General features: G+C 42.5%; 1 protein-coding gene and 1 long non-coding RNA gene across 2 annotated transcripts; one reads left to right on the top strand and one right to left on the bottom strand.

The window, feature by feature from the left end:
• Nucleotides 1-11031: 11031 nt before the first annotated feature.
• On the bottom strand, nucleotides 11032-31761 carry LOC116329019 (CMP-N-acetylneuraminate-beta-galactosamide-alpha-2,3-sialyltransferase 2-like). Its single transcript, XM_039605809.1, is given in 5 exon segments — nucleotides 11032-11329; nucleotides 12798-12975; nucleotides 26916-27083; nucleotides 27268-27464; nucleotides 31699-31761. Coding segments are annotated over 5 exon segments (774 nt in total). The 3' UTR covers nucleotides 11032-11161.
• Nucleotides 15916-16405, top strand: LOC120435919. The gene is made up of 3 exons (XR_005610017.1): nucleotides 15916-15969; nucleotides 16045-16196; nucleotides 16279-16405. It is a non-coding gene; the product is annotated as an uncharacterized LOC120435919 (long non-coding RNA).
• Nucleotides 31762-56826: the final 25065 nt, after the last annotated feature.

Consider the following 56826-nt stretch of genomic DNA (forward strand, 5'->3'; position numbering starts at 1 on the left):
CCCTTTGTTATAACCATTTCAAACTATTTACATAACAATCTGCTGTTCTGCATTCAATAAGAACCCACGCAAATTATTTGTGCCACTCCAAAAATTTCTGTCCACTATGAAGGAGAACATCACAAGCCTGATACCTGCAGGTGTGACAGCGGGTGGTGTATCACTCCAGGTATTGTTCTGACACACAACACAAAACTATCCACAACACTACACAATAAATACACAAGACAACATATTAACTACACACTCCAAACATGCTACACACTCCACAAATCTCTCACATCTCAAAACTCTCTCTCTCTCTCTCTCTTTCTCTGCATCACTCCTAAAACTTCCCCCTCTTCCAAAACAACCAAATGTCATGTTGCCATATCATTTTTTGATTGGTCGACATGGTGCATTTTTCCACCAACATGAAAGGGCTGTTTTTTGTTTTGTTTGTTTTGTTTTTTGGTCATAAGCAGTGTTGGGAAGGTTACTTTTAAAATGTATTCCATTACAGAATACAGAATACATGCCCCAAAATGTATTCTGTAACGTATTCCGTTACGTTACTCAATGAGGGTAACGTATTCTGAATACTTTGGATTACTTAATATATTATCATGCTGTTTACAACCACGTGAATGTACTATTGCTGTGATTTATTACTGTTACTAAAGGTCCGCGGCTCCGAACCGTAGTAAAGGGACCTCTGGCTAATACATCGGGTTCCGTGTCGGGCTTGTAGCTGAAAACTACCTTTACTTTGTTGTCTGGGTCAACTTTGCTAGCTAGAGACAGAGAGAGGCGTTGAAAGGCTGCTCCAACGGAACTTATTTTTTTCCGAAGGAAAACACGAACACAGTGTACAGTTGAGTCTTAATAGCTTACTTACAGCTGGGCTCGTCAGGCACTCTTCTTGGCTGCAGTGGTTATTATTGTTGCGGCTCCTCCAACCAAAGGCCGCGGCAGGCTAAACATGAGGACGCAATTGACGCGCAACAATAAACGCATAAAATACACTTCTGTAACATTTGCTCCTTTTATTCCACATGCAACTGTCCTCTATACAAATCAGCACACGGGATTAACAATTACACAAATGCACAGACTGAACAAACAAATAACTGCAACTCACAAATAACTGCACTAACTACTATACCAAACTACAACTTGGCCTATGACATCAATTAGTGCATAAATATACAAAAACCATCGAGTTACAGTCAAAATACTTCCAAACCATTCAAGCTGCGCTCAAGCTGCGGTCAACAGAAAGTTTTGCCTCATGCTCACCCTACCTTTCTGCTCTTCAACATCAGGTGCGGTGAACAGGTGAGTGCAACCACATTTATCATCTAACACACCCATGAGACACGCCCCACACCCGTGCACCAATACAGTGAGTCCATTTAAACCAACCCACTTAGTCAAAAAAGAGCAACTCATATGGCTCCTACAATTATTATATTTACATGCTTCCAGCTCCCATTTTTGCTCCGTGACAACTCGGACTTTTCCTTTCTCTCCCTCCCTCGCTCACAGACACATAACGTGTATGGTAGTCCATTCTCGCTGCAGCACGGACTACACTGCCCATGAGGCTACATTCTTTAGGGCCATGCCTGTAGCATTCTGCCTTTTAGCTTAGCACAACAACAAAAAAGCGCTCTCTCACCCAGGAAACACGCAGAGAGAGAGCGCGTCACCCTGTAACCATGGCAACCGTAACGCTGCCGCCTGGAACAACAGAACGTAGCTGTCAAACAAACCCAAACAGTCCTGACCCGCGACAATATGAAACAGGAAAGTACCGTCGTGTAATCCATTTATTTCAACAAAGTAACTGTATTCTGAATACCACCTTTTTAAACGGTAACTGTAACGGAATACAGTTACTCATATTTTGTATTCTAAATACGTAACGGCGGTACGTGTATTCCGTTACTCCCCAACACTGGTCATAAGCAGAGAGTTCTTGCTAGCACTGTCCTTAGACAGTAAACGTGGCGAAACTATTGAGGAAAAAACACGCGTATATATTGTTTATCATGACTCTGGTTTTACGTGGCCTATCAACACAATTTCAAAACTGGTATATATCACCTTGTTGCTTTGTAATCTTTAAGTGGTCATGTGATTGGCTTACCATGACTACTTTATTCTTCCTCAGTCAAACAGCAGCACTCATGCGATTGTTTTACCCCCTTAGATATAGACTGATACTTCCGTGCAACTGAAATAAGGCTGAAGACAGTTTCAACCGTCTGTTTGTTGAAAAATAGTAACGCGATCGCACCGCATTTCCTTGTTAGTAACGGTAACAGTGTTGTAATGATAGCAATAGTAATTAGTTCGATTACTCGTTACTAAAAAAAGTAACGCCATTACTTGTAACGGCGTTATTCCCATCACTGATGTTGAGTTGGAGCAGGTCCAGCTTGCTTATCAGCTGTTGAGGGATGGCGTTGAATGCTAAGCTGAAATCAATGAACAGCATTCTCGGTCAACAGTTGAGTGGTATATGAACTGTAGGGGGTCCAGCTTGGGGGGAAGCTGGTTCTCGATGTAACTCAGGACTAAAGCACTTCATGATGATTGGAGTAAATGCTTCTGGATGGTATTCAATTCAATTTTATTTATATAGCGCCAAATCACAACAAAAGTCACCTCAAGGCGCTTCATAGGTACAGAGAAAAACCCAACAATCATATGACCCCCTATGAGCAAGCACTTTGGCAACAGTGGGAAGGAAAAACTCCCTTTTAACAGGAAGAAACCTCTGGCAGAACCAGGCTCAGGGAGGGGCGGCCATCTGCTGTGACCGGTTGGGGTGAGAGAAGGAAGACAGGATAAAGACATGCTGTGGAAGAGAGACAGAGGTTAATAACAGATATGATTCGATGCAGAGAGGTCTATTAACACATACTGAGTGAGAAAGGTGACTGGAAAGGAAGAACTCAATGCATCATGGGAATCCCCGGCAGCCTACGTCTATTGCAGCATAACTAAGGGAGGACTCAGGGTCACCTGGTCCAGCCCTAACTATATGCTTTAGCAAAAAGGAAAGTTTTAAGCCTAATCTTGAAAGTAGAGATAGTGTCTGTCTCCCGAATCCAAACTGGAAGCTGGTTCCACAGAAGAGGGGCCTGAAAACTGAAGGCTCTCCCTCCCATTCTACTTTTAAATACTTTAGGAACAACAAGTAGGCCTGCAGTGCGAGAGGGAAGTGCTCTAATAGGGTGATATGGTAGTACAAGGTCATTAAGATAAGATGGGGCCTGATTATTTAAGACCTTGTATGTGAGGAGCAGGATTTTGAATTCAATTCTGGATTTAACAGGAAGCCAATGAAGGGAAGCCAATACAGGAGAAATATGCTCTCTCTTTCTAGTCCCTGTCAGTACTCTTGCTGCAGCATTTTGGATTAGCTGAAGGCTTTTCAGCGAGTTTTTAGGACATCCTGATAATAATGAATTACAGTAGTCCAGCCTGGAAGTAATAAATGCATGAACTAGTTTTTCAGCGTCACTAAGAGACAGGATATTTCTAACTTTAGAGATGTTGCGCAAATGGAAGAAAGCAGTAGTCATTGAGTTCCAAGGCTGTAGCTGTCTTTGATACAGGTCTGATGGTGGTGGTTTTTAAACAATGCAGCACAAAAGCTTGGTTCAGGGAGATGTTGAAGATGATCGCTAGGACATCAGTCAGCTGGTCAGCACAGGCTCTGAGCACACGTCCAGGTACATTGTATGATCCAACAGATTTGTGTAAGTTGACCCTAGCTGCAGACAGGAACACCCCCACCTTCAACAGACCTTCAATGGTCTCCGCAATACCCTCCTCCGCCTAAGGCCTGTGATGGTATTGCGGACGCCAAATCTACACCCTGAGGTCCCACATAAATGTCTTTAGAACAAATCTCCCAAGATTTACCTTCAAGAAACTCAAAGAACAGATCTTTATACCACTCAGTTTTATCGCAGTCATAAAAGAGGGTCACGTGGTATGGGTCAATGGCAGGAGAGTAGACATCTAAGGCCATTATCCAGGGCCGCCAGAGCTGAAAATGAGCAAGGATGCCATCAGACGTAGTCAGCCGGGGCCGAGATGTCAACTGTTTGCTCAATGTCCTCAGACAGCAGCCATTGACCTCTGGTTCCTGTAGAGATGCATGGAAGCTGAGTGCCATCTCGCAATGTCACTGTCAATCCGTCAGCCCCACACATGTTCACTGGGACCTGTGCTGAAATCACATACGGGTGCGTCACAACTTGGTTACCAATTTCAGTCTTTAAAGGCGTTGTGACAGGCAGCGTCACTGGAACCCCAGAGAAGCCGACCACACTGACTTCGTCCCCAGATAATCACGCCTCTCCTGCAGCCTCACAAATGGTGGAGTATGTGGCTCCTGTATCAACCAGGAATGGAGTGACACACCCCACAGAGAGGCTGGGGAGACGGGGGAAAGGCAGACCCCTTGCTCCCAATGAGAGTGAATAGACTGACTCTGCATCCACCCATCCCAGCCGGCCTCCCAGCTTGGCAATTGTGGGCGTGGTCCAGGTGTCATGTGTGGATTAGGTGCTTGGTATTGGGGTCCCCGTCTGCCCCATTGTAGCTGATCAGTGTATTGAGGCTGCTGCTGATAACAGTCTCTGGCCCAGTGCCCTGGCTGATCACAGATCCAACAAACACCACGCCACCCACGTCCCGCCCCAGGCGCTCCCCTTCCATAGCCAGGTGCCCCCCTCACACCCACCGGGCCACCACGGACTCTTGCCCTACCCCTACCGAGCCCCATATTACCACCCCAGCTAGGCTTGGGTGCGGTTTGCTATCCGTCATAGTCAGTGATGGGAATAACGGCGTTACAAGTAACGGCGTTACTAACGGTATTACTTTTTTCAGTAATATAGTAGTAATATAACTAATTACTACTTCTATTGTTACAACGCCGTTACCGTTACTAACAAGAAAATGCGGTGTGCTCGCGTAACTATTTTTCAACAAACAGACGGTTGAAGCTGACTTCAGCTTACTGCACCATACTGCATCAGTTGTGCGGAAGTAGCTGTGTACGTAAGTAATCTGGGCGCTACAGGTTTAAGCAGCTGCGCGCGCTCCCGCGGACGGCAATCACTTTCTGCCCGACGATCACTTTTTGGTACAACACCTGGAGCTAGGGGGCAAAACAATCGCATGAGTGCTGCTGCTTGACTGAGGAAGAATAGGGTAGTCGTGGTGAGCCAATCACATGACCACTTCAAGATGACAAAGCAAGAAGGTAATATATATCAGTTTTTAAATTGTGTTGATATGCCATGTAAAACCAGAGTCATGATAAACAATATATACGCGGCGTTTTTTCCTCAATAGTTTCGTCACGTTTACTGTCTAAGGACAGCGCTAGCAAGCACTCTCTGCTCATGAGAGTGCTTGCTAGAGCTTAAAAGCTAAAAGCTTCTGTGGAGTAATTTGTACTGGATAAGCTGTGATTGTGTTTTGCGTGAGAAACCATACGAAGATGTAACCAGCTACTTCCAACTATCCTCTGAAATCTGGATTCCCAAATCTCTCTCCCAGCCCAGCTTCAGCCCCCTCTAGATGGGGCGATCCCATATAATTTAGGCACTTGATGTCAGCGATGATGCGGCGACTCCACCCAGAGGTGGCACTTTTGAAAAAACAGCACTCACCCGGACCATGACACTAGGTTAATGTTCAGATTAGCTTTAATACAGTACCTGATTTGTAAAAGACCTCCAAAATTCCCTTTCACCGAGCTTAAATTCTTGTTTGATTTCAATGAATGATTTCATGCCTGTTTGACCAAATAAATCCCTCAATTGATTAATGCCTGCATTAGTCCATGCATCTCGCACAAACTGTTTCTTATCAATTAATAATTTCTTAATATACAAAGTTCCTAATATAAAAGTTCAGCTGTTAAGTTTGATGAGGCATCATCAATATGAATGTTAAAATCCACGAGAATCAAAACTTTCTCCAGCTTGATAATAGAAGATAAGAAGTCTGTAAAATCCTTCAAGAACACAGTAGCAGGGCCAGGATGGCATTAAATTAAAACACAATAAAACATGTTTGTAGAGCCAGCATTAATCCTTTGTGACTCAAAAGATGAATAGTTCTCAGTTTGCCCCCAGTTTGCTCAGGGGGCACTCAGATAGGAGCAGCCAACAGGGCACAGTTCGTTTAGGTGAATAAACCCACCATCCATTTGCCATGTTTTTGTGAGAAACAGAAAATCAAAGTTTTTTTCTTGTGAAAAGCTCATTAAGGGAGAAGTATTTGTTAGTGATGGAGTGAGTGTTCAAAAGGGCAATCCAACTAGTGCTGGTGTAATGCAATCTGTACTTATGCCAAAACCTTTAATGCTTGGAAATCAGGACTGTTGACCTTGGGCAGTTCACTAGGTGTCGGTATCATCAATTTCACCCCGATGCCTAGGCCCAGAATCACAGTTTCTCTAGAAATAGGCTACAAGAATTCAAATGTGTCCCAAATATCATTTACCAAATATCTGTATCCCATCAGAGGCTAGTTTCGTAAAGGAGATTGGTAGTAGCTGCTCCACCACAGGAACAGTAAGGCTTCCAGCACACAATGGACACCACACTCACTTAACATAAACACATTTATTAGACACAATTTTAAATAATAACCCTTTTTTGTAGTGTCTTTCCACTCAGTGTCCCAAGAAAAATAAAAAAGGGTTTGGCCAAAAAAAACCCACCTGAGCTCAGGGAAAAGTAAAGTGCATCGTTGGGGCCCTTTAAATTGTTCCTACCGCTCTGCTGGAATGGTGTAGTTTCCAATAATAGCATCCAGCAAGCAGAAGCATCCACCTGCAGCAAAGACCATCTACCGGCCAGGATGATTCAGATGAGGACTTCCACAAGGCAGTTAATCCAGTAGGATCCAGGATATCAAAAGGGCAAACAAACCAGCCTACACACAAGTGTGCAGAAGAATTAACCAAAAAATGTTCATAAGTCTCAGTACCACTGACTCAGTGTCTATGTCACTAATGGATTATTTAACAGTCTTACCACCGTAATAATACAGGCTTGTTCAAATAAAAATACAATAGAACATAAATGCTGTTAACAATGCTTAATAATGCTGTTCTCTTAGGCATAACACAATAACTCTGTAACTGACCTTGTATCGGCCGCCATTTTAGGACATTAGCCAGGCTTGCTTAACGGCTAACTTGCTAACAGTCAGCTATGCAGTCAGCTAATAACCTCATTCACACATTCTACAATATCTAGCCTTCTTCTTTAACAAACATGGCAGTGGTAGATTAGACACCTCGCTGCAGCATAATAAGGCACAAAACATTTAATGCGAACATGCATTGCAAGCTAACTCACCAGAGAGGTTCATGTAATGGCGAATGGCTGTCCGATTCAGCTAAGCTTCACATTCGTACTACTACAAGACTACTTTTTCTAACAACCAGCGTAGGGACTAACGCGTTATTAAGTAACGCATTACAGTAACTATGTTATTGTTGTGGTAACGAGCACAGTAAGTAGTTATTATGCCAAAATCAGGAACGCGTTAATCGTTACTGGGATTTAGATAGGGTCGTTATTCGTTACTTCGTGTGGTGACTATCGCGGAGCTTCCACATAGTGTTGCCAACTTAGCGACTTTGTCGCTATATTTAGCGAGTTTTCAGACCCCCTAGCGACTTTTTTTCTATAAAAAGTCGCTAAAAAAAGACGTGAAAGTGCATATCGCTTTTACTCTCAACAAGCAGCAGGTGCTGTAACGCAGTCAGTTCTTCTTTTACTCTTATGCTGTTTTGTGGATCACAAGGTTTAAACTACTTATAAACACACACACACAAAGTAACTCCACCAGAGTGCCTATTTCGGGTCACTTTTGCCGGTCCAAGCCCGGGTGAAGGAGCAGGGTTGGAATTGTGACATTAAAAAAACAATAATTGCTAAAAGAAATTTAATTTGTAGTTCTAAATAAACTCTAAATGCACTTAGGACGTTTTTTACTCACTTTATGTCTCTTCCACGATGTTATTTCTCTCTCCAACAACGTAGGTTACAATCACATTAGCGTGACCAATTATGCAAATTAGGTGATGACGTCATTTAGCGACTTCTAGCGACTTTTAGGACAGCCAATAGCGATTTTCCTTACTGAGGAGTTGGCAACACTGCTTCCACAGATTCAGTAACATTAGCAAGTGGTGGAGGCCAGCAGGTGGATGAGGCAAAGGGGAGGCAGGAGGAGGAGAGACCCGAGGCGGCTGCCGGTCCGAGTGTCAGGTGAACTGAATTTCAGGTAAGAAGTTCTGACCTGCACTCTATCTGGGTCAGATAGAAACCAAGTTTAGGTATAGTTTATTTTCGTTATGCTGACTTTTTCATACTGGGTAGCTAGCATGGCGGAGTTTCTATACAGCTGGGTGGGTGCTATGATGTTACTGTTGTTGAACTTTATTTTGTTCATTAGGTTAATTATTAGAGTAGCCAACCATCCCCTAAAAAACGGAATCGTCTCGTATTCAGAGAAAATATTACGTGTTTCGTATTGAGGTGAAAAGGAATGCAGTTTGTCCCGGACTTTAGCTACAATGAAAAAGGCACAAAGCTGGAGTTATTTTGTCGTTACGCTGCACAGCTGCCTCTTCTTCTCTCATTCTCTCCCCCTCCCTCTCCTGTTTATACTTCAATCATGGAACTGATCAATGATCAGCTGATCGGCTTTTCTGTCGCAAGTCCCGTCTCTCTTCTTTGTTTATCGCCCACTTTGCGCCAGAAAGAAGAACCCAGCGGAGATCGCGTTAAACAACAGCAGCACTTTTAAGATTGATTAGCTGTTGTTAGAATTTATTTAATATTACCTTCTAGTATCAGCTGATGTTTGCTGGAGCCACAGCTGTAAAAGCTGCTGGTCATGATATCGGTTTGGTTATCTGGTGAGAGGGAAACATGAAGATGAAACCAGGAGATGTCCTTACTGAATCATCAGAGCTGAACAGGTGATGTAGAAACAGGTTTACCTTTTGGGTGACATGAATGAGTTGAAGGGAAGTTATGAACTGTTTCTGAGAGACAACTTACACCAGGATCCTTTTTTTACGTAGCTGACAGCTGGTAACTGTGCAGGGGCGGGTCTAGCAAAGTTTTGCCAGGGGGCCAGGTAGGTTATTAACAGGGAGAGGGGGGCACAAAGAAGTACTTTTCTTTCTTATTCTCATTTAAAATATCTAGCTCTTAAAAAATAATTATCTGAATCTTACAACAAACGATTGATAGATGATGCATATATACCATCAAAACAGTGTACATCACTGTCACAACAGCGTTTGTTTTCATTCAAAGGCTTTATGATTTTTCCTATAATGGCGGGCCGGTCTCTTGTCAAAACGCCAGGGCCGATTTTTTGTCCCAGTCCAGCTCTGTATGCAGCTCATCTGCAGTCTGGTGTTACCTACATCTTCCTATTCGGAAGGCAGAATTTCCGAGTTCTGAGTACAATCGAAAACACCACGACTGCAGTTTTCGTGTTGGATGTAAAAAGCGCACATGACGCTGTGACGTAGGCTAGAATCATGGTGGCGGTCAACAACGGTCCAGGCGTGAGATTTCTCTCGTGGAAGTATGCACATTAGTTTTTCCTTTCTATTGGTAGGTGGCACAGTGCACTTGTGGCAAGTAAGCAAGCTAGAAGACTGGCAATCTTGCTGGGTATCAAGTTACGGAAGCAACACATTAACAAGAGAATTCTGAGTAAAACCAAAGTTACTTTCCCTAGTAACTAGTTACTTTGAAAGTAACGAGTAACTTGAAGTAACTGAGTTACTTTTGATAGAAGTAACTAGTAACATAACTAAGTTACTAATTTAAAGTAACTTACCCAACACTGCTAACAACACATTAAAACATTAACTTCAAGTATAAACGTTTTGTAAAACTATTTACAGCGACTCAAATATCAAATGTACCCAAAATTCCAGCTCGCAGAGGGCACGAGAGCAGCATGCGCCTCATCGGATGAACGGAATGCTGTGGTGTGTTCAATGACTAGCAAATAATCAGAAATCCCACACTCAAAAAAATACCTGGGTTACACTGGCAGCACAGATTTCACAACAAGTGGTCTCAGTGAGAGTTACAGGAAACACTTTGTCCGATCACGTGGTCTCTCTAGCTGTGCCACGAAACCAGCAGGGCCAGGCACTGGTTTTGCGATGCAAGCTGTGAGGACACAGCGGTAAGGCCCAAATCAACAGAATCCAGAGCATCACAAAAGAAAAGGCCAGGCTGCAGTGGCTGTGAGTGCATGTTTCCAACCACATCCGGAAGGGTAGCTGGCAGCAAAATTCAGGACACCTCCAGTCCACTCATAGAATCTCTGATCTGGATGCCAACCCTACAGCCTCTTTTCCTTGATTTCTTCTTAGGATTTCCTGAGGCACTTTTTGTAATTAGCTCCTTTTCCTATCAGGAAAAGCACACAAATAGTAGGGGGAAAGTTTCCTTGAACTATCCCAAACATCATAAAGGCATTCCATAGACTTTTCGATGTGGAGCAGAGAAGAACAGTCATAAGTCACAGCGGCAGAGGTGCATTTATTAAACGCTAGGGTTGATATAATAGCATAAAATGTAATAGGAGATTGCAGACAGGTAGAAGCCAAGCACAGGTGTCATCTTGCTTGTCATCAGAAGCTACAATGATTTTAATCATTTTACATCTCACCAAGAGATGTAAGAGATAATGTGTGTGTGTGTGTGTGTGTGTGTGTGTGTGATTAATATATCAGAGGAACAGCTCTGATAGGGTAGCTAGAGAGACAAGACTAAAATGGTTTCAACATGTGCAGAGGACAGATAGTGGATATACTGGACAAAATATGCTGAAGAATAAGTTGCCGAATGGGAGGAAAACTGTTTTATGAACAAAATGGACATCTTTTGTATGGTGGTATACTGAAAGGACTTTATTGTATGTAAACACTTCCAAAAATAAGTAATCTCTGATACCCAACACGCAACTACTGAACAAAGCTACACATTTTTTTATTTTTTTATTTTTTTAGATCTACTATTCTTAAGTATTTTAATTCTACATTTCTGGGGACTGCTTATCTTAATGCCCCTGAGAGACACCAAAAGCCAGATTACCATCCTCTGAAAAAATTAATTTTCCGTTGCTTATGAAGTTTCTCAATATATTGATATTCCAGGCTTCCAGGATGTTGTCCAGTTTTCAGACGTTTGTTTTTGATTTGCTCATAGTAATGATTCCAGTTTCCATCCTGGTCTGCTCCAAATCCAAACACACTAACCTGAAGACACAAAAATGTGGATTATTAATCACAAATGAAATTAACATAAAATAATTATAGATTATAGACACAACAGATTTCATTAACATGCTTTAGCTCAGAGGTGTTGAACTCCAGGCCTCGAGGGCCGGTGTTCTGCAGGTTTTAGATATCACCCTGGGTCAACACACCCTAATCAAATGATTAATTCATTAACAGGCTTCTGGAGAACCCCAAGACATCTTAAGGAGGTAATTTAGCCATTTAAATCAGCTGTGTTGGATCAAGGACACATCCAAAACCTGCAGGACACCGGCCCTCGAGGCCTGGAGTTCGACACCTGTGCTTTAGCTTAATGCAGTGTAGGCGATTTGCCATTCCATTTTTCTTTTTTAAGTATATTTTATTAAAACCAAAAATAAAAATACAGTCTGTGTAAGTTAGGATTGTCAATACTTGTCATACATTCTACTACTAGCACCCTCACCATCCCCTGGAACTTTCTCATACCAAGAGCCTTATCAAGGCAATAGGAAAGGCCAAGAAACAAACACTTCAACATGCAAATACAGTAACAGTATAAAACTATAATAAATACATACAATTAATAATAAACAGATAAAATGAAGAAGGAGAAATAGGAAAATAATCAAGGTTAATAGTTACCTGTTCCTGATTGATTAACAGATTGATTGATGCATCAGTGTAAAGAGTGAGCTTATCCCCCCACTAATGTGTTCTGCATTGCTCTTAAAAAAGGTATTATTAGGGGACCAAGGACAGGGAGGCAAGTCCCTTGGTCCTCTAATTTCCTTGGAGGAAAGGACTCTAAAAGTAAAAGCCTCAAAAACTTATGTCTTGATGCATCCTCAATCATCTGTGTATGGAAATCCTGGTAAGTTAATTCTATTCATCTGGACATAGCATTTTCATTGGTAAAAATGTCCTACAGGTTTCCCAAGCCTTAACAGTACATTTGCATAATGACTGAAGATAGCATCACTCACTAACAATCGGCTTTGAGGTCAGTTTCATGATCATTAATACACACATTTGTATGATCATAGATCAATTCTCCATGAGTACCATTCACAGACAGTTGGGGAATGGCTGCAATGTAAAATTTGGTTCTCATTTCAATGCTCCAACCTCCACACCTTTTTAATTCATTCACTTCTCATTAGTACATGGGCCATCCAGCCGAGGGGCAACTGCCAGTTCCCTATGAGGCCTTCCAAATTCAATTCTCTATGAGACCTTCCAAATACAATCACAGATTCTCTATCTGTGATTGTCAAATCTAAATAAGGGATATTGTCCCAGCTAGTTTAATGGTATTTAGGTAATTCTGCTCTAGAAATAACCAGATGGTAAAGATCCCTTGTGGTAATGCTTAAGCTGGAAATGATATCTATGCTCTTATGTACAACCAATGGGCCAATAATGAATGGTGTAGCAATGAATTATCGTATCTGTTTCTTGAACCTACCTCATCACACAAGTACAAGCTGAGAACCAAAGTCAGAAAGCCAGTGGATGGATACCTCCCATGTTGTTTTAGCCAAACATAATGGACATATTTCATGAAAGCAGGGCTGAGGATCATCACCTATTAAAGATTACAGTTAGACTTCAATGACAGTTTAGTAAATAATAGAATTACCTTTCTTATGACATATCATATTCTGGATGTTTGAAGAATAAGTCATTCTACTCACCAAATCCGTGTTAGTTTTCAAACCTGATTTAGCAGTTTCCTTTTGCCTGTTGGATATAACAATAACATGAAATAAGTCCAAGCTCAAAAATGCAACTGCATTTTAAAATATGGTCAAAGGAGTTTGCAAAGAAAAGCGTCTGGACTTCTTTAAGTTGCTTGAAGACGTTTCACCTCTCATCCGAGAAGCTTCTTCAGTTCTAAGGTCAAATGGCCGAGAGTCCCAGATTTAAACCCAGTGGGAGTATCCCCCCAAGGAGGGACAAAGGACCCCCTGGTGATCCTCTAATCACATGCGCCAAGGTGTGAAAGCGGGTGTGGGACCTAATCAGCCAAGGTTTCGGGTGAGCTCATTGTGAAACCTGGCCCCACCTTGTCATGTGAATTCCTGAGGTCAGATGGCCCAGGATGTGAGTGGGCGTTAAGTCGTCTGGGAGGAACTCAAAACTGGATTATAGATGGCAGACAGTTGGTGTCGTAAACCACCGCCTCTGTTCAAAGATGGTCGCTCACAGTGGACATAGATGGCTTCTTTCACTCCTCTTTCAAACCATCTGTCCTCTCTGTCCAATATGTGAACATTGGCATCTCTCGAAAGAGTGACCTTTATCCTTAAGATGCAGATGGACTGCTGAGTCTTGTCCTGTGGAGGTGGCTCTTCTATGTTGTGCCATGCGCTTGTGAAGTGGCTGTTTGGTCTCTCCAATGTAGAGGTCTGGGCATTCCTCACTGCACTGTACAGCATACACCACGTTGTTCAGTCTGTGTTTTGGAGTTTTGTCTTTCGGGTGAACCAGTTTCTGTCTGAGTGTGTTGCTGGGTCTGAAGTACACTGGGATGTCGTGCTTGGAGAAAACTCTCCTGAGTTTCTCTGATACACCGGCTACATAGGGGATGACAACGTTGTTGCGTCTGTCTTTCTTATCCTCCCTCGCTGGTGTCTGATCTTCTTTTCTGTGCCTCTTTGCTGACTTTATGAACGCCCAGTTAGGATAACCACATGTTTTCAGTGCTTCCTTTACGTGTGTGTGTTCCTTCTTTATCCCTTCAGGCTTAGAGGGAACATGTTCTGCCCGGTGGTGGGGTCCTAATTACTCCAAGTTTGTGTTCCAGAGGGTGATGGGAGTCAAGAGGAGGTACTGGTCTGTGTGTGTGGGCTTCGGTAAACTTCAATGTTGAGGTTGCCATTCTCTTCAATGTGCAGCGCAGTCCAGGAAAGGCAAACAGTAATCCTTTGTGTCTTCCCTGGTGAACTTGATGTTTTTATCCACGGCGTTAATAATGCGCAGTGAAGGATTCCACTTCTTGTGTCTTGATTTTGAGTACCCAGCCACTGGTACAGATATGTAGATGACACCTGGGTCAAAATCAAGACACAAGAAGTGGAATCCTTCACTGCGCACATTAACGCCGTGGATGAAAAAACATCAAGTTCACCAGGAAGACACAAAGGATTACTGTTTGCCTTTCCTGGACTGCGCCAGCACATTGAAGAGAATGGCAACCTCAACATTGAAGTTTACCGGAAGCCCACACACACAGACCAGTACCTCCTCTTGACTCCCATCACCCTCTGAACACAAACTTGGAGTAACTAGGACCCTACACCACCGGGCAGAACATGTTCCTCTAAGCCTGAAGGGATAAAGAAGGAACACACACACGTAAAGGAAGCACTGAAAACATGTGGTTATCCTAACTGGGCGTTCATAAAGTCAGCAAAGAGGCACAGAAAAGAAGATCAGACACCAGCGAGGGAGGATAAGAAAGACAGACGCAACAACGTTGTCATCACCTATGTAGCCGGGTGTATCAGAGAAACTCAGGAGAGCTTTCTCCAAGCACGACATCCCAGTGTACTTCAGACCCAGCAACACTCTCAGACAGAAACTGGTTCACCCGAAAGACAAAACTCCAAAACACAGACTGAACAACGTGGTGTATGCTGTACAGTGCAGTGAGGAATGCCCAGACCTCTACATTGGAGAGACCAAACAGCCACTTCACAAGCGCATGGCACAACATAGAAGAGCCACCTCCACAGGACAAGACTCAGCAGTCCACCTGCATCTTAAGGATAAAGGTCACTCTTTCGAGGATGCCAATGTTCACATATTGGACAGAGAGGACAGATGGTTTGAAAGAGGAGTGAAAGAGGCCATCTATGTCCACTGTGAGCGACCATCTTTGAACAGAGGCGGTGGTTTACGACACCAACTGTCTGCCATCTATAATCCAGTTTTGAGTTCCTCCTCAGACGACTTAACGCCCACTCACATCCTGGGCCATCTGACCTCAGGAATTCACATGACAAGGTGGGGCCAGGTTTCACAATGAGCTCACCCGAAACCTTGGCTGATTAGGTCCCACACCCGCTCACACCTTGGCGATGTGATTAGAGGATCACCAGGGGGTCCTTTGTCCCTCCTTGGGGACACTCCCACTGGGTTTAAATCTGGGACTCTTGGCCATTTGACCTTAGAACTGAAGAAGCTTCTCGGATGAGAGGTGAAACGTCTTCAAGCAACTTAAAGAAGTCCAGACGCTTTTCTTTGCAAACTCCTTTGACTACCATGACCTGGATGAATGAGAACCTTCACAGACATTTTAAAATATGGTGCAGTTTACCTTTGTGTTTTTGTAATGGTTTGTTTGTTTGTTTTTTAATTCTACACTGCCAGGGAGGCACCGAGACCATGACACAACTGTGTATGTATATATATGTATATATATATATATATATATGTCACTCTCTGTCATGCCACATGTTTTTGTCATAGTCTGTGGCCCTATATTTGAAGAGTGTGTGGGATGCCCTGGTGGCCACACCCCCAGGCTGGGCCATCACCTGCACACCTGCTTTCCATTCTGGGCAATTACCTGGAGGACTATTTAACCCACGCTGACGGATGCTCCTCGCCAGTCCGTTAATCACCCCTCAGGGGTAACTAGGCTTCCCGCAAAAGCTTTGTACATATGTGTCATTTGAACTGCGTTAATTCTGCCTTCATGTGCCTAGGGTACGATCCGGGGTTTGTGCCTGCCACCTGCCTGTCCTCTTGCTTGCTTGGATCACCCAGTGCATCATCTGTCCTCATCCCTGCCTCCTCGGATTCGTTTCCCATGGACACACTTCCCCCCCCTTCCGAGTCCCACAGTCCTGCTCTGATCGTAAGCCAATTACTAAAGCCCTGTCTTGTTGTGTCTCCCTATTTCCCGGCTCACTAGTAATTTTCTCCCCTTTCTGTTGCAGCCTCCCACGGTCCTGATTACGGCTTCCCTGTGTCGTTTATCTTCTCGGTTTTTCTTCAGTTCCTCGTTTTGTTTCTTTGATTGTTCCGGGTCACCTTTTGTTAAAGCAATAAACTGTTTTCTTGCTCGCATTTGACATATTGAGTCTGCTTTTGGATACCATTTGTGTGCGCGCACTGTGGTGCATGACAGTTTTATTGTTGTTGTGCTCTCCCTCTCTCTCTCCCCCTCTCCTCTGTCTGGGTGAAGCTCATCTTAGGCTCCCGCCTCTGACCCACGCACCTGCCCTGATTACCAAACCTCCCTCGGATCTACCGGATTTCATGAACACTCCTTAAGATGGCAGTTCAATGCTTCTCATCTGGCTTAAGCCACTTTGAAAACTAACCCTGAGATATGTTTTTGTGAATCTCTATCCAAATTTAAGACTGTTTGGTAAAGGTATCAGCGCAGTGCTGAGACATTTGTGACAAAGATACAAAAAAATAGGAATTCAGGATGGAAACACTTTTTCTGTGTAGGGTTAAAAATATAGCTTACATACCCCCATTAGTATTATATTATAGCCAGTTTTTTTGCTTGATTAGATGCTTTTGGAAGCCGTCAACAAGCTCCTGATATAAATCTGATGAGATATTTGACCACTCTTCTTGGTGGTAGCATAGGTAATTTTAATTAGCTGGCTTCCTGACACAGAACTGTCAACAGATTTTCAATCTGTTGGGGCTGTGGGAAGGAACTTTATTTGTCTCAATATGTCACAACTTTGCTAAGATCTGAATGATGATTCAAAATGTCAGAGGATATTGGTTAGGATGTTCAGTTAAAAAAAAACCCACAACCAGCAAGGTTTAAGCCTGTCATGAACTGGAAACTGCTGGAACACAAAGCACCATTGTCTACAGTGAACTACAATTTCACATTTAGTTTAAAATACACACTTTCATGCTTGACTAAAATTTGCAGCTGGGCAAATGAAGAAAAAACTCCTGGAAAAAATGTTATGGTCAGACAAAATAAAGATTGAGCTATGAGGCCATAAAGATAAGTGATGTGTTTAGAAAAGCAGTGGTAAGACTTTTAAATCTAAGAACACTTTGCCAACTGACAAGCATGGTGGTAATAAAATTATGCACTGGGGCTGTTTTGCAACCGGAGGTAATGGTTCAAAAACGTCAATTCAGAGCTATAATTGAATTGAATATTGAGACTGACATGTTGAGCTCCAGAGGAATTTGCAAACATTTTTACACATCATAACTAATATAAGTCAGGGTAATATTTTTCTGGGCCAAGGGACTCTGAACAGAATGTCCCAGACTTAGGTTATAAATAGAAAACAACAGGCTAAGAATTGCTAGATAATATTAATACAGCAAGATTAGGGAGGGAGGTGTTTTTTTCAGGAAAGGAGCAGGAAATGCAAGATGAGATCAGACGTGGATGCAGTGCAGAAGTTCCACTTGGGAGAAAGCAGAACTGGCCACGTCATTTCCCATAAGAGGACAGTCATAATAATACTTGTTTTTGTTGTGGTATAAAACCACTTACAGGATATTACCCGCTTAAGGGGTCCTTTTCGTAAAGCAGACCGCTGGTTCACATCGAGGTGCAGCGCCGTAACTTGTTATTTCAACTTCTAAAATGAATTAAATATTTTAAAAGGTAGTCAGGGGCGCCCATTTAGCTCAGTAGAATGAGTACCATATCACATGGCTGTGTATTTCCTTAAAGAAAGAAAATGAACATTAACATTCACCAGTTTGTCCGTTTGTATCTGGAAATCCCACAGGATCTTTGATCAGCCATTCTCAACCACCGTAGGACACGTTCACAGATTTTTCTGTATACTATGCTGACCACTTTGTTATAGAGTTCCATGTATGCCCTGCCTGCAAGCATTTTACACCCTGCTGTTATGTGCTGGATTGTTTCAGGGGCATCTTGGTACAGCCTGCACCTAGGCTCTTGTCTGTTGTTGTAGACACCCCCCGGCATCTAGTGCTCAGAGCTTGTTTCTCTGCTGCCATTATTAATGTCTCCGTGCTGTCTTTCAGTTCAGCTTTGTCCAGCCCCTGGTAGGATTTCTGGATATCAACCACTTTTACCTGACGGTGCTACATACTATGCAGGGGCCTGTCCTCCCATGATATTTCCTCTTCTTGCTCCTCTTCTTTCTTGGATTTCTGCTGCCTGAGGTATTTACTAACTGTTACGACACGGCTCTGCTAGGCGACAAGGGATGTAACATAAATGAGTCCAGAGGCAGGAGGGTTAGATAAAAAGAAAACAGAAGGTTTATTACCACAACTGAAAACCATTAGTGAAACAACTCACTAGGCAATGGAGTGATTTAAACAAACACAACAAGTAACTCATATATTCAAATAACACTAATAAAACACTAATCATCTAATAATCTCACAGGCAGCTACTCAAAACAAAGGTTCAAAAGGCAGCAGTGCAAAGGCAAAGGCAAAGGCAGGAGGGACAGTCTACACAGTCTGTTCGCATCAACAAGTCCCCCAACGAATGAAGACTCCTCAGCCTTTTATACTCCCAGGTAAATGCAGGCAGCCGTGCCATTGGTCCACTGTGTTCAAGGATCCTGCAGCAGCCAATGGTGTATGTGGACTGCCACACTCCGATCTGCATGAAGTTGGGCGGGCATAGGTCCCTGGCCAGCCAATCACCTGCGAGTCCTGGAACGCTTGGATTTCCATAGAGGAAGGCGGGGCCACGTGAGGCCAGGGGCCGTAACACTAACCAAACTAAGTTTAGTCTTGCCCATCTTCCTGATGTTCTCATGGATGTTTGTTGTTTCATCCTGGACAGTGGTTTTGACACCCACTAGTCCCCAGCCTTCTTCCTTTTGCTTACAGCGTACAGTCTCAGGGAGCTGGATATATGCAAGGTGATGAGCTTCCTTTTTTTTTTTATATCAGTGGCTTCTATCTCCTTCTTTGGCCATCTTATTATCCCATCGGGTCTCTCTTCACCAGCAGGACATGGGTGTTGATTGCCCGGATTAGTGATGTACGGATCGATACTGAAATATCAATTCCTCCGATACCAGTCATTTATGTTCTAGAATCGATTCTCATATTAAAATATCAATATTTTAGTAATTTAGGGTAAATTTGTAGTTTATCATTAACAGGAACAGAGTGGAAAGAAACTATATCATTCGGATTCTCTACATTGGAAGGAACTACTTCCTCTTCCGCCTTTCATAGTCATGTGCGAAATACAGCTGCATAAATGTGTCCATTTACGCCCACCCACAACAATGGGTGGGCGTAAATGTCATGTGCAGACGTATTTTACCTCCACAAACAGCCCTGCATCTTTTGCCCTCTCCCTCCCTTATATTCCCCGCTGCTGCTTCTATGGTTTTGTCTAGTCTCGTGTAACTCTAACCCTCAAAGAGTCTCTCAGTCTTGTTCTCTAAAACCTAAAGAATTATAGATTTGATCAACTGGTCCCGTAACGAAATTAACACCTTCCTGGGCTTGGGAGAGCCCGATTGTCCTTTGGAGACGTTTGCTGCCAGATACTCGATAGTCGGTTGCGTCGTGTGACAGTCTCGATGGAGGACATTGAACAAGATCTACCAATTTGGAACCACGATAACAGAGTTCTTGCTGATTGGAGCTGGCTTGGACCTGGCTTACTGAAGAACAAGAAGCGGCTACAGCTGTTCAAAATCTCACAAGGCTGGCTGACATGATAGGTGATGGGCAGGGCTGTGAATAAGACTGTGTTATTGAACGCAATATGGATAAGATCTTGGAGAAGCTCATGGCTCTGCAATATGGATAACATCTTGGAGAAGAAGAAGAACGGGAATTGAGAGAATTGGTGACCAGTGATGGACATTAGACCAACTGTAAAAATTGGATGCAGTTGTTCACACTAAACCCAAACATTCACCATCTTCACTCCTGCGGTTATTCCAGCTGAAGGCCAGCTGAAGGCCTGCCAAGGTCAAAGCTGACTGGAACAACAAAAATTCTTCCATGAAAAATAGGACTGTTGTGAGAACTCTTTGTCCCTCCTTCAAAGCCACCTGGGTCCAATGGAGACTGTTGACCTTCGCTTAACCGGGCGTGGTGACACTTTCTCTCAGCTGAACACGGGATACACACACACACGCCCAAAACATGTACACTGATACTGTGGAGGGATATCACCCTCCCTCTCCCAAATCCAACGCCTCCTCCCATGCTTACCTCCCATCCGATGTGGACAGCGGATCAGCTGGAGGTCGAAGATGGCAGCAGTCCCAGATCCAGCTGTACACTCTGGAATATTCTCCCATGTTGCTTGTCTTTGTTTTATTGTGTTATGGTGTGTTGGGGCGATTGTGGCTCAAGAGTTGGCAGTTCGTCTTGTAATCGGATGGTTGCCGGTTTGAGCCCCGGCTCCGACAGTCTCGGTCGTTGTGTCCTTGGGCAAGACACTTCACCCGTTGCCTACTGGTGGTGTTCAGAGGGCCCGGTGGCGCCAGTGTCCGGCAGCCTGGCCTCTGTCAGTGCGCCCCAGGGCAGCTGTGGCTACAGTGTAGCTTGCCATCACCAGTGTGTGAATGGGTGGATGACTGAATATAGTGTAAAGCGCTTTGGGGTCCATAGGGACTAAGTAAAGCGCTATACAAATACAGGCAATTTACCATTTACATATCTGTGCATTCCAGATTATCCTTTTGTATTACACATTTCGATGTTTTTTCTTACGGTCGGCAAGGTCTGTCATCTCAGTTGCGGGCAACTGCAACTGACAAAGGCCATCTCATCTCTCATCATCTCGTTTCTATTTGGTGGTTGTGGCTTTCCTAGCAGCCTGTTCATGATTCTTATTTGCCTGTGCGAACAACTACAAGTACATGGGAATCCCAATGTCTGCAATGTTGCCTTCTGGTAGTGGAGTCCCCTCAGTTCTAAATGATATTCCTGCTAATTTCTTTCTGTGCCCCACTCATGTATTGATCCTTAGGGATCAGGACTATCTGGCCTTCAGTTAGCCATTCCGGATGTCTTTCATCTAGTAGCAGCTGGTTCATTTGTGCTGTCAGATGCTTATGGAGTGAAATTAGCTTCGGTAACCACTAGGCATGATTCATGTCAGGGCTTGGTGCTGTCCAACTCTTTATACCTGAGACCCTTTCTTGGTTGTCTGCCACTGTGATGCATACTGGATCCTGTTCAGGGAGGTTTCTGCAGTCTGCTTTTAAATGGTAAAGGGACTGATTCTTATATAGCGCTTTTCTACTCTCCCGGAGTACTCAAAGCGCTGTATACAACACGCATCATTCTCCCATTCACACCCACTCATACAAGCACTTCCTTCTATACTTAAGTGCAATCTAAGCATTCACACACATTCAGACACCGATGGACACGTCGGAGAGCAACTTGGGGTTAGTATCTTGCCCAAGGATACTTGGCATGCAGACTGGGGAAGCCAAGGATAGAACCACCAACCTTCCAGTCAGTAGCTGATCTGCTCTACCATCTGAGACACTGCCACCCCAAATCCACTAGCCACTGAGCATTGTCGTTATGGGTTGCATATTTCTCCCATATGCTCTTCCAGTACTGCTCCGTCTCCAGCCTTGGTGAGGATGTTTTCTTATCACTCTCTCACCAATGAGCGTATATGTTGGTTCTGTGGAGTACAGATGGCTGATTCTCCTGCCTTCTATATGTCTGGTATACGTTTTTGGCTAGCCAAGGCTGTGAGTCTTTACTTGGCATTTTCCAAGGCCTCAGTTATGGGCAGCTTGCTAACTTCTTAGGCATCCCATTCTACAACATCCCTTTCTGCAGCTTCGATAGATGGCTTTCCTCTGTGCTACCTTGATCTTGGCCTCTAGTCTCTTTCTCCATGGAGGGCACTGCTCCTTTGGCTGTTTATTTTGTAGCAGAGCATTCTCCGTGTTCGCTGCTGCTGTGGTATAGATCAGTGAGTTGGCTTCGGTTATGGTTGCAGTCATTCTCACAGACCTTCAGAGGGTACTTCATGTAACCTTGCTAACCGGCTACATAGGGTCCAGGTTTCTATCTTCACAATGATCCCATCTTTCAGGTCAGCTGCTCTCAGACTCAACACCTTCACTGCAACAGTTGTACTTGGGCAAGATACTCAACCCCATCTGTCTGCATAAGAGCAGTGTTAGAGCACACTGTGGTACTATACTCTTGTGAGCATCAGTTGAACAGTATTGTATTGCAGAAAGTAATGTGTTGATACAAAAATGGTGAGAAAAAGGAAATTAACAATGGACGAAAGACAGACCATCATTACACTTAAAAATGTAGGTCTTTCCTACAGAGAAATTGCAAAGAAAGTCAAGGTGTCAGTGAGTACAGTTTGCTTCACCATTAAAAGGCACTCACAAACTGGGGCAAACTGTGACAGGAAGAAGTCTGGTAGACCCAACACAACAACTTAATCAGAGGACAGGTTTCTGAGAGTTAACAGCTTGCATGACAGGTAGTTCACAGGACAACAGCTTCAAGCACAGCTTAATAGTGTTCATAGTAAGCAAGTCTCAGTTTCAACTGTAAAGAGTAGACTTCAAGCTGCAGGTTTGACAGAACGATTTGCAGCAAGAAAGCCATTGCCAAGATGTCAGAATAATACAAAGAGTGCTTGCCTGGGCCATGAAACACCGCCATATATATCTATATATCTATATCTCTATATCTATCTATATATCTATCTATAGATAGATAGATATATAAACCACCCAGCACGCCCCTGCGGGCGGTTTATCCTTCAAGCTCGGGTCCTCTACCAGAGGCCTGGGAGCTTGAGGGTCCTGCGCAGTATCTTAGCTGTTCCTAGGACTGTGCTCTTCTGGACAGAGATCTCCGATGTTGTTCCCGGGATCTGCTGGAGCCACTTGCCTAGCTTGGGAGTCACTGCACCTAGTGCTCCGATTACCACTGGGACCACTGTTACCTTCACCCTCCACATTTTCTTGAGCTCTTCTCTGAGCCCTTGGTATTTCTCGAGCTTCTTGTGTTCCTTCTTTCTGATGTTGCTGTCATTTGGAACCGCTACATCTATCACTACAGCCGTCTTCCTCTGTTTGTCTACCACCTCTATGTCTGGTTGGTTAGTCATCACCATTTTGTCCGTCTGTATCTGGAAGTCCCACAGGATCTTAGCTCGGTCATTCTCCACTACCCGAGGGGGTGTCTCCCATTTTGACCTCGGGACTTCCAGGCCGTATTCGGCACAGATGTTTCTGCATACTATGCCGGCCACTTGGGTATGGCGTTCCATGTATGCCCTGCCTGCTAGCATCTTCCACCCTACTGTTATGTGTTGGATTGTCTCATGGGCATCTTTACACAGCCTGCACCTGGGGTCTTACCTGATGTGGTAGACCCCAGCCTCTAGGGATCTTGTGCTCAGAGCTTTTTCCTGTGGTGTCATGATTAGTGCCTCTGTGCTATCTTTCAGTCCAGCTTTGTCCAGTCACTGGTAGGATTTTTGGATATCAGCCACCTCCTCTATCTGCCGGTGGTACATACCGTGCAGGGGCCTGTCTTCCATGATGGTTCCTCGTCTTCCTCCTCTTTCTTCAGTTTTTGCTGCCTGAGGTATTCACTGAGCATGGGGTCAGTTGGGGCCATCTTCTTGAAGTATTCGTGGATGTTCCTTGTCTCTTCCTGGACCGTGGTGCTGACACTCACCAGTCCTTGGCCTCCTTCTTTCCGCTTAGCGTACAGCCTCAGGGTGCTGGACTTGGGGTGAAATCCTCCGTGCATGGTTAGGAGTTTCCTTGTCTTGATGTCAGTTGCTTCTATCTCCTCCTTTAATGAGCTTATTATCCCAGCAGGGTACCTGATCACGGGCAGGGCATAGGTCAGGGGTGGCCAACTCCAGGCCTCGGGAGCCGGTGTCCTGCAGGTTTTAGATATCACCCTGGGTCAACACACCTGAATCAAGTGATTAGTTCATTACCAGGCCTCTGGAAAACTTCAAGACATGTTGGAGGTAATTTAGTCATTATATCAGCTGTGATGAATCAAGCACCCTTAATCCTTGAGAGGGATGAAGAGCTGATCCAGTGTTCCACGACCAGGACGAAAACTGCATTGTTCCTCCTGTATCCAAGGTTTGACTAACGGACAGACTCTGCTCCCCAGCACCCTGGCATAAACTTTCCGAGGGAGGCTGAGGAGTGTGATTCGTCTGTAGTTGGAACACACCCTCCGGTCAGGAACTCGGGGCGGACCTCATGCATCCCTGGGGCTCTGCCACCAATGAGTTGTTTAATTGCCTTAGTGACCTCACCCCCAGAGATTGTCGGGTTATCCCCTTTGTCCCCAGATTCTGCTTCCTACATGGAAGATGTGCCAGTGGGATTAAGGAGGTCCTCGAAGTATTCCTTCCACTGCCCGACAATTTTCTTAGTCAAAGTCAGCCGCACTCCACCCGTACTATACACAGTGCAGGTAGATTACCGCTTTCCCCTCCCCAGTCGCCTGACTCGCCAGAATCTCTTCGAGGCAGTCCGAAAGTCTTTTTCCATGGCCTCTCCAAATTCCTCCCACACCTTCAGCCACCGCCCGCGTCACGTTCCACTTGGCCTGCCAGTACCTATCAGCTGCCTCCAGAGTCCCACAGGCTAACCAAGCCCGGTAGAACTCCTTTTGCAGCTTGGTGGCTCCCCTCACCTCTGGTGTCCACCATTTGGTTCAGAGATTACCACCACAACAGGCACCAACTACCTTGTTCAGCATCTCCACTGCAGAAGCCGCTGCACTGAGCTGCGGCCGCATGGTCCATTCGGACTCAATGCTGTTGAGGTGTGAGTTGAGGATCTCACAGACCGGGGCCTCTGCTAGGCGTTCCCAGCATACCCCCACTGTGCATTTAGGTGCACCAGGTCGGTCCATTGTCCTCCCCCTCCACCTAGTGTCCAAACATGTGGCCTCAGGTCTGGTGATACAAACACAAAATCGATCATCGACCTGTGGTTTAGTGTGTCCTGGTGCCATGTGCACTTATGGATACTCTTATGTTCGAACATGGTGTTCGTTATCGCCAAACTGTGGTTTGCACAGAAGTCCAATAACAAAACACCGCTCGGGCTCAGATCCGGAAGGCCGTTCTGCCCAATCACGCCCCTCCAGGTCTTGCTGTCATGGCCCACGTGAGCATTGAAGTCTCCCAGTAGGACAACAGAGTCCCCAGGAGGAGCACCCTCCAGTACCCCACCCAGGGACTCAAAGAAGGCTGGTTACTCTGAACTGCCACTCAGCGCATAAGCACAGACGACGGTCAGGATCCATTCCCCGACCCGGAGGTGAAGGGAACAAACCCTTCATGAGACAATATTGCACTAATTGCCACTTTTAGTCTTGTACTGCTCAAATTTGTACTGCTGCTCACTCCTGCCACTTTATCTCATGTGAAATTACATTGTCCCCCCCTCCGACCTACCTCAACACATGTCATTTTTCTATTTCTCTTTTTTATGTCTTTCTGTAATTATCGACAGGAAGTTGAGCCGCTGGTACTCTGGTGCAGTCAGAACAATCTGGAGCTGAACATGCTTAAGACTGTAGAGATAATAGTGGACTTCAGGAGACATCCCTCAGCACTGCTCCATCTCACCATATCAGACCACCCGGTATCTACTGTGAAGATCTTCAGGTTCCTGGGTATTACTATCTCCCAGGACCTGAAGTCCTGGGAGATAGTCCTCCTCCATCCTCAAAAAGACCCAGCAGAAGATGCACTTCCAGAGACAACTGGGGAAGTGTAGTCTTCCACAGGAGTTGCTGATCCAGTTCTACACTGCAGTCATTGAGTCTGTCCTGTGCTCCTCCATCACAGTCTGGTATGGAGCAGCCACTAAAAAGGACAGGTTCAGACTGCAGTGGACTTTACGGGCAGCAGAAAAGGTCATCGGATCCCTCCTGCCCTCCATCCAGGATCTGTACCTCTCAAGGACCAGGAAACAGGCAGGGGAAATCATCACAGATTCCTCACACCCTGGACACAGACCTTTTGAACTGCTGCCTTCTGGCAGATGGTATAGAAGCCTGCAAACCAGGACCACCCAACACAGGAACAGTTTCTTTCCCCTTGCTATTTCCCTCCTAAACCGTTGAACTGTAACATTGCTTCACACTGCCAAATTGCAACTGCAGTTTATGTACACTCTGTGGTATTTATTTCTATAATCCTGTATTTTCTGTATATAAGGATTTAGATGTTTTTATATTGTGGTTTATGTATATTGTTCATTGTGTTGTTCATATATTGTGTATTTTACATTGTTGTGCTTGAGAGACACCAACAACCGGAACCATATTTCTTATATGTGTTTGTGCATATACTTGGCTAATAAATGCGATTCAGATTCTGATAATTTTTTTCCCATTACTTTTATTTCTTGTGGGGTCTCCTTTCTTCATTCATTTTTTTCTTTTAGAAAATATAAAACATCATGTTTTGCTAGGGTTTTTTTTAATACAAAAGTGTATATTCAAAGGGTTTTGTCTTGCAGTTATGTATTCAGACTATACTTTCAAATCATAAATGTTAAATTAAAGAAATTTTCACCAAGATACAGGACCAAATAAAAATATTACCTCTGTAATACACACATACCTTTGAGTAAAAGACCGGATAAGCCACTGCAGATCGTAAATTTTGAATGGAAAAAAGACAAGATGTGTGGTGGTGTCCAAATTTGTGAAACTCCTTGGATACATCACATGGTATGTTGTTTTGTTTCCAACATCTCTTTCAAAGCCTTTTGTGGGCCCAAGGTTTATTCTAAAAAGCACAGAGGATATATTGTACATATTATCATCTATTGGATGATATATGTAGAATGAACATCCATACTGGGGAAAGAAAATATTTTATTCAATTGAGTTTTAAAGGTTTTAGCAATGCTTACAGATATTTAAAGATAACACATGCATGAAGATTTCAAAACAGTATGTTCTACTCTTACCTTATGACAATATCATGAAAGTCTATCAGTGGTCCATAATGCGATCCATTGAGATTACCAGAATTCCCAACCACAGCACAAGTTCTACAAAGGTCAGGGCTGGATCTTGTGAAATTGACTTTGGTTGGGAAGATCTGAAAAACCTTGTCCACTGTTTTATTGTAGAAAGTGAAGTTGCGTCTGTCATACTGTATGCGCTGACATAACAAAAGTAGTTAATTAAATTGTTGAGTTCACTAGCTTTTTTATACCAACTGATTATTCTGAGAGTATATTTATTTAAAAAAAAAAAATCCCTATTAGCACTGAAAATTTGGTTAAAAGGATATCCTTTTTAACCAAATTTTCAGTGCATATATCCATTATAATCCATTTGTTTAAAATACAGAAATTAACATTTACCTTCCACCAGTTAAATGTATCCTCTGAGATATTGTTTGTGGGTGATAGAAAGGGCTCAGGAGATTCTTTCATAAGTTCACTAAGCCACGGGTCATATTCCATTAAACATTTGTTGCAGGCACAAACACTTCCATTCTGAGGGAAGAAGGAATCCTGGTACACAGTTAAAATCCATGAAGCTCTAGAAAAAACTCCAATGGTAGTGACGCACAGCAAGACAAAGAAAACTAATGGTTTCCTTGGAAGCATCTTCGCACCCTGATATTCTTGAATGGGGATCTGATCCATACTGTAGATACATTAGAAAACACAGGAATTACCCATGTGACAACACATGACCATACAAAATCACGTCATCACGCTGCAAACAAGACCAAACTGTTTATTACCACAATGATACTCAAAACAAGACCTTAGCCAATATTAAAATCAATTTGTTACATCCTAAATGACAGAATGCAACTCATGTCTACAATCATGCTTGAACTAATTGTTAGTTCCACATCTCCAAAAGTTAATTCTGTTCATCTGGACATAGCGTTTTCAGTGGGAGAAACATTTCGTCACTCATCCAAGTGACTTCTTCAGACTCAGCTGACTGCAGGTTTCCCCAATCTTATAAGAAGTGCATTTGCACAATGACTGAAACCGGCCCACTGAAGGAACAATGGGCTGGGAGGTCAGTTCCTTCATCATAATTACACAAATTCTCATGACCATTGATCAACAACCACTGATCAAAGCCCACTGATCAATGGCCATGAGTACCATTCACAGAGAGTTGGGGAATTGGCTGCAATCACAGCATTGTATGATGGCAAAAGATGTACCCTTAGGCCCCCTCCTCGATTCAGAGATGGTCTTTCCCTTTTTACATAAATGGCCTCCTTGACTCCCCGCTCAAACCAGCGGTCCTCCCTGTCCAGGATGTGTACATCCTCATCATTGAAAGAGTGTCCACTGGCCTGAAGGTGTAAATAGACTGAGGAGTCCTGGCCTGACGAGGTAGCTCTTCTGTGTTGTTGCATCCACTTCGCCAGAGGTTGTTTGGTTTCCCCGATGTATAAATCCTGGAAATCCTCCTGGCACTTAACAGCGTACACTATGTGTTGGAGTCAAATTGTTAAATCTTGTCATTGTGTTTCTTAAGTTTGTAAAGTCTTAATTCACGCAACATGATCAAAGACATTCCTTTGTCTCTGACCACCTCTCCAGCTACTCTGGTGCTGGTGGAGGCTTTATTATAGGCACATCCTATCTGAAAGATCTGTTTCTTGTGTGGTAAGCTTCCTGCTTTTATGACCCTTTTGGTGAGCAGGAGATCACACAAACGCACCCTCAAACACATTCTCTCTCACTCACTCACTCACTCACTCACTCTATACATTTAGAAAGTGTGTAGAAAGTATTTTCTAATAATGTCATGTCTCTATATCATCTCTCTCCTGTTAGAGCCTCTCACACAAAAAACATCAGCCTGTTTAATACTCTGATATCTTTAACATGTTAAGAAAATATTGCAAAATGTTCTTAAGCAATAAAAGAGTATGCATTTAACCTCCTAAGACCCGAACTCTTTCATGGCATTCATTTTTAATTTCTCTTTGCTATTTGGGCTGATTGATATAAAAACGAAGAATTACCAGTTTTTCTTTTCTTTCCTTTTTTTTTTTTTTACCTGATTTTTGTTTTTGAGAAAAATTAGATCCACATATGATGGCATTCATTTTAAATTTCCATAGAACACTGGTAGTATAATGTCCTTGTAAGTTATATCAGGCCCTTGTAGAGCAAAATTTTGTATTTTGGTCTAGACAACCCAAAATGTGATGTCCACATATGTGGACGCCAGGTCCTAGAAGGTTAACATTATCTGTCTGATTTCAAAGTATCTGTCGCATCTGAAACATGCTGCAACTTGCAGCTGAACTCTACTTCTGTCCAGCTTAACCAATATATCTGTGCAGCAACGCTAACACTGGGATTACCTAATTTGTTATCTTTTTAAAACCATCTGTTTAATCTTATGTGTAAAAAGAACTGTAACAGAAATAAATAAACAAAAACACATTGAGCCATCTCCCAAAATCAAAGTACATGACACCCTATTTATTGTAGAGAATCATATGAGTGATCATTCTATCATATGGAATTTAGATCTGTCAATCTATTCAAGACTTTTGATACAAATTAGGACAGAAAAAGTGTGTCTAGGAGCTACATTTGAAAAAAAAAAAATAGTAATAATGATAAAATAAAAACTTCATTATAATAACATAGAAAAGAGTTATGTGTCGTTATAAATGTGTTGAGATCAGAAAACACACTAACCTGTTTTATACAAAGAAAGTGGAGAGTAGTCGTGAGATGTGATCAGTCTGCAGTCTCTTTCTTGTCTGAAAAACTTTACCTTGTGATAAAGACTTGCAGTATCCTGCCATACTCAGAACTGCTTCCTCCTTGTGGTGAAGCCCTGTAATTATCTACAGCTGTGCAGGAGCTGGACTACAAAAGTGCATTTTAGTTCACTACAGTTCACTTCAATTTTATGATTGGGGGTATATTTTAACCCCCGGCCTTATGGCAAATTTATTTGTAAGAGTTTCCCTTTCAAGAGAAGAATTTGTAAATGAATCACAAATGTGATTCCCTAAGGCTTGCAGCAGGCAATTTTTAGCATCTGTTGTGGCTGTGGTAACTGCTTCTATGGGCGTCCGTTTTTTTGGAATGACGGGCAAAAATATTATCAACGCAAGTGCATAGTTGTAATGTGTGGATGGGTCACAGCTGTGAGCACAGTGCCAAAACTTTGACTCTGTCCTAAAGTCTCTTCACTCAATCCTCACACCAAGTGTTTAGAAATGATCTTAAGCTTTTTCTCTGCCAAACACACGTCGTGATACCGTTTACATTGGTCTGTGGTGATTTGGGTGTTTTAGCATGTGATCAGCTGCCAACAAAGACCATCAACAGATATCCATGCACAGCTAAAAGTTAAAATTTCTTTGCTTTAAACAGCAGAAATGAGGCTTTGTTGTTGTAAGTCATTTTTGGAAATAAAAACAACAAACAAAAACAGCGGCCGACAGTGTTGTACATGACTTGTGCATAATAAGCAAACAAATAATGCAGAAAACAGATTTGAGATAGTAAACTGTTGTTGAAACACACACACACACACACACACACACACACACACACACACACACACACACACACACACACACACACACACACACACACACACACACACACACACACACACACACACACACACACACACACACACACACACACACACACACACACACACACACACACACACACACACACACACACACACACACACACACACACACACACACACACACACACACAGAGAGAGAGATATTTTTATCTTTGTGGAAGCAAAACAGCAAAAAATATAAGAGGGAATTACATGATTGTCTTTTTCCAGCTCAGAGGGAGCGGAACGAAAACAGTTCTCCCAGTCTAATTCTCGTCAGGGTTCCTGGGTTGCTTACCCAGTATTTTCAGTTCATTCATGTTCACTGTATTTTTCCACTTGTTCTCATTTCCTGTTTTTCCTGTGCCATCTCGTTCCATGTGTCATTAGCCAGATTATGTTCAGCTGTGTCCTCACCGGTCTCTCATTATCATCCTCATCAGTCTGTGTATTTAAGTCTTCTGTTTCCACTTGTTTACAGTCGTGTCATTGATGTTGTCATTCCCATGTGTGCCGTATACTTAGTCAGCCATTCAGTCAGTCGTCCAGTCAGTAAGCCAACTCATGTTCTGTTCATTCCTCTGTTCTCTGCAATAAATCACCAGTCCTCACCTACCTGCAAGTCCTGCAGTTGGGTTCTTTCTTCAGCGCCTCCACACACAACCCCCGACAATTCTTCATTCAGAAATGAAATTCCAAAAGTCTCTGAGGTGAGTTTATAATCGGGGGGGCCCTCCCCGAGCCAAACAACACCTGTAGAAGGCTGACTCGAGCTCCTGGGCATGCTTAGCCTCCTGCCTCACCCTCTCCTTGGGGAAGGCACAAACTGGAAACTGCTGATACCAAGCCGAGTCTGCTAGGTCCATGTTCTGTACTTCTGTCATGTGATGTGTGCAGCAGGAGAGAAGGACCCAATGTGCGGACTCCAGGAGGCAAAAAGTGTATTCCAAAAACAGCTTTATTGCTGAACATAAAATAACTAATCTGAAAATACCAATAAACTAAACAGGCAGGCTGGCAAATGGACCACACAGTGTGGGATGAGTGAGGTCACAACACAGACCAAAGAAAACACAGGGCTTAAATACACAGAGGGAGCAATCAGGGAATGGGAGACAGGTGGGTAACACAGCTGGGAGAAATCAGGGCTAACGAGACAAGGGAAGTAAAACCAGATACATTAACATGAGACACGGACGTTCAAAGTAAAACAGGAAACATAACACAGAGACGTGGACTTGACAAGGGGCTACAGCTGACAGGGGAGACAGCAATTATGGAACACAGAGACATAAACCATAGGACAGAGAACTCTAAGAAACCAAAAGACTAGAAATTACAAATAATATCAAAGTTCAATAATAATGTAAAACTGAAAACTCTGGGTCGACGACCCAGGCACTAACAGTAAAAGCTCTGCGTTTCACTTTAATTTGTTTGTTTGACTTGTACCATCCAAACTGTAAAGGAAAAGATTTGTTTATGGTCCAATGTTGAATACCTATAAAGGCTACAACATAGAATAGAATAGCTTTTTTATTGTCACTGTTACAAGAACAGTGAAAGGCAGTTTGGCATCTCTCCATGTGTGTGGAGTACACAATAGCGTAAGTATTTACACAATAACAGACAAATTAACATTTACACAAGAAAGATATGTACAAGTGACAGGGATTTCTTTAAATCACCCTGCCGTTCTTCATCTGAGACGTCTGAGTTAGAAAACACTAACACACTGCAGTTCTTCTTTTACTCGCGAGGGCAGCCATTTAACGCAGGATCTGCATCTATAGAGATTGACAGACCACGTGACTTTCGCGCATTGCATGCCGGGAGGTGAAGGCAGGACATTTAAATTACCGCATCAAATGCAAGCATTTGCAGCACCGCAAAACGTTTTTCTCACGTTCCAATACCGTCTTGCTTTTTCTTTTCTCACCAAAAATAATGTACAAAGCGAAGGAGAACAATGCCGGTCCGTATAAAGACAGACTCGAGGAAAAGGCAAAGAAAAGGTACTTGGAAAAAATCAAAGGAGTGAAAGGGTTAGACCCTTACGAGCACACAGACTGGACAAAAGACATCAGCGTGCTGCCCAACTTTAACCACGCTCAGATTTATAATTACATGGTTCTTGGAGTGAGTGCATACACTCATGAAGTTTTTAGTAACTTCAGGTCACTGCAACAGGCCCAGGTGCAGTTCACGGACGGATGGGTACAGGACCTGGAAATGCACCGTGTTGAGCACAAGACCATCGTGACGCACAACGGTAAGTTTACCTGTCTCACAAATCGTCTTCATAAATACACATTCGTGAACCGTTTATAAATAGGACCTTTTAGCTCACGGTAATTAATTAGTAGTGCAAAGAATATATGGTATGCATTACAGAAATGTAGCAGTGATAATAATATTGTATGCTGTAATCGTACTGGGCAATCACTGAGACAAAAATCTGTCATATATCCTGTGAATAAAAGTATATGTTGTTGTCTATGTACCATGGTAATAACAGAAGCGATACGCAATATTCTGCCAGGACAATTTACCATTTATGCAAAGCTACACATTTACTGTACATTCTGTCCTCACAAACATGTTTTTCTGCATTGACTGTTTCAGGTAAATCACTCCATGCGCCTCAGCCAAAAGCCTCTTCAGCCCTGGGTTATTCTGCAATCTAATGGGGACGTTGAAAGTGCACATTGCACATGCATGGCTGGTGTGGCAGAGAAGTGTGTGCATGTAGCGGCTCTCCTTTACAAAGTTGACACTACTGTGCGTCTACGAGGTAATATCACGCCGACAGATGTCAAAGCTTACTGGATTATGCCCTCCAACATCAAGAGAGTGCAAGGAGTACCAGGCCACACAATTGACTACACCACCAGTGCAGCAAGAAAAAGGGCACTCGACCAATCATGTAGTGCTGGACAAAGTGACTGTTCTCCTAAACCCAAAATCCGGACTCGCACTGGTGGCAGCTCACTACAAGTGCGCACACTGGCCGATTTAAAGTCTCTCACAGATCTCATGCATGAAAACCGGTCAGGCCTATGCGCTGTTATGGAGGACTTCTGCCACCTATATGCTGACCCTGTCCAGCCTCGTGTCCTCCCAAATCACTGCTACGCATCTTTGACCCACAGTTGAAGGGCTGTCAGCTATCTGTCCTTCTGCAGCACTGTGAACGTCTGAAGCACTGTGTCGTTGTCTCAAAGGCTGAGGCAGAGGCACTGGAGGAGAAAACCAGGGAGCAGCACAAATGTGACCTTTGGCACACAGCACGAGCAGGAAGAATCACTGCGTCAAACATACATGCGGTTGTGTCCACCTCCACTGCCAGTCCTGCGTTGTCAACTGTAAAGAAAGTGTGCTACCCACAAAAACTGTCACATCAGCTCTCCAACCAAGAACCGCAACAATTCAAGTGGGAAGAGACAATGAAAACACAGCACGCGAGTGGTACACCTCACAGGAAAGGTGCAGCATAGAGAACTTAAAGTTGATAAGTGTGGTTTCATAATCAACCCCGCATTCCCAGAATTAGGTGCCACCCCTGATGCGCTCGTAAAATGTGAATGTTGTGGTGAAGGATGTGTGGAAATTAAGTGCCCATATAAACACCGCAACAACAACCTCCTGCAGGCCTGTGAAGATGACAGGTTTTGTTTGGGGTTAAAAGATGGAAGGGTTGAGTTGAAAAGACACACATTTACTACAAGCAGGTACAAACACAGATCTATGTTACAAAGTCACACTTTTGTGACATTGTTGTGTGGACAACAAAAGCTTGTGTTGTTACACGTGTGATGCCAGATATAGACTTGTGGACTAAAATGTTGCCTGTCGCTCAGGATTTTTTCTACAAAGTTGTGATGCCTGAGCTCTTGGCCAATCACTACAGTGATCCAGAAACCAGTGTTTCACAAGGGCCACATTACATGGATGTCACCGTGACAAAAAAAAAAAAGAAAGACAAAAGCTTGCATAGAAAACTAATCAAAGTATTTCAGTTACACACATTCTGAGACAACTCTTATATTGAAGGACTTTCTTGTGATTTCATGTTTAGTGTCACATTAAGGTGGACACATCTTCCTGTACTCTGCACTTTATGGTTTGTTATCTGTTGTTCTGTTACGCACAGTGAATTATTATAACGTGTTAAAATTGCAATAAATGTGTCTCACACCACTGCACTCTACAGCTGTGCTGTAAATTATTATCTCTTTATGTCCATACGCAATCTTTCTTTTCAGACTGTACTAATATACAGTGTCAGAACCAATACAAATAAAGTAAGTGTTGCACAAGTCATTCATCAGGACTGTCTTTATTTATAACTGACAAGTTTTACATGTTACTATCGAAGCTTACAGGACAAAGGCAAAATAATATACCGTTGTGCATTATTATTTCATTTTGTTAAAAACATAGCTGCACAACAAAACAAGACCAAATTGGAAAACAGTTATTCATCACTTGCTTGCTTTACAACAACACTTGGGCACATGTTTGTGAGCGCACATGATACAGCAACTATCTTATCCAGCAAAGTCATGTTCTCACCTTCGCATGGCACCACAAAACCTAGACGGATGGTGTCGTTTAGGATAGTGTACTTGGACTGTAGACAGCCTATAACACGTTCAACATGGATCCTGACATGTGCCAGTTTTCGTGTGTCCTCCACATCTTTTGCTTGTAGCTGACTGCGACCCGTGTAAATGCTGGAATTTTTAAAGTGGCACCCATTAAGGCAACACTTTCCTGATATCAAAACCCCGGTCTGCGAGCACTATGTCCCCGGGTGAAAGCTTCTGTAAAAAGCCAGAAGTTTCCGCTATTCGTTTATCACTTGTACGCCCTCCCATCCTTTAGAAATGAAAGAGATGGTCCCCTGTGGTGTGATCCCAATGAGATATTTCATTGTGTGTCTACTTTTGTATGTTGAATATGTCTCCGCCATGGCACGTAAATTTTGTGCCCTCTCTATGAACAGTTCAAAACAGTCAATAATAACTGTCACCCGGTCACCAAACATCTCTACATACTGGTGTGGCATACTGGCCTGTATGCAATGTCTTCCAGGCCAGTGCACCAATGGACTCAGGTGAGCGTACAACACATTTACAGTAATGTTAAACACAGTGGAAGTGGTTGTCCGGCTAATATCAAAGAGGTGTGCAATATGTGCAATCGGAAGGTTGAGTCTTAAACGCATGAGAGTTAGCAAGAGCATCTGAAACTGGGAAATTTTCCTGTCAGTGTCTGGCAAGCTCGGGCTGATTTGTTGTAGCACCCCATTAGTAAAGCAAAAGAAGGCAGCCCTGTGTAGAATTTAACTTTAGAGTTCTCGTCTTTCAAGAATTCCATGTCTAATTTCTTTTTGGACAGTTCTTTTTTAACACTAGGTTTTCTTCTTGAAGGTGTGCTATTTCTTGTAACCTTTGAGAACACATTTTACACTCCTGCAGATCTTCATCCTGGTGCTTTGGATTTATCTGCTGTGGTTGGCTCTCAGCTGTAGTTTCCGTAGTGACTGGTGCTGAAAGACATACATGCACACAGACAAAGACAAGATCATTGAAAGTGCAAAAATAAGACAGTGCTTAATGTGGAAAAAGTGGTATTTATTTATGTACATTGACAATTTTACCTGGATGGATTTCACCTGCATGAGCTGTCTCTGCCCCAGAGGAACGCGGGCCTTTTTCGTGGCTGTTTTGATTTCGATCTCTGTTTTAACCGATCAAATCTAGCAGTGGTAGAAGCTTTAACTTCTGTGTGGCCCAGTTTGAGAGAGGGTGCCCAGTCTGGATCGCATTCCAGCATTTCGTAGGCTGGTTTGCCTACAAAATACAGCAAACATTACACAGAGCCACAATAAACAAAGGAGCATAGCGTGATGATTTCTGTTCAGCGCCATATAAGACGTATTAAATACCACAAAACACTTACCGTTGTGGAAATGCTTGGAGCAGACTAACATGTGAGGTGGAGTGTTTTCGAACGTTATATTAGGTCTTCTGATAGCGGCAATCCAGGCCATCCGTCGCCTCTTCGTGACTTCGGAGACATGGCTTGGAGAATTTCTCTTCCACGCCGGAATCCGATAAAACCAAACGCATTTCCCGTCGACTTCACGCGGCTGTCGTTCTCCCGGCTTGTGCAGTTAATAATACAACAGGTTCTTGGCATTTTTGTTTTTTTTTATCGCTGTGTAACTTATTTCAATTGAAAGCCTGCGTGCGCTAGTACCTCTTGCCTTGGGTTCCCACAATCCTTTGCGGTTTTACCCCTCAATGACGTCACATTTTCAATCTCTATTGACTGTCCGCGTCCTTTATTTATACAAGATGTTCCTGTGTGTGTGTGTGTGTGTGTGTGTGTGTGTGTGTGTGTGTGTGTACAAAGGTAACAACGTCATTCAGAGCAGCGGGTTTTTCCCCTTCTCTACATTTGCATGTTCTTGTAAGAGAGCTGAGCTTCCTCTTCTCTACATCTAAATGTTCAGAACAACGGGAAGCGGTTAGTATCTGCATAAGTTCATCACACAAGTTACTAGGTGAAAAGTCATATAGACATGTGCTTAATGATGAATTAAGGAATACATTTCATAGAGCTGATCACATATATGTTCAATAATCTTCTAACAACAAGTTATACATACACCTGCAAACATACACGCACATACATACATATATGTATATATACACATATTTGCATCACATACATACATACATACATACATACATACATACACACACACACATTTTCACATACACGCTTACATCTATATACATACACATACATGCCATCTAACTAGTAGGTGCATTGAGAGGTGCAGTGTGATCAGTGATATTGCACATTGAGTGTGGGGGGGGATGATATTGCACATTGGGGGGGTGCTGTTGGAACTATACTAAATAATGTTATAATAAATACAGTTTAAAGAGGTAAGGGTGTTGAGGTAACAGTGTATATACTATCCTCCTAAGACCGAAGTCTTTCATGGCATGCATTTTAATTTCTCTTTGCTATTTAAACTTATTGGGACCTGATGAATGTAAAACCAAGAATTACCAGATTTTTTTTTGTTTCTGAGAAAAAAAAAAAAAAAACAAAACACATAAGAGGACATTCACTTTAAATTTCGATAGAACAGTGGCAGTGTAATGTCCTCGTAAGTGGATATCAGGTCCTTGTAGAGCGAAATTTAGTATTTTGGTCTACACAACCCAAAATGTGATGCCCACATATGTGGGACGCCAGGTCCTAGGAGGATATACACAGTGTAGGTAGAGCACTGTTTTTCCCTCCTGAGTCCCCTGAATCCCAAATCCACTGCTAAAACACCGACAGCACACAATGCACCCGACCCTGACGGTGCTTCCTGCAGGTGGTGGACCTTCACGTGGGTGGGCCCCTGTCCCTTTTTGGGCTGTGCCCAGCCACGCTGAGCCCGAGTCCCAGTCCTCAGGGGCTCCAGGACCATGGCCAACTAGTGACAGAGCACCCGGTCCATGAGGCACTTAGGCTCCAAACAATCTGAAAGGTACACACTGTGACAAATTGGTACAAACTGTATGGAGTTGAGAAAGCTGTTTTTTCCTTGGGCTCTGCCAACAAGAGTACCAGTCAATCAAAACTGAATGGTGGAATTTGGCGTCCCAGTCCTAACTCATCCCTTTCCTTCACCGGGCTCACCAGAAGAGCGATTTCAGCCTCTCTCCATCCTTTGAGGCCATTTAGGTGATACATCTATGTGGTCCCTCCCCTGTCTGACCATACCACTTCATAGTCAATGGCTGTGTCCCAATTCAGGGTCTGCACACTTGAAGTACGCATTTCAAGTGCGATTACGTCACCGCCACGCGACGACGGCTGTCCCATTTCAAAGTGTACTTCAAATGCATACTCCAAATGCGCCCGTCGATTTCCCCAAATATCAAGCGTGGTCCGTGCACGCCGTGGTCCCATATATCCCACAATCCATAGCGGCGGTGGGTGTGGATCATTTTTGCCGCAAAATACGGCAGAAGGGAGTGGCGAAGAGTGAACTGTCAAAAGTAAGTACTGAATATTATGTCACTTATTTATGTGCGAATGTTTAAGAACATTAAAACATTACTGTTGGCCACATGTCGGCAAAGTTATGTGACATTAGCGATGTTTGTACTTTCAGCGTTTACTTTGTTCTAAAGCCTTTACTTTAAAATATACGCCGTTCAATAGTCGATCTTAATCTTACAGAGAATGTGATGATTTTATGGATAATTAAAGTCAGTCATATATCCACAAACACAAGCTGAAAGTCAGTGAATGCTGCTCGGTTTGCAGTCCTGAATATGACGGCACAAGCAGGATTCACAGCACTGTTAATGTTAGCTATGTTATATTGCTGCCTCTGTTCGGTGGTGTTGAGCCAAACGGACTTTAACGTGTGTTTGAACGAGCTGACGGTTCACTCGTTAAGCTGAAAGAAAGATGCTTTAATCACAGGAGTCACACATGTGTCCACTGGACCATCTGGGAACTCTTCTTGTTTAGCACTCGTAATAACACAAACACTAAATCCTCCTTCTCTTGTGCTGTTTTGTAGCAGTGTGTACACCTGAGACTGTCACCTGTCTGTCTGTCCTGCACTCTCTCTCTGTTTCTTTCTCTCTGATTGTGGAATAAAAGTATGAACATGTATTTATAAGTTACACTTGTGTTTGAATCCTGCAGCTTATCACACATTTGATTTCCATGTGTGACAACTGCAAGTGTCCAGAGTGAGGACAGACTGAGGGACCCACTGCTGCACATCATCTGTGAGGCTTTGCACCCTGATGATCCACCAGGACAAACTCAGCAGTGTGTGAGGAAGAGGAGGAGGAGGAAGAGCCAGCAGCAGCTGACAGATGGAGAGAATAGACAGACTGTTCCCTGTTTGTGAAGGACTGCTAGGAAAGTTTAACATCACTAATTGTCTGTCCTGAATCAGTCTTATTAGGTAATGTTCAAATAATGTTATCATTCCAGTGTTTTCAGTGTGGGAGAAAGTACTCAGGGCCTTCAAGTTACACACTATGAAAGGCAGCAACAAGTTTAATATTCAGAAACCTAAAGTATGTATCAGCAGCAGAATGGAGCTAAAAATAAATGTTTGTTTCAGTTCTATGAAGCTTTGAGTATTTTTGGATTAGTAGCACTGCTGTGTTTGTTGCATCATATTGCTGCAATTGTTTATATGCTTTATATATTCTGAGGTAACTTGATCTATAGTGTTACATCATATTCTATAAGGATGTTATGTGTTCGTATACTTTCTGCCCAGTTTGACCCATTTAGCAGAAGTCAGCCTGTTTAAGGCTCTGATATCTATTCTGTATGACTTAAAGCAGTTATGACATGGTCTGATTTTCTAACCCAATAAAGGGATATTTAATATATCAGTCTACTCTTCATTCTATCAGAAACAGTTATCACAGCTCGTACATTTTCCTTTTTACATATGTATGTAAGCATTGAGCCAAATTTAGTAATGCCAACATATTAAAAGAACAATATTTGTCTCTTATATATAATACATTTGTATATACACTGTCAGATCTCTCTCTCTCTCTCTCTCTCTCTCTCTCTCTATATATATATATCTCTATCTATCTATCTATCTATCTATCTATCTCTATATATATATATATATATATATATATATATATATATATATATATATATATCTATCTATCTATCTATATATATATATATATATATATATATATATATATATATATATATATATATATATATCTCTCTATATATATATATATATATATCTCTATCTATCTATCTATCTATCTATCTATCTATCTCTCTCTCTGACAATACATATAATATTGTCCATATTATATTAACATTACCACAGTGACTTTAGTCTCATGAACAACATTAGCTGATTATTATTTACTAACTAATCTTGAAATGACTGTTCAGTACAGAAATGAAGCCCAACTATCATGTTTTACAGTCCTGTGGTCTCAACTAATCAAAGTGATGTCATGACAAAAATGAATGACCAACAAAACATTTTTTCTCCTTCATTTCTGTCACACAAAGCTGTATGAAACGTTTCTCGCGGTTAGTATCATGGTTGCTAGGCAACCTGAACAGCGCGACGAAGGCTAGACCGTCCCATTTCACAAGCCTCTCACTTCCGCACTTCCCGTACTAGTAGTACGCACCGTACGTAGTACGCGTAGTGTGCGTACTTCAAGCGTGCAGACCCTGAATTGGGACACAGCCAATGTTGCTGACTCACCATGTGACCGCAAAGGATCCTTGCCACTTGGTGAGTAGCTTTGAACTGGAAGAAGGGAGTAAAACAAGCACTTTGTTTTCCAGTGAAAATTGCCAGAGTTTAGCCCCTCTATTGTACAGGTGCTGCTGACGTTCCTGGGCTTGGGGCAAATTTTCTCCAGATAACCTCTCAGGTCCAAAATGTGTTGAATTTCATTCTTCACTGGACCTCAACACCCGGCTTCCTGACAAACAGTAAATTAAAGGGAGAAAATCCACCCAGCAATATTAATTGCATTCATCCTTGTGAATGAACTTATGAGTCATGGACTTTAACGTCTTATTCAGCTGCCCCACCAACACGCTGGTTTGAGGGTGGTAGACACTGGTTTGAACAGATTTAATGCCCAGTAGTTTGTGAATCTCCACACACTACCCCGACAGGTCATGAAACCTCTGCCAATTAGTCCCCAGAATTAAGGGATGCATAAGGCACAAGCTGTAGCTTTTATTCTATGTGTTACCCTTAAGGGGGTTTTTTGCCCTTAAACTTTTAGAGCAGTTGAGACATATTCTGTGGAGTGAGACGTCATGCTTCTCTGTCTCACAATCAAATTGAAAAGTTTGGGTTTAATGGTTGCAATGAGACTGCTACTTGTCATTGTGGCGAAGTGGCTACTTGTCACTTGTATATATTGTTATTTTGTGTTCTGTTATCTTATAGTCAGTCATAATGCTTTAATGTAAACACAGCACATGTAACCTTGGCTCTCCATACTATCCCGGGTCAGTTTGTGGTAGCATTGGTTACATTCATTACATCTGGGAAAAATATTCTTAAAGCTAAATGTCACTTCATCATTACTTGATTTGAATCTTTCATTTGTTTATGTAGTTTGGTTATACGTACCATTGTGTGTTCCTTTGTACAAGTCCTATATGTGAAACAGGTATATGGGAAGGGCCGCCCCAGTACTTCCTGTTTTTATAGGATATAATGTCATTGATCATGTCAATTAGTTGTAACCAAATGAAGGGCTGTTTCTTTTGTGTAAAATTGTTAATTTCCTTTAATATAACCTCCAGAGTCAGATTTTGTGAAGAGATTGACTTCACAAACCATTTAGTTGGGTGAATGAGTTTAAGTGGAAGAATGACTTTATTCCTGTTTCTTTGTCTAGACTGTGTTATTTAGTCTACCCGGTTTTCTCAGTGGTAAAGGTTAATGAGATTCAGATGTGAATGGAATTCTGTATAAAGCAGGTGAGAGTTTGACTGCCGGGTCTTATGTTTTGTGAGACAATTGTTGAAAGGCGACGCCAGAAAATAAAGGACACTCGAACGAAACTTGAACAGTCTGCAGATGCTGTTTTCCTATCACTTTCCATGCTGCTTATGTCATGCTACCTCACAAATGGTGGCAGCAGTGATTCCAGGCCTACAGGTGATAACAATGCAGAAATCAACCAAGTCAAGGAAACTTCAACGGCCAACAGATTTTTCCCCAGAGGAGGCCCAAGATGATGGTAACCTGCCAGAAGCTACGGGTGAGCACGTCACCGAAGCACAAAGTCTGTCTGAGCGCTCAACTTTATTAAAAGGCTTGAGGCGAGTGGACTTCCGGTCAGCATGCGACCCGAGTAGACGCAGGAAAGAACTGCTCCGGTGAACTTAACTCCGCTTTGACCAGTTTCACCCCTTCAATTGCCACCTTTAAGTCACTTACACTTGTAACTACTTTTTTTAGTGTTTTGAACACTTTTAGAAGCCATTGGAAAGGGTTAAGAGTGCAAAAGTGAACAAAAAGGAGGACACTAGCTTAACACTGGAGGCTATCACCACGCTGCTCCAGCAGCACCGAGATGAGTTGACGTCTGAATTTAAGACCTCATTTAACGCCCTCGATTCAAAACTGGACCAGGTACGACAAGCCCAAGAGGAACAGGCCGAGAGAGTTTCGTCCTTGGAGCTTGCAACTGAAGACCTGAGCCAACGAGTCGCTGACCTTGAAAGCATGTGTGCGCTCTTCGCGAAGACAACAACCAGCTAAAGAACAAAGTCACCGACCTGGAGAGCCGTAGCAGGTGTCAGAACATCCGCGTCCTTGGACTGCCTGAAGACACTGAAAGTGGGCGCCCCACTCACTTCTTTTCCAACCTTCTCTGTGAGTTACTGGGCAAAGAAATACTTCAGTCTCCACCGGAGCTCGATAGAGCACACCGCTCCCTCGCAGCGAAGCCGCCCTCCGGACGCCCACCTCGCCCGGTGATTATCCACCTGCACTGATACCCGATCAAGGACCTCATCATCCGAGAAGCTAGGAGGAGAGGGAAATTCAACTACCGAGGCGTGCCTATCCGAATTGTGGAAGACTACAGTCTCGAGGTCCTCAATCAGCGGGCGCAGTACAAGGACATTATGTCGGAGCTCTACGGGCGAGGCCTGAGGCCGGCTCTCCTCTTCCCAGCAAGGCTTCGCATAACGCAGGCCAGCGGCGCCAGAAAGTTTTTCAGCTCCGTGGACGAGGCTCAACAGTACATTGAGAGGCTCCCAAAGGCTCCGGAAGCCCCATGAAGAATTATTACTAATAAAACAGTGACACCAAATGCAGGTACCAAACATTCCATACGTGTATAGAGGCGCAGTCGGGATCCACGTAAGACGTTGCTTTTCCCCTCCGAGTGTAGCGATATAGTCTGAATGCTATAGTACTGAAATGCTGATTATTACTTTCATTTAACTCCATAATTGTATTATTTTTCTTTCTTTGATAAATAAGGAGGCAACCTCATTGACCTCTACCCGTTGGCTAATGATGTAATACCTGTTGCACGGAGACAGGGAGTTTTGTTATCCATTCGTAGCCTTCTGTCTGTTCTCATGCAATAATTCAGTTATACCAGTAGTACTTATTGAACTACATCTTTTTTGTGTTTGGTTGTTTGTTAACATTCTTGGACTCTGCTTTGAAACACTCCAGCAATTACATCTGGACTTGGTGGTTGATACACAGTTTCAAAACTTAACAGTAAGATAAGGGGTTTCAGCTTACTATGCTATGGCCACCGGAGCAGTGGTTCGATTGCTTCAACACCTAGGTTGTTGCTATCATAGACAGGATGAGTAACACTCTAAATATGTTAAGTTTGAAGAGCTCGCTGCTTGTTCTTGTTCTTTTTTTTGGCAGCCATTTTCTGTTGTGGGGAGGGTAGGGGTCACTGCTATGAACCTCATACACTGTTCTTTTTTTTTAACCTGTTCTGAACTAATTTCCACCCACTGTAAAGTTATTCTGTTCTTATCATCTAAGGCCAGTGTGCATACTGTCTTTGCTCTATAAATCAGATGAGTCTGCAATTAAACTTTCTAAGCTGGAATGTTAAAGGTCTAAATCATCCAGTCAAGAGAAGGAAGGTTTTATCACATGTTAAACACCATAACACTGACGTGGCTTTCCTGCAGGAGACCCACGTCAGGGCCTCTTATAATGTCCGTCTCTTCTCACGTTGGAGGGGCCGGCCAGTGTTTTCACTCACTTTTCCAAGCTAGGGCACGTGGGGTCTCTATATTGGTCAGGCAGAACATTCCCTTTGAGGCCCACAGTGTCGTAGCAGACAAAATATGGCAGATATGTCATAGTCAGTGGGAAACTGTATAACAGTCTTGTTGCCCTAGTAAATGTGTATGCTCGTAATACAGATGACGAGAATTTCTTTAAACAACTATTCTCCTCTCTACCCGACTTAAATATCTACTCTCTTTTTCTGGGGGGTGATTTTAACTGCTGGTTAGACCCAGCCCTGGATCGCTCATCCACTAAGAGTACTGTTCTAAGCAAATCTGCATCTGTCATTCACAGAGATGGGCAGTAACGCGTTACAAGTAATGCGTTACTGTAATCCGATTACTTTTTTCAAGTAACGAGTAATGTAAGGGATTACCATTGCAAAAACGGTAATTAGATTACCGTTACGTTCCCGTAGGAACGCTGCGTTACTGCGTTACTAAAACCGTGAGTTTTTTGCGAGAATGTCTCATGACAGTGACGTAAGCGAGTGCGACATTCGTGACAACAGCTGTCTGCAGATCAACAATGGATAATATATCGAGTGCGGGAGAGAGTATGAGCGTGCAGCGTTTGAAGCGTGGAAGTACTGACCTTATTTTGAGTTTGATTCCATAAAAAGTGACAAAAACATTAGCGTCCGTTGTGCGTGGGAAGAAAACTTCTTTTTACAGCGAAAAAAACCCCCCTTAACTTCCAAGCAAGCGTTACGACTGTAATGGGAAAGTCATAGAGAAACTCGCGGATTCTTCCACTGACCGCTGCGGCACACCTGCACCAGGGTAAACCTCCGCCTACCCCAGTCCTGCTTTACAGGTGAAAATAGAGCAACTAGCCTTTGACTTTATTTATTTTCTGCTGTGTTTTACTTGCATCTATTTGAATGCAAATAGATGCAACTCACTCTATTTGAAAGAGTGAGTGTAAACACAAAAAAATATTTTATTTTATGTGCTGGAATGTGCAGAAAATAGGTTTAGATGTTAAACAAATTTCTTCCAGTCAGAGAATGTTGCATATAATTTAATTTTTGCTTGATGCACAAAGTTAAAAGATTAAAACTAATAAAACAAGTTTTAAAAAGAGACATTTCCATTTGATTACATTTTGTATGATGGATTATGCAGAAAAAGTAGAATTGGGCTGAAAGATCTATCGCTTTATCACCTATTCAGGTTGTAAATTGTTTTAAAAAAGTAACTAAGTAACTAATTACTTTTGAAAATAAGTAATCAGTAAAGTAACGGGATTACTTTTGGGGGGAAGTAATCAGTAATTAGTTACTGATTACTTTTTTCAAGTAACTTGACCAACACTGGTCATTCATGCCTTTCTATCAGAATATGGAATGTGTGATGTATGGCGTACCCTAAATCCTCATAAAAGACATTACTCCTATTTTTCACTTGTGCACCATACATATTCAAGAATTGATTACTTTGTCATTGACACTAATTGTCTGCAGAGGGTCCACTCCTCTGCCTACCATAGCATAGTTATTTCAGATCATGCCCCTCTTACTCTGTCTCTGTCTCTTCCACATCCTCCTGTTAAAGCTGCACAATGGCGTTTCAATTCGACCCTTCTATCGGATGAAAATTTTGTACAGTTTATCCAGGATGAGATACGCTTTTACTTTGCCACCAACTCTTCCCCAGAGACTTCCAGCCTTGTCGTATGGGATGCCTTTAAGGCGTATATCAGAGGCCAGTTTATTGCTTATTCAGCAAGAATTAAAAAACAGTCCACCCATGAAAGAAATACGTTAATGCAACAAATTAAGGAGACCGATGAACAGTATGCTCTCAAACAGAGTCATGAAATATGTAAAAAGCGTGTAGAACTTAAAACAAGACTTGACCTACTCACAACGTACTCGACTGAACGTTTACTCTTACATGACAAATCCAAATTTTATATGCATGGTGACAAACCTGATACATTACTGGCGAGCCTTCTAAAAGGTTCTAGGGCGAGGCAAAGTATTCTTAAAATTCGACAACAAGATGGCAACATAGTCACAGATCACGAAAAAAAATCAATGAAGTATTCAGGGATTTTTACTCACAGCTTTACACCTCAGAGTCCCAAACTGACTGCAATGCAATTAATGAGTTCTTAGCTAAACTTGACATTCCTGAAATTCCACCAGAACTTAAAACAAGGCTGGATGAACCCATCTCTCAGTTAGAAGTTTCCTTGGCTATAGCTTCAATGCAATCTGGCAAGTGTCCAGGTCCGGATGGCTTTCTGTCAGAATTTTTCAAACACTTCTCTTCAATACTGTCCTCGCAGCTTAGTGCAACCCTCACGGACTGCATCAAACAAGGATCTCTTCCTCAATCATTCTATGAAGCCTGTATTACACTTATTACAAAGAAAGGAAAAGATCCGTTGGAATGTGCCTCCTATAGACCCATTTCTCTATTGAACACAGACGCTAAAATATTAGCCAAGATACTCGCCCGTAGACTAGAAAATTATTTCAAAAGACCAGACAGGCTTCATTAAAGGTCGTCATTCATATTTTAACATAAGGAGGCTATTTAACATAGTTTACTCCAGCTTTACAGACTGATGAATGTGTAGTCTCGCTTGAAGCTGAAAAGGCCTTTGATCGAGTTGAGTTCGATTATCTCTTTGCAGTCCTTGATAGATTTGGCTTTGGTGCGAAATTTACTTCGTGGATTAAATTACTCTATTCTCAACCATCTGCTACAATACGAACTAACCTCCAATTGTCAAAACCTTTCAAACTTCACAGAGGCACACGCCAGGGATGTCCTCTCAGCCCCCTGCTTTTTGATCTGGCCATAGAACCCCTTGCCATTGCGTTCCACAGTTGCAAAGAGGTACACGGCATTTGGAGAAACAATACAGTACACAAGGTCTCGCTCTATGCAGATGATCTCCAGCTCTTTATTTCTAAGCCCTTAGCCTCTCTACCATCTGCATTGAATCTGCTTAGTCAGTTTGGTCAGATTTCAGGGTATAAACTGAACCTTAATAAAAGTGAGCTCTTCCCGCTAAGTAGCAAAGCAAGTATGTTAGACTTCACCTGCTTGCCCTTCAGAGTTGAAAGGAAAAAATTTACATATTTGGGAATCACAGTGACAAAAAAACAAACAAAAACCTTTTCACAGAAAATGTGAGTGCATTGCTGAACCAAGTGAAGCGGTCCCTCACCCACTGGACACCACTCTCTGTCTCTGGTAGGACGTATCAATTCAATTAAAATGACCATTCTACCCAAATTTTTATACCTTTTTCAGGCCTTACCCATTTTCATTCCCAACACTCTTTTCAATGAGCTGGACTCTGTCATCTCATCTTATCTATGGCAGGGTAAACGCCCAAGGCTTAATAAGATGCATCTTCAAAAATCAAAAATTGAGGGTGGGTTTGCACTTCCCAACTTTCATTTTTATTATTGGGCTGCTAACATACGATGTTTGGTGTTTTGGTATTTTTACCACAATCGGAGTGGTTGTTCTGACTGGGTGACTATGGAATTGCATAGTGACAACAGTATATCCTTACCAGCTGCACTCTGTTCTCCACTCTCACCCTCTTCATTCAATTCCATTCCCAACCCTGTAGTGGCGCACTTATTAAAAATATGGGGCCAGTTTAGGAAATATTTTAAACATTGTGACTTCTCCCTTCTCAGCCCCATTGCATCTAACCATCTTTTTAAACCTTCTGTCCAGGATGGTGGGTTTGCGGAGTGGCACAGAAGTGGAATAACTTGCTTTAAGGACCTATTCATAGCCAACAAACTTGCATCATTTGAACAACTCGCTAATAAATATAGTCTTCCACCACCACACTTTTTCAGATACTTGCAAGTCAGGCACTTTATTTGTTCCCAGACTTCAGGCTCGAGCCCTCCACCAGAGCCTACACTATTAGAAACCATCCTACAACTCAACCAATAGAGGGCTGATTTCCTTGCTTTACAATAAAATGTTAAATTTGACACACACCTCTTCATCCAAGCTCAACACACTGTGGGAAGAAGACTTAAACATGACAATCTCTGACGAAACATGGGCCTCTATACTCAAACATGTCAACACAACATCATTATGTGCCTGCCACTGTTTAATCCAGTTCAAAGTGGCGCATAGAGCCCATTTCTCAAAATCCAGATTATCCCGTATCTATCCTGAAATCATTCCATATTGTGACAGATGCAAAACTGCTGAAGCCTCACTGGTCCACATGTACTGGTCTTGTCCCAATCTCATTCAGTTCTGGTCAGACGTTTTTCATACCCTGTCCAGGATTGTCACTGTGACGCTGGCCCCTGGCCCCCTTCTTGCACTGTTTGGCATCAGTGGGAATGAGGTGCTTCTACCGGCCTCTAAAAAACAGGCATTATCATTCTGTTCCCTGTTGGCTAGGAGGGCAATCCTACTGAGGTGGCGGGACGCTGCCCCTCCCACTCACAAACAGTGGTTATAGGACCTTATGGCCTGTCTAAAACTGGAAAAGATAAGACACTCACTTCAGAACTCCACTGGGAAATTTCAAAACATGTGGGGACCCTTCCTTGATGCTTTTCAAAATCTATAAGAATTTTTCAGCAAACTCTCTTAAGTCAGGTGTGGAAATACAGTGTGCAGGACTAGGGCAGTGACCTGGGTGGGAATGAATGGGATTATTTTGCAGGGATTATGTTTGTCAAGTGTTCTGTCTGTGAGGTGCCCACACTTGAAAAAGACCAGACTTTGAATTTCACTCAATTTATTTATTTTTTTGACCAGTTTCAGGTTCATTCAGTCAGTCAGGTAGTTAGCCAGTTAGATAGCTGTTTGCTAGATAGGTAGGTGAAAAACCTTTAAACACAAAAAATAAAGACCATTCCATTAATCATTCAGATAAATTAAATGCATTATACGGAATACAAATAAAATAAAAATATATACACTTCAGTAAAGCCTACCTTGCATTTTATACCTTTTATAAACAATTACATTTTTAAAGTATACATTCTAAAGTTTGCAAATATTTCAATAGAAACTTTAACCAAGGATTTGGGGTAGCTGTTTTTAGTATTAATTAACATAAATATGTGGGAAACACTATCTACATTCATTTTAATATCAATATGATTTGTTTTGTTTTTTTTGGACTTAAATGCAGTAACTATTTCCCAAAGCATAAATACATTTCCACAATTGAGCTTCCATAGTTCCCAAACATATAAGCAGAAAATATGAGTCCAAGAGCTTACCGATAGCCCGTCTAGCTCAAAATCTTCCTCACAGAGGAAAGTGGATTGTGCTTTGTTTGCTGTCCTCTCAGTATGTCGCACACGGGTCAAACGACTGCTGCATGCATTTTAAGGTCTACTAGGCACGCCAGCCCTTGATTGCTCTAATTCAGCTCACCTGGCGGAGCGGCGCGCACCACGCCGCGCTTAGTTGTAGATTGCACACAAGGGGCGTTTATCAATATGCGTACTTGTGCGTACTTGCGTTCTCGTGTACTCGTGATACGTCATCAGTCGGAGACCAAGTACTGTTCCAATTCGAAGTACGCATCAAGCCGAGAACGCGAAAAAGTCCCGGATGTGTTCTCGATCCGCCCGTTTTATCGAGCATGCATCGGTGTGGACTTGGGACAGCTATATATCCCAGAATGCATTTCGTCCAAAACTCAACAGCGGACTCCCGGCACATCGTTTTCAATTGTCGAAAGGCGACATCAGAAAATAAAGGACACTAAAACGAAACTTGAACAGTCTGCAGATGCGGTCTTCCTATCACTTTCCATGCTGTTTATGTTATGCTACCTGACAGTCAGATATTGTCAAGTGTAAATTGTTGGAGTTGTTTTTCAGGAATTAGGCTCGGTCTTTTAGCTCCAGTGAAAGGAATTCTTAATGTTTTAGCATCCAAGACACTTTGGACAATTTCATGCTTCCAACTTTGGGGATGGCCCCTTCCTGTTCCAAAATGACTGTGCAAGCAAATCAGGCTCTTATGCACAAAACTAAGTCTTTATGGACCTTGTCCTGACCCCAACGGAAACCTTTAGGTGTTCTTCCAGGGGAATTAGAGTGGGGACTGCAAGCTAGGCCTACATGTCCAACATCAGTATCTCACCTCACATATGTGTTTCTGGAAGAATGGTCAACAGTTCCCCGAAACAAAACCCTAAATCTTGTGGAAAGCCTTTTCAGAAGAATGGGATTGTCATTCAAGTTTATATGCATGTGAAGGCAGATGCGTGGACACTTGGCAATGTAGTGTATGTTTCATCTGATTATTTCTTACAGTCAAATCATTCAGAAAATATGTTTTTTAGAATTCAAATTCAAGATGTATAAGGTCATATCGGTCACACATACAGGCAAGTTCAAAACTAATATTCACAAAATCTTAAGTTGATAAAAAAAATATTTAACACGACAAGTAGTGATAATATATGTATTTGTTACGGCCGAGAGGGCCAGGCTGTGTTTGTGTGGACTCAAGTGCAGACACAGATGGAGGCAAACTGACGTGAATACAGTGCTTTATTTACAGTGACTACTTTAATTACAATGCAGGAAAATATGAAGGCTATTTCCACAGGCCTGCTTCCACAGGCCCCGCTGGTTTAGAAACTTATTCTTGTTAACGACAAGCAAGGAAACAATATGAACATCTTTTACTTGCTAGCAAGGGAGGCCCCGGTCGGTGTCTCAGAAAGCACTCTGAATCCAACCGCAGAATGACCCCAACTTAGGCCTCCGCTTGCCACCTTTTATTGAAAACAGTTACAACACACACAAGCACCTCCCATTGTAAAACCCCCCAATGGTTACAAAAGACAAGGCACTATGTGTGTATGTGTGTGCACATGTAAGCACATGTATGCGTGTGTGAGAATGTGTCTGTATGTGTGTATGTGTATGTGAGTGAGTGTGTCTCTCTCTGTGTGCGTGACTTCCTGATAACAACATCCTTGGTCATAAAAAGAGTAATCTCCTCCACACCCAATATATGGCTCAATTCCTGTATTGGTTCACCATCCACAACACAGATGAGGCCATAAAAGGGCAGGAAGTTTACTAAACAACAAACAGAACCTTCACATGGGATGTGCCTGTAGTAAAACACCCTCCCCCACCTTCAACAGGCTGGGGAGGGGAAAAAAGGAATGTCTTTGATCCTGCTGCTTGAACTAAGACTTACAAACTTAAGTAACACAATGACAACATTTAACAATTTGACTCCAACAAGGGTGTCCAAGGGGTCCGGGTGAGTAGTGATCCAGAGAGAGTCCAGCAGTCCTGGCAGGGAGGCACGCAGGAGAGGTGCCACAGTGAAGGGAGTGAAACTTAGATAGCTGAAAGCCAGCGTCCAGGCAGAGATGCATATTCTTCCAACTTGTAAACTGTGATGACCAGGCGGGTAACTAGTGATGGGTCCTGCAACACTGACGCACCGACGCATGTATCAAGCTCACCTAGCGAAGCCTGTATCGGTGCGTGCGTCGCTTGATCGATACAGCTGCTGTATCGCTCATTGCCAACGCGCCAAACTGTGTTTAAAAAGTGCCGCATCCGCATCTGTCAACGGAATGAGTCACCACCAAAAAAAACACGAAATTACTCTCGTAAAGATTTTTTAAAAAAAATACACATCTCTCCATAACAAAATGGAGCCCGAAAGAAAAAGAAATGTTTCTGCTGTGTGGGATCATTTTGATCTTTTAACTGCAAATAAGGTAATAGTTTGTGTGTCTTTGTTTCAGTGTAATCTATCAGAATAGGAAAAACAGCAATGTGAGTTGAAGTGTAAATTATTTATTTCATTTTATGCAGGTTAAATGTCGCATCTGTTCTGCGGCGCTTTCTTACACAAACAAAAGCACCTCCTCAATGTTTAGGCATTACAGAGCCAAACATGAAAATGAGGAGACAAACACACCGAGAATGAACACAGGTCGGCCTATATTGACACTGAACAGCTTTATCATCTTTTTTTTTTTTTATTAATATGTGTTTTATTATTTTGAAATCAAGCATCTAGGAAGACTGTTCTGGACCAGGCAGTCCTGAATTTTATTATAAGGGACTGCCAACCCTTAGTATTGTGGAGAGTGTCGGAGAGAAACATTCCAAGATCAGAGGATCCTTTAAGGTACTGAGGGAATAGGAAGACATCTTATCAGAACTTTTTCCACCTGGCTTTACAGTTTTTGTGTACCCCAGCTTCATCTGTGCCTGTGAGCATTCCAAAGCTGGGGAAATCGTGTCAAAAAAATGCAGTTGACTGAATGCAAAAACATTGGATAAACTTATTTTTCTGAATAGAATTTTATAATAAACTCTGAGTCAAATGGGTAATATTACATTCACAATACTTTCATTTTAATTTTCACTTAGTGTCATTCACAATATATTTTATAGATGTCTACAATATTTGAAATGTAAAAGATATAAAATGATTCCATGGAAAGTACAATACCTTACAGTGTACAAGTATGACTAGGTCATTGAATCAGTGTCTGTTGTGAGTCTCAAGTAAGTTGCCTGCAATGATATTTAAGGTCCAGCAGGTGTCAGTATGGAGCAAAACAGCAACACTGTGTCAACACAGTATCAATACAGTTTGGGGAATGTGCTGAAACGCTTCACGAGGCCTCATCTACCCATCACTACGGGTAACTATGACAGAAAGAAAACACTGTGAGTAGAAATACAAACGTTAAGATATCTCAGAAGAGCTTGGTGGCCTAGCACTAACGTGAGTTAGATGAAGATCTGGCAGAGGTCTGTTGTGAGTCCTGGTCTTCAATGCAGGTGACTTAATTGCATTCAGGTGTGACTGGAGTTTCTGCCTGAAGGTGGAGCCCAGCAGGGTGGAAAAACCCCACACTCACCCGGACCATGACAGTATTATGTAAATATCAACAAGCATAGCATTATTGAGGCACTGCAAATTATTTAATTCCAACAATTATTACAGATGTTATGCTGAGTCTTAATTGAACTATTATTTTTGACCAGGAAAATAATATAGATTCACAAAATGAACACTACATGAGGTATGTGGCATTGATGAGCATACAATGAACATGTGGGGAAAAGTTACTGAAGCCAGGTTAAGAAGAATGGTGGTAATCAGCAAGCAAATGTTTGTTAAACTAGAGCATGCCAAAGAATAGCACTTTAGATGGAATATTGGCTTTGTGATATTTGAGTGTTGAAGGACAAATGTAGATAAGGTCAGGTGGGGTTATAGTGTGTCTTTAGGAACTAAACAAGCAATATAATAGGGTACTAGGGGAGAAAATGTGAAGATGTGATGTAATATGTATTCCCCCATCTGGCCGGGGTGGAGTTTGCATGCTCTCCCTGTTTGCGTGGGTTCTCTCCGGGTATTCCAGCTTCCTCTCACAGCCCAAAGACATGCATAGTAGGGTTAGGTTAACTGGTGATTCTAAATTGCCCATAGGTGTGACTGTGAATGCGAATGATTGCCTGTTTCTGTGCGATAACCCTGTGACAGACTGGCAATCTGTTCAGGATTAACCCCGCCTCTCGACCTATGGTAACTAGCATATACTCCAACTCCCCTCCAACCCTGATAAAGATTACCGAGAATGGATGGATGGAAAATTGGTAAACCCAAAAAGAACATAGATCAAACACACTGCTCTCAGGCACATCTTTTTATTGAAAGACTTGTTAATCTTGTTTTAATCTTGTTTAGACTTGTTTTATTATGGAAAGGGAGCATCCAGTAAGACTGTAGAATGTATTCATTAACCCTTTAGTAACAAACATCTATACTTTTTTTTGTTACAGGGGTTTAATGTGACAGCATTTTGGAATTTGCACTGCTTTTTTTTTTTATTTTGAAGACAAAATGTAGATACGATTACCAGTGATAAAGTCAGATATACATAAAGTTAGTATACAGTGGTATGTTTTTTTGGGGGGGGGGGCAGTCAATTGCCATCACTTATATATTTTTATAACACAGATTTAGGGTTAGATGATTTGCAGCTGATAAAACTGAACATGAAAAAGAAATTACCGTCCTTTAAAAAAAACAATTTTCTTCTTTTTGTGCAATTTTTCAATCGTTTTATATTCTTCTTCTCCTGTTTTTAATTTTTTGTTTCTGAGGATTTCAAGGTAATGGCTCCAGAAACTACAAACTGAAGATAATAAGCAATATTCAGTCTATATATTCACACGATAATGCAATTCAGTTGACTAAACTAGCTAACATTGGAAAGAAACTAAATCTGAATACAGTACACCTTTAACCATAAAAGTGCATAAATAATAGCAAATATAGTTGCATTAACTCTTGTTCAACTTAAATACTCACAAGCAATGCTTTCTGTAAAACAACGAAGAGGATGGATGCAGATGTTTATCAGAACAACATGCTGAGTCAGTTTTTTCTCACAGTGTGCTGCATTACTAACTCTACAGCTAATAACAAACAAATCGTGGCATGAAAGAACTGTAGTGACTCCTGCTGGTGGGAAGAAGAACTACACCAGCACACCCAGCTATCCGGTCTTTAAGTGATGACGTGACGAATCCTGCTTTTGGGCCTAATGTAGTCTGCGTTTAATATGGCTTTTGTGTTGTTAACATGTTTAATGTTTTGTATTTTCTTCTATTTAATCTCAAAAAGCTCCTAAAAACAGTCAGTGATCACTGTTGACCTCCCTCGGCTTTTATTACTGCTAATCATTTATTTAAGCTCAGTTTTTAAAACCTTACAATGTAACTACAGCCCAGCCCATGCAGCAGTATATGAATGACTAACCTTGTATTGTGGATGGATTATCTCAGGTGTTCTCCTGTCTGAAGTTTGGTCCGTTTACAGCATCCTGCCATGCCATTACATTTTTTCCTGACCACTGAGAATCCTCACGTTAACTTTTATCGAGTGGAAAAAAGTTAGCGTGTTTATATTATGCTCACATAGCTGTGTCGCTAGCAGTCACGTAGCACATCGTTATATACCAGCTAGCAAAACTTCAGTAACCCTACAAATGTCACTGCTGTTTAGTTTTCTGTCTTCATTTATGTTGGAAGTGATAGCAGAGCCGTACGTTTGAATTTGTTTCCAAAATCCCACAGTCAGGACATGCTATATTGTATTTAGATGGAAGCTAGCGAGCTAACTTCCTGCTAATTTCTAACTCCGTTAAATGTCATAAATTCCATTTGTATGGATGCCTGGATGTTAAACTCAATCGTTGCACCTGGTAGAGCAGAACGCTGATCATTTTATTACAGATGAAAGACTTTAGACAGTTTTTCAACTCTCAGTGATGCCACAGTGATCGTTTGACTTAGGGACCTGCAGCGGAGTTTGAGCCCAGACACGGCTAGTGACGTCAGACTTAAAGACCAGATTAAGACATGTTTGTGCTAAAATATGCACTGTGCTTTCAATAACATATATGTCGTATTAAAATACGCCAAATGTTTTCCTTTTAAGAACATTTTATATAAAACAGATTTACGAGTAGGCTGCCATTGTTATTTACTTGTCAATGCACTCTGGGTAGTGAGATCATACGGTTGCACTGCATCGAGTTCACAGTTACCAGCGCACTGGAAATGGTTTCTGTTCAACCTTTCCAGTTTGAACCAGTGCAAACACAGACAGAGAATGAAAATAGTCAACCAGTACTTATTTTAGATGAAGATTAAAACAATCCGTCACACGAGGATGCAAGAGTGAGGGAAAACTACTGGTGTCTATGCAAACAGTCTTGAAATCCCAAGGGCCCTCCGGGTCCCTTCTGTGAATTCTGAACTTTAGGTCTTAACAAAAATTTTCATTTGGATGATTGTAGGTGATTGGCTGGGCCATTTTCTTTCTTTCTCTGAAAACAATTGAGTTTCCTTGGCTGTGTGTTTGGGATCAGGCCCTGGCAAGCCCCCTGAGAGGGTTCGTCACCTCTGTGATACCCCTGTGAGGTACCGTTTGCCACATGGTTGACCACCAACCATGATGCCCTGCTGCTGCTGGCCCCGCAGTCGGTCTCTTTTTAACCTGTTTTTGGGTCCACTCCACAAGACACCGATCACCTGGCCTTG

The sequence above is a fragment of the Oreochromis aureus genome, linkage group 22 (genome assembly GCF_013358895.1).
Source record: "Oreochromis aureus strain Israel breed Guangdong linkage group 22, ZZ_aureus, whole genome shotgun sequence".
NCBI classification, from domain to species: Eukaryota; Metazoa; Chordata; class Actinopteri; order Cichliformes; family Cichlidae; genus Oreochromis; species Oreochromis aureus.